Raw genomic sequence first — 72089 nt, 5'->3', positions numbered from 1 at the left:
CTATGGAGACAAGATGGAGGGCAACGTTGCTAATACCATTCTGAAATTGATGCTTGCCAGGATGTTGTGCTAATTCTCCGGCTTTAATACCTTCTAAGTCACAGACCCAGAAAAAGTATGCAGATATGAAAAAGCTATAACATTTGTTTGATGTACAATATGGATGTTTACAGTAATCTGTAGTTTCAATCCCTTTTCTTGATTTCTTAGCAGTAAAATAAAGAATCCGTGTGGGTGTTTCCTGCCTGTTTTCTCTAGTGTTCTTTTGTTACACAGGGCTTTAGATAGTGGGCACTAGTCTACTTTAGGGCAGCGTTTTTTAACCGCTGTTCCGCGGCACACTAGTGTGCCGCGGGATGTTGCCTGGTGTGCAGTCTGGCCTCTCGCTTCTCTCCTCCCTGCGGCCGCCGCTCCTGTCTGATTAGATTCCCCCGTAGTAGCCGCTCTCCTCTGTGGCATCTCCTATTACAGCAGCGCGTGCTCGGCGGCTGCTGTGATGACCAGGAAGTGGTACCGCGGTTGCCATGGTAACGGCGATGCATATTGCCGCTACAGGAAGCCGCTGTACCGCTTCCTGCTCATCACAGCAGCCGCCGAGCACGCGCGGTTGTAATAGGAGATGCCACAGAGGAGAATGGCTACTACGGGGGAATCTAATCGGACAAGCTCATGATAAGGTAACAGGAGCGGTGGCTGCGGAGGGGGGAGGGGCACACCTACCCATACTAAGTAAGCTATATTGGGCACTATACTAGCTATACTGGGCACTATACTGGGGCACTACCTACCTATACTGGGCACTATACTAGCTATACTGGGCACTACCTACCTATACTGGGCACTATGCTAGCTATACTGGGCACTATACTAGCTATACTGGGCACTATGCTAGCTATACTGGGCACTATACTGGGCACTATACTAGCTATCTGGGCACTATACTAGCTATACTGGGCACTACCTACCTATGCTGGGCACTATACTAGTTATACTGGGCACTTTACTGGCTATACTGGGGCACTACCTACCCATACTGGGCACTATACTGGGGCACTACCTATACATACTGGGACTATACTAGCTATACTGGGGCACTATACTAGCTATACTGGGGCACTATACTGGGGTAACTATACTAGCCATACTGGTGCAACTAAACTCCCTATACTGGGGCAACTATGCTAGCTATGCAGCCGCACCCCAGCCCCCCCCCCCCCCATAGCCTGCTGCACACGGCACTGTCCACTACTAGGTTGCGCAAACATCCGCTCCCCCACCCCCCGCCGTTCCCCGGAGAAAAATTTGGTCAGAAAGTGTTCCCCGGGCCGGAAAAGGTTGGGAACCACTGCTTTAGGGAACCCAGCTGGAATTCCCATAGACTAGCACCGCTCACTCACTTTAGAAACAAGCAATGTAATTGATTAAAATTATATCAGCACGTAGCTGACAAATTCACCTAACGAAATCTAAATTGTATTGCATATGTAGAAAAGTTAAAAAGAAGATAGAGCGGGCAGTATAATTACAGGCCAATCGCAACTGGATAAAAAAAGTAGCATACAGCGCAATTGGATCTTTCAATACATGCATCTTCACACTGTTCCAAAAGATATGGAGGTTTGTGGATTAGGTATCACAATTCTGGGTTGCAGCCCAGAAACACAAACATATCAAGCAGAGTAGCTGCTCAAGAGGGATTATAATCTGGTATAAGGAGGAGCTGCACGAGGACAACAAACAATTCAAGAGAGGGAACAGCCACATGTGTCTAAAATTAAGCAGTTCCATCATCTCCTCTCAGACTGATATTTACCTATGGGCAGCATATATTCAGGGGCGCCGCGAGGCATAAAGCGAACCAAGCGGTCGCTTGGGGCCTCACAATCTTAGGGGCCTCGGCGGCTCCGTGACGTCGGCGTGACGTCACTTTTTCCCCGCAGCCCCGCCGGGCTGGCAGAGCAGAGCAGGGCTACAGGAAGATGGCCGCCGCCGAAGCCCTGCTCTGGAGACTATGTCTCCAGTACAGGGCTTCGGGTGGCCATCTTCCCGACCCGTAGCCCTGCATGAATCAGCGCGGGAGATTGGAGGAGGAAGCCAGGAAGGGAGCTCCGTGGGAACTGCGCGCCTGAGAAGCCGGCCGGGAGAGGAGACCAGGGAGAGAAGACTTCTGCCAGTGCCAGCCTGCCAGGTGAGTAAATTCTTTTCTTTTTGCAGCCGCAGCCCTAATTGCGAATTTGCGATTGATTTCTGCTGAACTGTGCCCTAATTGCATTTGATATCTGCTGAAAATGTGGCCCTAATTGCGATTGATTTCTGCTGAACTGTGCCCTAATTGCGTTTGATATCTGCTGAAAATGTGGCCCTAATTGCGATTGATTTCTGCTGAACTGTGCCCTAATTGCGTTTGATATCTGCTGAAAATGTGGCCCTAATTGCGATTGATTTCTGCTGAACTGTGCCCTAAATGCGTTTGATATCTGCTGAAAATGTGGCCCTAATTGCGATTGATTTCTGCTGAACTGTGCCCTAAATGCGTTTGATATCTGCTGAAAATGTGGCCCTAATTGCGATTGATTTCTGCTGAACTGTGCCCTAAATGCGTTTGATATCTGCTGAAAATGTGGCCCTAATTGCGATTGATTTCTGCTGAACTGTGCCCTAAATGCGTTTGATATCTGCTGAAAATGTGGCCCTAATTGCGATTGATTTCTGCTGAACTGTGCCCTAAATGCGTTTGATATCTGCTGAAAATGTGGCCCTAATTGCGATTGATTTCTGCTGAACTGTGCCCTAAATGCGTTTGATATCTGCTGAAAATGTGGCCCTAATTGCGATTGATTTCTGCTGAACTGTGCCCTAAATGCGTTTGATATCTGCTGAAAATGTGGCCCTAATTGCGATTGATTTCTGCTGAACTGTGCCCTAATTGCGTTTGATATCTGCTGAAAATGTGGCCCTAATTGCGATTGATTTCTGCTGAACTGTGCCCTAAATGCGTTTGATATCTGCTGAAAATGTGGCCCTAATTGCGTTTGATTTCTGCTGAACTCTGCCCTAATTGCGTTTGATTTCTGCTGAAAATGTGCCCTAATTGCGTTTGATTTCGGCTGAAAATGTGCCCTAATTGCGTTTGATTTCTGCTGAAAATGTGCCCTAATTGCGTTTGATTTCTGCTGAAATGTGGCCCAAATTGCGTTTTTATTTTCTGGTGTCTGGGGTAACTGTTGCTGCATTTATTATTTAATGGTCATAGTTGGCTATATTTGCTGTGCTACGGTTAAGCTTCGCCCATACAATGTCATGGCCGCGCCAATCTTTCGGCGCGCTACGCGCGCCTCAATCACCCCAACATCCATTTTTTCCCCGCAAACAGCCCCGCCCCAATCCGCCCTCCTGCTCCACCCACATGTCATGGCCACGCCCACTTATGCGGGATAGCCACACCCATTTTTCGCCGCGGCGCGCTTCGCGCGCCGCAGGATAGGGCCTCTTGCTACAGTCCGCTTGGGGCCACAAAAACCTTAGCTGCACCCCTGCATATATTGCATATAATCACCATATTTTAATCTAGACAGCTACCAAATCCTACGAAGGTAGGCTACCCACTTCCAAGTCATGGGAAAAATACTAATCTACGATGACCTATATGCCAGAGCAGGAATGGAAAAAGACTACCTAACCTCAGATGGCATTTTCCATATACTTAGACTTGAGACCCAGTAACCTGAAGCCATACAGAAAGATAGAAACACCTATGACAGCACAGTCAATAAGTATGGGAAACAACTGCTGAACCTTTGCAGAGGTCTGGGACTTCACATCCTTAAAGAGACTCCGTAACAAAAATTGCATCCTGTTTTTTATCATCCTACAAGTTCCAAAAGCTATTCTAATGCGTTCTGGCTTACTGCAGCACGTTCTACTATCACCATCTCTGTAATAAATCTACTTATCTCTCTCTTGTCAGACTTGTCAGGCCTGTGTCTGGAAAGCTGCCAAGTTCTTCAGTGTTGTGGTTCTGTGATGCATCTCCCCCATCCAGGCCCCTCTCTGCACACTGCCTGTGTATTATTTAGATTAGAGCAGCTTCTCTCTTCTCTCTTATCTTTTACAAGCTGGATAAATCCTCCTCTGAGCTGGCTGGGCTTTCACATACAGAGGAATTACATACAGGCAGAGCTGTCTGCACTCTGCAGGAAGAAACAGCCTGACACTTCAGTGGAAGATAGCTGCAGGGGGAAAGAAACACACAAATGATCTCTTGAGATTTAAAAGGAAGGCTGTATACAGCCTGCTTGTGTATGGATGTATTTTCTATGTGTGGACATACTGTACATCAATCTACTTCCTGTTTTGGTGGCCATTTTGTTTGTTTATAAACAAACTTTTTAAAACTGTTTTTAACCACTTTTAATGCGGCGAGGAGCGGCAAAATTGTGACAGAGGGTAATAGGAGATGTCCCCTAATGCACTGGTATGTTTACTTTTGTGCGATTTTAACAATACAGATTCTCTTTAATGGCTGAACCAAGGGAGCCTCTCTAGGCAGGTACACACTAACCTCCTATGTAGGTAGTAGTGTGGTGGACTATGCCATCAGTGACATGCATAGCCGGCCTTTGACCTGAGCAGCTGGATCGGTCACTCAGGGCGCCGGCTTCCAAGGGGGCGCCTATAGCTGGTTGCCTATACTGAGGGCACCTACACCTGATTTCCTATACTGGGGACACCTATAGCTGGCTACCTTTACTGAGGGCACCAACACCTGGCTACCTACAGTATACTGGAGGCACCTACACCTGGCTACCTATACTGGAGGCACCTACACCTGGCTACCTATACTGGAGGCACCTACACCTGGCTACCTATGGGGGCGCTATGGAGACCTTCAACTGACTTCCTATACTGACTGGCTAAAAATTAGTATGCGATCAAGAGTATGGCACTGCAAAACAGGAAAAATGTCCCAGAAACAAAACAACAGTTGGCGGCTGAGCTACACATCAAATGGGGGTGGCAAGGAAGGCAATACATTCTTTGGCAACACCGTTCAAGCTTTACTGGGATATAAACTGGATACAGTCTTAGTTTTTCAGGCATTGACAGCACACTGCTATAATGTATAATTACACTGTTCAGCACTTCAAAGAGGTGACTGTTTCCTTCAGTTTGTATTAGGCTGGCAGACCTTGGTTCGCCGCTTTAATCAGAGGAATACGATCCTTTAGTCCTGTAGTTACTGTCTCTTTATTCTGATAATCAACAATGAACTGTAACGATTGTGGAACTTTCTCCGTGATCAGCGCACAACGCGTGTGCTGACACGGCGGAAATCCTCCACAAGCGTATATTTGCAGGCACCCAGCAAAAGGTGCTACGCACCCGTAGAGGGAAAATTCCTGTCGGCAGATGGCGCTGGGGAGTGCAGAGGAACCAATCCTCTGTACCTCCACAAATGCCAGACAGGAATTGTACGAAGCGCAGAACGTAATCGCAAGAGAGGCGATTGCGAATGATACGAGCAAAGGGACAGGTTGTATGTGTGTGCGCCAACCTAGTCGCCACCCCGCGACAGTGCACACACAACAGCATATATGAAACAGGAACGCGATCGCGAGAGGTGCGATCGCCAGACGTGACACAAGGCAGATCAGAACAGAATACGAGGTTAGCAAAGGCACAGCAAATAATACAATGAGGAGATATGGAAAATAACAAACGCTAGCTAACCGCGGACACCGCACTCATTCGCAACAGTGCACGCAGTTATGCGCAGTCTCCACGTGATAAGCACAATAGAGACAAGCACGCCTAACTAACCATTGACAGACAAACATGAAACAGAGGACGCGAGCGCTTGCTCAACGGTTACCTCACCGAGCCTCCAGCAAGCGCTCGTAGCAGACAAGACAAACACATGAAAACAGGAACAGGCAGGAGATAGGATCCACAGCACTAGCGAAAGTGACTAGCGCGATCCAGGTACATAGTAGCAGAACAGAAGGATCCACAGCACTAGCGGAAAGTAGCTAGCGCGATCCAGGTACAGAGTAGCAGAACAGAAGGATCCACAGCACTAGCGGAAAGTGGCTAGCGCGATCCAAGGAAACAGAACAGAAGGATCCACAGCGCTAGCGCGATCCAATGAGACAGAACAGAAGGATCCACAGCGCTAGCGAAAAGTGGCTAGCGCGATCCAATGAGACAGATCAGAAGAGATAGCAGGTAGCAACCGCTGCACCAGCTATACTCCAAGAACAGAGATCAGAACCATTTCCTGTCGACCACCGTTGGGACAGGACAATGGCAACAGAACAAACAAACAGATAAGCAATCCTAACTGCACTAAGGAAACCTGCCTAGTGCAGTTTTCCAGGAATTACTCTAAGCTGAACTTCAAACAAAGAGCATGGCTGACACTCTCCAGAGTGTTTCACAGGAAGGAATCCATATGAACAGCAAAGCATTGTGGGACACACATAGTACTTATAGTACACGCCTCCAATGAATGTGGCCAGGCAATTTGCATGACAACGTATGCAAATTCCTCAGCAAGCACAAGCTGCAAAACTGACAGAAGCTCTTCTTTCCAGAGTCCTGCAGCATGCAAACCTACACAATGGTCAAAAAGCTGCCTGCCTGCACAGGCAGCTGAGCAAATCATCACATGAACTCTTTCTCTCCTTGTCTTTCTCAATACTGTTCTGTATGCTAACTGTGGCATAATGTAGTCGCAGAACTAATACTCATCTGACCAGTGCAGTTTCTAGGCTAAAATGTACCCAGGGCGAGGGTGTAAAAATTGCGCAAGCCCCCCCCCCCCGAGCAAGGTATGGGTGCCCGCAGTATAGGTTAGCCAGGTCTAGATGCACTTAGTATAGGTCCCCCCAGTATAGGTAGCCAGGCATAGGTGAGCCAGTATAGTTGCCCCCGCTATAGGTTAGCCAGGTAGGTGCCTCCAGTATAGGTAGCCAGTATAGTTGCCCCCAGTATAGGTTAGATAAGCAGGCGCCCCCGGTATAAGTTAGATAGGTAGGTGCCCCAGTACAGGTTAGCTAGGTGGGTGCCTCTAATATAGGGAGCCAGAATAGTTGCTTCCAGCATAGGTTAGATAGGTAGGTGCCCCCAGTATAGGTTATTTAGGCAGGTGCCTGCAATATAGGTAGCCAGTATAGTGGCCAGCTGTATAGGCTAGCTAGGTAGGTGCCCCCAATACAGGTTAGATAAGTGCCCCCAGTATAGGTTAGATTAGGTAGCTGCCCCCCAGTGTAGGTTAGATAGGTAGCTGCCCCCCAGTGTAGGTTAGATTAGGTAGCTGCCCCCCAGTGTAGGTTAGATAGGTAGCTGCCCCCCAGTGTAGGTTAGATAGGTAGCTGCCCCCCAGTGTAGGTTATATTAGGTAGGTGCCCCCCAGTATAGGTTAGATAGGTAGCTGCCCCCCAGCGTAGATTAGATTAGGTAGCTGCCCTCCAGTGTAGGTTAGATTAGGTAGCTGCCCCCCAGTGTAGGTTAGATTAGGTAGGTGCCCCCCAGTGTAGGTTAGATTAGGTAGGTGCCCCCCAGTGTATGTTAGATTAGGTAGGTGACCCCTAGTATAGGTTAGATTAGGTAGGTGCCCCCCAGTATAGGTTAGATTAGGTAGGTGCCCCCCAGTATAGGTTAGATTAGGTAGGTGCCCCCCAGTGTAGGTTAGATAGGTAGCTGCCCCCCAGTGTAAGTTAGATAGGTAGCTGCCCCCCAGTGTAGGTTAGATTGGGTAGCTGCCCCCCAGTGTAGGTTATATTAGGTAGGTGCCCCCCAGTATGGGTTAGATAGGTAGCTGCCCCCCAGCGTAGGTTAGATTAGGTAGCTGCCCCCCAGTGTAGGTTAGATAGGTAGCTGCCCCCCAGTGTAGGTTAGATAGGTAGCTTCCCCCCAGTGTAGGTTAGATTAAGTAGCTGCCCCCCAGTGTAGGTTAGATTAGGTAGGTGCCCCCCAGTGTAGGTTAGATTAGGTAGGTGCCCCCCAGTGTAGGTTAGATTAGGTAGCTGCCCCCCAGTGTAGGTTAGATTAGGTAGCTGCCCCCCAGTGTAGGTTAGATTAGGTAGGTGCCCCCTAGTGTAGGTTAGATTAGGTAGGTGCCCCCCAGTGTATGTTAGGTTAGGTAGGTGCCCCCCAGTATAGGTTAGATTAGGTAGGTGCCCCCCAGTATAGGTTAGATTAGGTAGCTGCCCCCCAGTATAGGTTAGATTAGGTAGGTGCCCCCAGTGTAGGTTAGATTGGGTAGCTGCCCCCCAGTGTATGTTAGATTAGGTAGGTGCCCCCCAGTGTAGGTTAGATAGGTAGCTGCCCCCCAGTCTATGTTAGATTAGGTAGCTGCCCCCCAGTGTATGTTAGAATAGGTAGGTGCCCCCCAGTGTAGGTTAGATTAGGTAGGTGACCCCCAGTATAGGTTAGATTAGGTAGGTGCCCCCCAGTGTAGGTTAGATTAGGTAGGTGCCCCCCAGTGTAGGTTAGATAGGTAGCTGGCCCCCAGTGTATGTTAGATTAGGTAGGTGCCCCCCAGTATAGGTTAGATAGGTAGCTGCCCCCTAGTGTAGGTTAGATTAGGTAGCTGCCCCCCACCGTAGGTTAGATTAGGTAGGTGCCCCCAGGATAGGTTAGATAGCTAGCTGTCCCCTATAATGGAGGGGGGAGCCGGAGCCGCAGGGAGGGCAGCCCGACCTCTCCCTCCCTCCCCTCTCCTGGGCCGCCCTCCGTGCTCCCCCCTCAGATAGCGAGCACCCGGGAAGCGCTGTTTACAACTCACCTGCCTTGCTCCAAGCGCTGCTCTCTCGCCGCTGGTCTGTCTCCTCTCTCTGCATAGATACGGATACACACGCTGCCACGCTGCTTCCTGTTTAGCAGGAAACAGAGTGTGTATCCGCATCTATGCAGAGAGAGGAGACAGACCAGCGGCGAGAGAGTAGCGCTTGGAGCCAGGCAGGTGAGTTGTAAACAGTGCTTCCCGGCTGCTCGCTCTGCATCTGAGGGGGGAGCACGGAGGGTGGCCCGGGAGAGGGAGAGGTCGGGCTGCCCTCCCTGCGGCTCCGGCTCCCCCATCCATTATAGCGCCCCCCCTCCCGACAGCGCCCCGGGCGGCGGCACGCCCCGCACGGCCCTAAAAACGGGCATGCATCTGACATCTCTGTCTTGCTGCTTTAGATATGGACCTGGCTTCTCTGCCCCTTTATGGCTTCCCAGCTGTGGCCTTTGTAATCACCCATCTTCACAGTGTCCTCTCTGCGCCTGGGTTGCTGCCGATCAATACGCTTGATTCCCTCTGCCATCCTGAGGTAATCATTAGCTTTGTGTGCCTTTTCTCCCCTCGCTCTCCGCCACCTAACTGCGCACTTTCTGTGAGGAGAACTGGTTATAACAGTTCTCCTATGCTCCTGTCGCGCGCTGTCCCCCTCGCGCTGCTGCTCTCGCTGTATCTTGCGCTAACTCTAGAAACTTCCCCGCTCTGTGTATCCTGGTTGCTAAGCGACCGGTGAGAGTGCATGCGACTATATGCTCGCATGTATTCCCTTTCTTATGTGTCTTTTTGGCTCCACCTGTCTGTCATACCCAGTACTACAACAAATATGTCAGAAACAATAACATTTTGTCCCCTGAAAGGGCTACACATTTTCTGTTTTTAAGGATTGTAGTCCTCTACAGTCTAACCAAATTAGTACAATTTAGTACCCAATAAAATCATAATACAAATATCTGTCACATACATTTCTTTGGTTAATTTGGGCGGATCTTTGGACTAAATCCAATTCGGATTCAATCTTTGAATCAGTGTCTGGGGACTCCCCCACAGCCATGGTGTCACACTTTATCTCCTTCAGATAAGACTTTTCTAGGCGTTCATTTATAACTCGAAGGTTATCCACCCAACACTGTCCTTTTCTAGAATGCCTGAACAGTTTTGATCCTTCACAGATGGTCAAATCATCCGATGTTCCCTGTTGCATCGCTGCAGTATTTTTTAGACTAGGCCGGGTAGACTCCCTCTCTTCCAAAACCACTGCAGCCCATATGAGCTCCCCAGCAAGCGGCAAGGCTTCGTTTGGACCATGTTTCTTCCTCCTGCACTTGATTCCTTGAGGTTTATGCATTGGGTTCCAGTACTCTTCCCAGTCTTTTTGGCTCTGTGCAAGTAACTCGTCTATAGTTTTCTCCTGATGCTGGGTAACTTGCCTATATAGTGTTTTCCCGTTTTCGTTTCAGTCACTTCAGGATCCATCACCTTTCTGACATCACTGGTTCGAAAAGACTGGACAACAGATGAAACGGGATCGACTCTCAGTCGTACTTCTTCAGACCGTGCAGGTTTTACAGGATACCCTGCCTCTCCTAGTCTCTGGCAACACAGGGATCCTCTAGAATAGTAATCCTCATCTTTCTTATGAGCCACGGCATCCTTGCTGCCTTGCAGTGGGGTACCACCAGGACCAGTTACATTGTGCGCCTAACTGCGCCCTTTCTGTGAGTAGAACTGGTATAACCAGTTCTCCTATGCTCCTGTTGAACGCTGTCCCCCTTGCACTGCTGCTCGCGCTGTATCTCGTGCTGCCTCTAGAAACGTTCCCGCTCTGTGTATCCTGGTTGCTAAGTGACCGGTGAGAGTGCATGCGACTATATGCTTGCATTTACTCCCTTTCTTATGCGCCTGTTTGGCTCCACCTGTCTGCCATACCCAGTACTACAACAAATATGTCAGAAACAGAAACAATAAAATTTTGTCCCCTGAAAGGGCTACACTGGCACTACAACACATCCTATTTAAAAGGGCATGCACCAGTGCAACCTGCTATTCAAACTGTGGCTACAAATAGCGGGTGCTTCACCCTTTTAAACAGGGCACAAGTTAACTCAGCACAGAGTGGGTGCAACTGCAGAATTTAATTTAGTGTGTATGCATTCCTTCTCAGTCACAAAGCCCACCCCATTTATAAAAGGGGATTGGCATTCATCTTCTGTCTCACTTGTGACATGTTAGTGTTACCAGTTGGTTATCACTGTTATGTAAACCTTCAACATAGTATTGAAAATACTACCTTCACTTTATTCCAGTCAGCTGTAGGACCTCGCCAGGTGCTCCACGAGATATTTTACCATCTTTTTATGCTAGACTATGCCTGGGGACTCTTCTTGCTAGGATTAGCAATGGTAACGCTCAACACCTCCTCCCTAGAGAACATTTTATCCAACTCCTTTGATAGTTCACCTGTAATTTTATTTATCTTTTTTAAAATACTCCAAAATATCACACCTCCTGACCTGTATATATCTTTATGGCTTTTTCTTAATTAATCTTATACAACGTCTCATAATATTTTCTAAACACCTCCAGTATCTTATCTTGTTCTTTTCAACATTTTAACAGGTTTTTCTGGCATCTTTTCCCATTTGTCTCCAAATTCACAGAACTTGTAACTTTTTTTTTAAATAATCCATCTAGCACTGCATAAAGTTGTTCATCTAAGCTCGTTTCTCAGTTCCTCTAATTCCTATTGTACCTCTTTGTGTGGGACAGTTTTTCATGTTTTCAAAACTACTACTTTTATCTACTCGTATAATTTCTATGTCTTTGCCTCCTTTACCATATCTCTCTTTTAATAAAGGAACGCGGGGGGATAGGAGGCGCCCTATTGGGTACTATTGGCACAGCACTTCCGTCTAAGACGGGCAATTTAGCAGGTAGACCAATGATCAAATCAATAAGAATACTGGTTGATATTGGTATGTGCTCCTGATACAGAGGATATTAGTATCTGTTCAAGTGATTTTTTAGTAGTAGTTAATTATAGCAATCAATATCAACTGGAACGATCCTACCTTAATGAGCAGTCATTCCATAATGGTTGTAAGAGAAAACAATCTTTATTGGAGCACTTAAAATATGACTACGCGTTTCGTGGTTCAAAACCGCTTCATCAGGTCGTGTATCGTGCCTATAAGCTGAAATCCCCTAGATTCGGGCGCCAGCACAAACGCTCTTTTAATAAAGATACCTTTTTATCACCACTTCTTGTCGCCTACCTTCTGTTGTATTGTTCAAAAACACAAGTCTATCATTTAGCTTTAAATACTACATAACGTTTTTACTCAAACATCTCTTAAAGGGAACCTAAACTGAGAAGGATGTGGACTTTTCCTTTTAAAATAATACCAGTTGCCTGAATCTCCTGCTTATCCTGTGTCTCTAATACTTTTACAGAAAAATTAGGCTAACAGGCTAAGTTCGCCTCAGGATACACCCAAGAGAAGGCAGGTTGAAAAGGAATTCAATGTATTTTAATTAAGAACAACCGCCACTTAAAAAACGTTATTAGTAGAAAAGTATCAACTTCCCCTAAAAAAAAACCCAAACCCAGTAAGAACCTCCGTGGCGTCCCGCGGGTCACAGGTACCTGTCACTAGCAGCACTCATCCATGGCGCCCTATCCGGGCTATCAGCGTGTTACTTGTGGCTCAGGGCAAACAGCGTGTCAAACGTCTGTTGCATCAGGGAATTCCTCCAGCCCAAAGTCCTCAAGGCCTCGCCCACATACGAGTTCCGCCCACTATGACATGGGCTTCATCAGTGCAATTATGAAATGTTTGTTTAGTGGGACAGGGTCCACCTCCTCTTGTACTCAGGAGCCAAACCTCGCTCTGGGGCAGCTCAGAGACACTGCGCCTCAGCCGTCTGGGATTAACTCCTTCCTTACTCGAGATTTTTCATCTTCACTTATGCATAGGAGCAACAGCATTCTTAAACAAATTCCTGCCAAAACTTTTTTTTTTTCTCCGAGTCCATTTTCTTCATGGAGTATGCAGTCTCCAATGTATGACATATTTTACTCTATTAGCTATATGAATGTATAGGCATAGATTTGTTTTCAGACTCAAGATTCAATACACATTATGTCTGATAAAATACTTTCATATAAGATCCATCTCTGTGCATCAGCAATATCTATCATACAAACATCCATTCACTCCCATAAGATCCATTCGTCCATGCCCATTATATTCCAGCCCAAACAATCAGACACAAATGACAGGAATCCATTCCTCAACCACATCAATATTCTTTCAAATGAATCAAATTTAATTCAGTATTCAGCCCATTTGGTACGCTCTTTTAGCATTCTTTTTGTCTTACCTATATATTTAAAGTTACAGGGGCATGTGATCATATATATCACCCCCTCTGTGTTGCAATTTACATAACTTCTGATTTCAAACTCTCTATTACCGTTTGCATTCTCAAATTTTTTTGTCTTATCTACTAGACGACAGTACCTACAGGACCCACATGGATACATACCATTAGGGATAGGTCCCAAGAAACCCCTCCCCTCATTCTTATCCCGACTTTTTGAGTATACTTCAGCTCTTACCAAAGAATCTTTCAGATTCGGGGCTCTTCTGGGTGTCATCAATGGGTATGGACCAACTATTTTTAACAATTCTGGATCCAACCTCAGGATGTGCCAATGCTGATCAAGCACTCTCCTGAGTTGGGGCCAGTGCGATCCATACATAGTGATCAATCTCATTTTCTCATCATCTTTCTTAGGCTTTTCCACCTTTTGAGACACGAATTCCGATCCACATGAGACACCCGCTTCATTGCCCCCTCTAATACACTCTCCGGATCATCCCTTTTTTTAAAACGATCGCACATCTTCGTCGCCTCTACAGCAAAGTCACACTCCTCAAAGCAATTCCTTTTAACCCGTATCATTTGTCCATATGGGATACCCCATTTTTGACACCCAGGATGAAAGATGGTTCCATGCAGGTATGTATTGCCTGCCGTCTCCTTCCTGTACACAGTAGTTTGTAGTCTACCATTACCCTTTTTAATCAGAACATCCAAGAATGCCAAATTGTTCAAACTCAATGGCATAAATCACCCTTAGGTTTTGATTATGGTTTAAACCCTTTAAGAATTCCACTAGGGTCTCTTTGGACCCCCTGCAGACGAGGAAGACGTCGTCTAAGCCAGAGGGCTGCGTGTGCGCCAAAAACCTCCTGGGGTAGACATCAAGTCTCTCCCACAAACCCAGGTGCAAACATGCATAGGATGGAGCACACGCGGCCCCCATCGACGTCCCCCTCGTCTGTTGGTACAAGACCCCATTTGCCAAAAAACAGTTGTTGAAGAGTATCAACTCCAAAAGTTTCACCACCACGTGATTCCTACTCCGCATCCATCCTCTGTATTGCTGTAAGAAATATTTCATAGCCTCCAAACCTATATCATGGGGGATCGAGGTATACAGGGACTCAATGTCAATACCCACTAGCCAGTCTTCTTCCTTGACCTCAAAATCCTGTAATAAGTTTAATAACTCCTGTGTGTCTTTCAAAAAAGAAGGTAATTCCTCTACTAATCCTTTTAAATTCTCATCCACAAATATCCCTATTTTTACCAGGGGCCGTCAATTGCTGCTACTATGAGGCGACCTGGAGGCCTATCCTTGTTCTTATGGATTTCTGGAATTAAATACAGTGCAGGCCTCTTATAATGGTCCAATGTCATGAATTTCAGTTCAGCCGCAAATATAGCACCTTCTTCAAATGCTCTCTCTATCAACCTATCCCTTTCTTTAACTAAATCAGGGAAAGGGTCACATTTAAGTCTCTCATAGGTATCTTGACAGTTCAACTGTCTATTCATTTCCTGAAAATATGCCTCCTTGCTCCATAAAACCACGTTTCCACCTTTATCACTACCCCTAATAATCACATTCTCCGCCTCTTTTAACTCCAGTAATGCCTGTCTCTCCTGGTGGGAAAGGTTATCAAACCTCGGTCCCCACTGAATTTTCTCCATTTATCTCTGTTTTTAACTCCTCCAACTGAATTGTCTCTCCCTCCATGGTCATACGCATAACATTAAGATCATAAGCTATTGCTGCAGCTTTCCACTTTGGAATGAATCTAGGATTCCTTAGGTGTCCAGCCGGGATAAACCTGTCCATCATACCCCAAGGTACCACCCCCTTATCTACATAGGACTGAATTGTTGAAATACTCCATTTTCTACGTAAATGTCTAAGTGTTAGTTTCTTATGAACTCTAAAAAGTTTTTTAAGATCATTATATATGCCTCTCAGTTTAGGTTCCCTTTAATATAACAAAACTAATGGGGCCTATCTCAGCTTGTTTTGTATTTAATGAGTAAATCATGCAAAACAAAAATTATCAGTGAATAAATAAAAAGTAATCTTTCATTGAATTAAGTACTACCCTCTAGGCATTTGAAAAATGAGCATCGCTCCACAAATGCTTAGTTAGGGATCGATGCACTGATTTTTGCAGAATTCCAAATTCCAACTTTCTCATCAGAATTTGGCATCTAAATTCTGAAAGTTGCGCTAAATTAGGTTTGCTTAATGCACAAACTTTTTTTGCATAAATGTTAAAAAACATCATGAATAGGAGAATGCAGAAATTTAAAGTAAAATTAAAGCCTATTGTAAACATATATTTGCAAATTCACGGTACAAGAATACACCTTGAACAGATACTTTAGGTAGTCCCTAATATTAATAATAAATCATAATCCTAAATACTCAGAAGCACATTTATAACATTTCTAATGTAGTCAAAAAGCATATGTTCTGTGAAGATACAAAACATACAAGAAACAATAGGAGAGATAATTATGCCCTTCATCAATATTGACAAAAAGCAGAACAAATGAGGGCTTACAATGCGTATAGTAATATCTCCTAAAAGCATAACTTGTAAAAAGGCACATAAACATTTCCACATGAATAAGTAGCAAAAAAACAGCAATACATCAAGGTAATATCAGTAAATGCAGCCGGACACACGTTTCGCAACCATAAAAAGTCACTTCTTCAGAGGTGTGTAGTAATGGTGCAGATCTCCATGAGTGTATGAACACATACACATAGATCCCTCCGCATGGAGAGTCATGAAAAATGTCCACCTCATTCAAGTAGTTTCAAAAAGACCATTCTCATCAAACATTGCAATCCCGATGTCTGCTCCTCTAAAGGTGCCCATACACTTGTCAATAGCCACCAGATTCAACCATCAGAGGCCTCTCTTATTCAATCTGTTCAAAGTTGGATCTGTTACCTGCAACACACTATGTACAGATTTCCAATATAATTCAGCATGGAGATGTCGCCAACCGCAGGGCCCCTAGGTCTATCTGTGTGGTTCAAACCCCTTTCTCATCTATATGTTCCCTGTCCTTGCCCTATGAGCTCCCCAATGTTCACCTGTTCACTGTTCTACCCTTTAGGCCTCTTTTCCACAAGCAGTTGATAGGCAGTGAAAAGCCTCTAAAATTATCACAACTGCTTACTGCTGCCTGGCAGCTGCTTGCTGCTTTATGCTAACTGCTGCCTAATAACTGCTTGCTGAGCACACAATTTAACTGCCCATAGAAATGAGCCCTTAAAATCCCTCTACTTCCATCTACTGTATAATCATGTACTAGGGGCCTATTCCACAAACAGTTGATAGGCATTGAAAAACCTCTCAAACGCTCACAACTGCTTACAGCTGCCTGGCAACTGCTTGCTGCTGCCTGGTAACTGCTTGATGCTGCCTGGTAATAAAAATAGTCTGAAGTATTCGCCTGTCGAATACTTTGTGGCAAAGAACGTGTATTCATGTTCATGCCCTTGGGCGAATACATAGTGTGTTCAAACTGCCCCCTATACATTATCATTGAGCTAAACTTTGACCCCTTACTTCACAGTCAGCAGACACATGGCAGCCAATCAGCTAGGACACGCTCCCGGACCCCTCCCCTGCCACCTATAAAAATGCCAGTGTGGCAGCCATCTTAGACTCATTCTTTGGCTGCTGTTAGAGAGAGAAGGGAGAGAGCATTGCTGAGATAGGGAAAGCATTAGCTATTCCTCTGTTCTGCCTTTCTAGCTGGTTGTACAGCATCCTGAGCAGGCAAAAAGAGTCCTTCTCAGGACTGGTATTGATATAGGTTCTGTTTGTATAGCGTCCTGGCTCCTGTCCTAAGTCCTGACTGAGCAATAAAGGGCCCTTCTCAGGGATGGTATACACACATAGGTTGTATTTGTACAGACTCCTGACTACTGACTGAGCATCAAAGGGCCTTTCAGTACTCACAGGGATGGGTACTGACAGACACAGGTTGTGTTTGTACAGTGTCCTGACTGAGAACCCAGTGTTCACAGTGTGCAGTGTCTATTGAAGTGCATGTCACAGTCAGACGGGTGCACACTCCTAGTGAATCCGTGTGCAGAATACACCCCAGTGGTCTGTCAGTGTGAAGTGGGCATAACCCTTAGGCCTCTTTTCCACGGACAGTTGATAGACAGTGAAATGCCTCTAAAACTCTCACAACTGCTCACTGCTGCCTGATAACTGCACACTGCTGCCTGGTAACTGCTTGCTGAGCACATAGTTCAACTGTCCGTGGAAAAGATGCCTTACTCTACCTGATGGACATGTACACACTTTTTGGACATTTAAAACCAGCACATTATTCTTCAAATGTAGGAATGTAATGTGATTTCTGCCCCTTAGCGATTAAAACACTACTGTGCGTGAACTACGTCATTTTTGGTGGGACTTTTGCCATGGATCCCCCTCCGGTCTGCTACAGTCCAGGTGTTAGGCCCCTTAAAAACATCTTTTCTATCACTTTTGTGGCCAGAAACAGTCCCTGTAGGTTTTAGAATTTGTCTGCCCACTAAGTCTATGGCAGTTGTTTGTGAATGTTTGTGAAAATTCGCGTTTGAAGTTCGCAAACCGAAAATTTGATGTTCGGCCCATCTCTACCTGGTAACTGCTTGCTGAGCACACACTTCAACTGCCCATGGAAATGAACCCTAATGCTGCTTGGTAAATGCTCACTGAGCATTTAGCCACCTATGCACATGGGCCCTTACTCATCCACTTTGCATTCAGTTGCTCCATTTCCCAGATGCATACAGTTTGCATCAACTTAAAATGATTAGCATCTTATTGAACATTCCTGCTCCTCAACACTCTAAAGGTGGGTACACACATCAGATAAAAGTCTTTGGAAAATGAAAGATCACAGACCAATTTTACCCTCTTCTGTGTAGTATGAGAGCCATACCTACACAGTCTATTCTATTGAGCTGAACTCCACATCAACAACAATAACAACAATAAAAAATAATATTTTTATAGCGCTTTTCTCCCTTGAGACTCAAAGCGCTGTGACCCTGCATTATGCAGTCTCAAAGGCTAGGGAAAAGAGGTGAGTTTTTAGCCTTTTTTTAAAGCTGTCCAGAGAAGGAGCCTCTCGTTCTGATTGTGGAAGTGAGATCCATAGAGTAGGAGCTGCATAAGAAAAGGCCTGAGCACCAAATGTTAAGTGTATCCTGGGAATAACCAGCGGCTGTTTCCGCGTCCGCTCCGGCGGTTTACGCGCAGCATCATGTGTCTGATGTGAGACAGCCTTCCTGTGCACATAGGCTGCGGAATACACACGCGCGCGCGTGCGGCAAGACAGAAGCTTTATGGGAAGCACAGAGGGATCAGCTGACCCCGCTGGTCAGCTGATCCCAGGTTGGATGTGGATTGGCTGAAGGGGACTGGGCGGCGCTGGCCAGCGCTGCACTATAACCACTTGTCCCTCAGTCTCACATCGTCTGCCGTTGCAAATGCTTCATGTGTTAGCACACAGACTAACAGTGTGGTTGAACCAGGAAGGACCTGGGAATCCACACTGAGCTAGATTATCTTCTCATGTTATGTTATTACATGTTATGTTTTAGACCAGTTCCAGGTTGTTGTGACTACGGACCTCACACCCAAGACTAGGATACTGTGTCAGTTATATGTGATGCTCTAGACTAGTTCCGGGGTGTTGTAACTACGGACCACACACCCAAGACTAGCACTGTATACCTATACTTCCTTATCTCACCACTAGGGTGAGAGAGATAGGATCTCGCATTCTGATAGGACATCCGTTCTTATTAGCAGCCGGGCTTCCTGCAACCAGGCCTAGGCCCCTCTCCTAGGGAACCTTTGGCCTAAGGGATTCACCCACAGCCAGGGGTGAATTCCCTTCTCCTTACTAAACCCCAGTTCCACTCAGAACAGGGACAAGGTCCTCCAGCACCCAAGGCTGAGACACCAAAGTGCGCCCCTCCATCCCTGCCACCCCAGCTATCACACACTGATTGCTATTAGACTAAGAGGTGCCACAGGGCCCACAACCTCCCCAACATCTTAATATCTAGTTATCTGGCTTGCAGTCACTGCTATGTATCCCCTTTTCTTATTTCTTTCTGCTTCAAACACAATTAGGAATGACAGCTGAATGAATTGAGCACCCCCTCCTACACTGCGCCCTGAGGCTGGAGCCTCTCCAGCCTATGCCTCGGCCCGACCCTGGTTCCACTGGCGTTCTCTCTCAAAGTGTTATTGTTATACCATTCACTCATTCCTCAGGTGTCCAGAGGTTAGACATACCTGGATTATTAGTGATTCTGCAGATCACTCATAATCTGGTGTATATCTGCATTATTGGTGAGTCTGCAGCCCACCAATAATCAGATTCTCTCTGCGTGTTGACACCAATCATTACAGTATGGGATCAGGATGTGAGCCGTTGGGAGGGACAGCAGTTGAGTGACAAGGCTGTCTCCTGTACAATGCTGCACTAGATTGCAGCGCTGTACAAATGTTTATTGGCTTTTTTTCCCCTTTATTTCAGCCTGCCAGCTCCGATCCCGCGGCCCTGCTTTGTTTACAGCAGGGAATGCGTGCACGAGCGAGCGCTCATTCCCTGCTAATCTCACGAGGAGCAAGTTGATGCCATTTGGTGTTGGGCAGTCCCCAGAGCGCCACTCTCGCAGATTAGCGTTAGGCGGGCGGGAAAGGATTAATAGTTCAATTAATAGTGATACTGAGTGATTAACTACCTCCCGACCGTGTCACGCCGATGAGCGTGGCCGCAGTGGCAGCCCCAGGACCACCTAACACCGATCGGTGTAAAGTCCTGGGGCTCTGTTTTGCAGCAGCGCTGTACTGGGGACAGCCGTGTGACACGGCTGTCCCGCTGGGACACAGGAGAGTGATCGGCTCTCATAGGCTGAAGCCTATGACAGCCGATCGCCAGGATTGGCCGGCTGGGGGGAGGGAGGTGTTTTAGAAAGAAAAAAGTAAAAATAGCTAAATTTATTAATAAAAAAATTATTTAAATATTTTGTAAAAAAAAAAATAAACACTGTGGGGGAGATCAGACCCCACCAACACGAAGATCTGTTGGTGGGGACAAAGGGAAGGGCGGAATCACTTGTGTGCAACTGAGTTGTGCGACCCTGCAGCTATTCCTTAAAGCTGCAGTGGTCAATTAGGTAAAAAATGGCCTGGTCTTTAGGGGGGTTTAACACTGCGGTCCTCAAGTAGTTAAGAGTGATACTGTACAACAGGGGTGCCCATTAGGTAGATCGCGATCTACCTGTCGATCACGAAGGACTTCATGGTAGATCCCAACCCCACTACATTTTCCATTCTGTATATACAAGTGTGCTCCTTAAATTGTACATAGGTAGATCATTTTGACATCCTAATTTTTTAAAGTAGCTCACAAGCCGAAAAAGTGTGGGCACCTCTGCTGTACAATCACATATATATGGCAAGTTGTTTGATTTTGGTTTGGTTTTTATACTATTTTACTTTCTTTTTTTCTTTTTTTCGTAGCTCAGCAAGTTTCATGCCCATGATCATTGTTCCAATGTAAGCGTCAGCTTTGCTTTATTGCAAAGGACTGATGTGTAGACTGATTGGCCCATATGCAATTCACTTTTTCACCTGACTTTTCTCCCAGGAGATATTTTTTCATCTTTGATTTAAAATAACTTTTCAGCACTTTTCAACTAAAAAAAAGTACCAAAAAGTAGGTGAAAGAGTACTATCAAAATTATTTTGAGTATTTTCTTGCTTTCTGGTGGCTTAAAAGGCATTTTATTGACAATTTAAAAATATCACCTAGGAGAAAACTCAGGTGAAAAAGTGAATTGCATATGGCCCATTGAGTGCTATGTTATTTTTATAAAAAGTGGCTGTATTAGTAAAGATGTGATCTTGCAGAACAAGGTACCAGGAGCACCTGCCAAAAATCAAAAATGGTGTGTCAAAGGTCCTCAATCCAGTACCAAGGGGTCGTAATAGTCCAGCAGCAACAAAGGACCGGCACCACATGATGTATTAGGGTACGTACAGACATACGATAACGATCGTTCGTTCTGAACGACGAACGATGTTAAAGGAGGTATCGGCCGATGATCGTTTGAAGAAAGGCTACTTTGAACATCGTTCGTGTACGAACGATCTTGGAACGAGCATTGCGTGCGCAACATGATGTATAAACTGATTTCAAACACAAGTGTCAAAAAGAACTGTTTGAGCATGTGCAAAGCTTTGAGAACGAACGATCAACGACCGATCGTTGTACAGACATTACTTTTTGAACGATGGTCGTTGGAAAAGATCTGGCAGAATGGATCGTTCTTTACCAACGACATATCTCGTTGGTCGGTCGTTTTATTGATCGTTTGTGCACTTTTTACGAACGATCGTCGGGCAATGCCGTCGGTAACGATCGTTTCAAACGACTATAGTCGCATGTCTGTACGCACCCTTAGGCTCCCTGCACACTGCAAATCTGTTTTCTGATTCCGATTCAGATTCCGTTTCCGATTTTCAATTCCAATTTTCCCTGAATACATTCAACAGAAAAATGGATCAGAAAATGCAGCATGCAGTAAAGATTAAAAATCGAAATCAGAATCGGAGGTAAAAAACGATTAAAAAGCGGAATCTGACTCAGAAATCCATGCAGTGTGCAAGAAGCCCTATAGCTCAAAAGTGATTTATTGCAGCATCAAAGTAATCATCAGCAACGACAGCCCGCTGTTTCGGCCAAGCGGCCTTTATCAAGTTGCACAAAAGATCTTTTGTTGTTTGGCCGAAACAGCGGGCTGCAATAAATCACTTTTGAGCTATAATACATCGTGTGGTACCGGTCCTTTGTTGCTGCTAAAGATGTGATCTTGTAACAAGCTGTTTTTCTATCTTGCCACAATAAAAAGATTTAAAAAACAAATAGTTAAATTAATAGATTGATCACATAGAATACTTTAATATAACTAATCCTTATTTTCTATACAGCTGATCATTATAGAATAAGCATAAAATGCGTTTGGGCATCTTTGTATTCCTGAGGGCTCTTTCACCTTAGGGCAGATTTTGTGCGTTAACGCAAACGGCAGCCGTTTGCGTTAACCAAGGTAAGATGAAAGTCCATAGACTTTCATTTTACCTTTCACACCCGACGCTGCGTTTCGATGCGTTGCGGTTCCGACGCACCCGGGTGCAGTTTATCATCCAACGCACCCGCGAGCCGGCGTTTTCCGTCGGGTTTAATTACCAGCTACCGCCGCTGATTGCGGCGCACCGCAGATACCCGACGACACGCCGCAGGCAGACAACGCGTGCAGGAGAAAGGCTCCTGCATGCGTTGTCTAATGTGAAAGAGCCCTAAGTATCCCCACCCAAACACACGCACACACACACACAATCACATACAACCTTTGCTAGTACATCACACAGTACGGTCTACCTGCCCTCTTATTTTCACTGTCTGACATATGCACTTTCTAGTTAGAGGCACTTGTTTGCTAATTAACTTGAAGATGTCTGAACACTATTCAGACTCCGGAGCCGGGTTATATATAAAGGGTGTGAATTTTGGCAGGAAGCCAGTAACTGCAGTGCTACTTTCTGCCACAAGATGAGGCACGTTCACTAGCAATATTATTTGCTGTAGAAAAGCGTGTCCTGACTTTCAGCCTGACTGAGATCCTATCAGAAGGTGCGTTGCATTCTGTCTCTGTTACGGCAGCGCTGATTGAGAGCCCTGGGGGAAGAGGAAGGGCTGCTAGCTGTCACTCGCACCGGGCACTGTGTAATAATTACTATACAGTGAATCGGGAGCTAGAATCTATGGCTGCTGCCCTGTGCTTAGTACAAGGCTCACTGCGATTACAGAACTCACTGCGACTTCCACTTTCTAGAACAGTTGGGTGAGCATTTGCTTCTTCGGTCAAAAACACGAATTTGCATTCTATGATATCATAATGCAAGTAAAGTAGGTGAAAAGTCATGGGGGTTGTTACCATGCATTGTTACCATTAATAGATCGAGCCAGTAATCATTGTGCTGCATTTGTATAGTACAAACATCAGTTAGCCTTACATATATATGAAATGCATCACCTTATTCCCTTGTCACTAATGGGAACAGGAATGTGACCTTTGGTTATAGGCTTACAGTCACTGGCTGCTGTAGGAGATCATACTTGTGCTTAGGAAAACCTCTGTTTTGGATTTCAATATTTTGGTATTTGTGATGAAACAGTTGGAAGGTGTAAGAGCAGTGGTGCTGAAGTATCACTACAGGCTTTGCAAGGACAACTGGAAAAGTTACCAATTAGAAGGTAGCAGGAAAAAAGGATGCTGGCTGAGGGTGGACGAAAAGAGCGCCGCCATAGACTCTCATAATGCAATTATCGTTAATATGGAGAAAATCATTAACATTAGAACATTACAGTTTTTGATGTTATCGTTGTAGAAGCTTGCAACATTATAGTTTTTGTCATATTTTGTTTGTATGCACAGATTTTATGCAGTCAAAGATATTCTATGTGTAAAAGGGTGTTTCTACAGAGGGAGTGGTTAAGGTTAGGCACCACCAGGGGGAGTGGTTAGGGTTAGGCACCACCTGGGTGGCGGTTAGTTTTAGGCAACACCAGGGAGGGGGGAGCGGTTATTAGTTTTAGGCACCACCACCACCCAGGTTCTGTGTGAGAGTAGGGTTGGGTTAAAGAGAACCCAAGGTGGGTTTGTGACATCAATATTAGGACACAGAGGCACATTCTGCATACAATGCCCAGCCTCTTTGTCCTTACAGTGTGCACTCAGTCTCCCCCCGTGCTCTGCTGTCCACCATTTAAAAAAAATCGCCAGGCTAATGACACGCAGATTGTCGCTAGTCGGCTGTTTACCTTTTAACTGCCACTCAGCGCGGCTCCCCCGCTTCCTCTATAACGCGGCTCCCCGCCTGTGTCCCTTCCCTCCCCGCCTCTGTAAGCTTTCTCCAATCGGCTTATAGAGGCAGGGAGGGAAGGGACACAGGCAGGGAGCTGCGCTATACAGGAGGCAGGGGAGCGGCGCTGAGTGGCAGCCACAAGGTAAACAGCCAGCCAGCGACAATCTGCATGTCGCTAGCCTGGCGGTTTTTATAATTGGGGACAGCAGTGCATGGGGGGAGACTGGGGGCACACTGTAAGGACCCAGAGGCTGGGCATTGTGTGCCAATGTGCCTCTCTGTCCTAATATTGATGTCACAAACCCACCCCGGGTTCTCCTTAAAGAGACTCTGAAGCGAGAATAAATCTCGCTTCAGAGCTCATAGTTAGCAGGGGCACGTGTGCTAACGGCTGCAGCCCTGCCTCCATTCGCGTCTGTCAGCCGCGCATCGCCGCCTCTCCCCCGCCCCTCTCAGTGAAGGAAGACTGAGAGGGGCGCGGGAGAGGCGGAGATACGCGCTGACAGACGCGCGTGGGGCAGGGCTGCGGCGGTTAGCCCTGCCCCAACCAGGAAGCGCTCCCCCGCTACACGGAGGGGGATTTGGGGGTCAAGGGACCCCCGTTAAGCCGCGGGATAGCGGCGGTTTAGCAGGGGCACACGTGCCCCTGCTATATATGAGGTCTGAAGCGAGATTTATTCTCGCTTCAGACTCTCTTTAAGCTGTATTGTTGAATTACGTAATGTTTTTTAACGTTAATATCTTTTCATTATTATCTTCCGTCCTCAGTTTTTAAAACTGTATTTATCATTAACCAAGTTTGACAACAATATTTATCGTTATTAAGATTTCATTATCCACCGCCACCATTTCGTTATCCAGCCGGGCCCTTTTTTCCTTGCGCCTTTTTTCATGCACGCAGTTAGAATATTTATTTCCATTCAGGGAGGGATCGCACTTTTATCTGCGGGAATTGCAGACCATTCCCTGCAAAAAAAATTTCTTTTACTTCACAGGTGCCCATTAACCTCCTTAGCGGTATCTCCGACACTGTGTTGGGCATACTGTTCTCTGGCCCCAGGAGTCCCCCATAATAAAATAATTTGCTCACATTGCTGTAAAACCTCTAGCTAGCACTAGGCTAGCTAGTAGAGGTGTTTGGCACCCCCGGATCCCCCCGATCGCCCGCGCAACCTCCCTGCACAGCTCCAGTCTCTCTATGGGGAGGATCGAGTTTGCGCATGACATCATGTGCGCTCCCCCCCATAGTGCGGCTGCGCCGATCGCTGGATCCAGGCTGGGTAATGTATACACGGGGGAGCGGCGGGGATCGGGGGTGTCGGACACCTTTACTAGCTAGCCTAGTGCTAGCTATAGGTTTACAGCCATGTGAGCAAATTATTTCATTATGCGGGCAAAAACTAACAAAACCTCCTGAGCAGCGTAGCGCTCAGGAGGTTAATGGTACGAGTTTTCTATAAGATTTGATCTTTCAATGTGATTTGAATGATCGAAACTAATTGGAAGACAATTATTGATTGTTTCCATTAACGGAATAATTTATGAAGGTTTTACATTCCGATTCCATCATAAAATCCAACTTTACTATCAATATTTTTTCATTTTCCAATCAACCAAAGAATCATTTCACATAGATTTGCACCACACACAGCACAGTGTTCCGTACAATTCGATCATAAAAATTGCATCCAAAGATTGAATGAAGGAAAAATTGTACCATTAATGGGCACCTTATCTAAATCAGTTGCTGTCAGTTATAACTGAACGAACTCATGTGAAGGTAATGCATGTTTCCCTGTGGCTCAGTTCACATTATCTACATTTCAAAAGAAAGTTTTTTTCACAATGCACTGTTAGGCACGGAACCCACTAGAAAGCGCTATAGTATTCGCTAGCGATTGGTGATAGCGTTTTGCAAGCGATTTTGGGAGTTATTTCCCTGCTTCTATACAATTTATGAGAATGAAACACTTCAAAAATACTGCATGTTCTGCGATTGTGATTTGCTTAACCGCAATCGTTGTAGTGGAATCTGTCCCATCCATTGGCAGAGCATTTAGGGAAATTGCTAGCAATTTAAGGCGCTCCATAAATGCTCTAAAAAATGCTCTAGTGGTTTCCGAGCCTGATGGAACAACTAATCAGTTAAAACTTCTGTTTTCCTGCATACAGTGTGAAAGAGTCCTAATGCTTCCGTTCATTTACATGGAACTTCTCACGGTAGCAGGAAATGTGGGCGCCTGCGGCTAATGGACGATTTGGGGCCCCCCATAGGCACTAATGCAAATATCATTAACCTCCCTGGCGGTAAGCCCGACCTACATTCGGGCTAGCCGCCGGAGAGGATCGCATGGCCCCCGGAGGTTTTTTTTAAATAAAATTTGTTTTATATGCTTAAGCTAGCACTTTGCTAGCTAAGCATACCCCCCAAGTCCCTCCACTCTCCCCCGATCGCCACCGTTATACGTACCGCCCAGGGATCCCGCGATGGCGCAGCCTCCCAATCAGCTCCAGGCTTCGCTGTGGGGAGGATCGGGACTGCGCATGACGTCATGTCCAATTGTCGCCACAGCGACGACTGAAGCTACATGGTGAAGCTGCGGCTCTCGCGGGATTGCGGACGGGTAAATATTGCCGGCGGCGATCGGGGGGATCACAGTGGCGCCGGGGGACTTGGGGGGCCACAGTTAGCTAGCAAAGCGCTAGCTTAAGCAATTTATCCAACTTTTATTTGAAAAAATCCTCCCGCGGACGCAGCATCGGAAACTGCGTAGCGCCAGGGAGGTTAATACGGTGTCCAAAGCAGAAATTTGGGCACCCGATAAATATTGTTTTCAACATTAGAGCATTTACATTTTTTTAAATGTTATCGTTTTGAAATTTACAACGTTATAGTTTTTGTAATATTATTTTGTTTGTATGTACAAATTTTACATTGTATGGGTATTTCTGCAGCGGGGTATGTTTAGCGTTAGGCGTCAGGTTGTGAATGTGCAGGGAGGGGTGGGGGTGCTGTGGTTAGTGTTAGGCACCACAGTGGGGAAGGGGGTTTGTCTTAGGGTTAGGCACCAGTGGTCTGAAACTCAGAATTTCTTCTTTGCTCTAAAAGATTCCTTAGGCCCCGTTCACATCTGAGCGGTTTGCCAGCGATTTCGGCAAAACGCTCAACCGCTAGTGCCATAATACCCTATGGGCCCGTTCTCACTTGGGCGATTTACGTTAATCGCCGTCGATTAATGCAAATTGCCAAATGCAAATTTGTATCCTGCACCATTTTCAGGTGATTTCCCGGTGATTGCGTTTAGTGCTATAGAAGCGCTAAATGCGATTGCGAAAAAATCACCAGGTGTGAATGGCGATTTTTTTTTTCTCATTAATCGCTGAAAATCGCCAGAGCAAAACGCAAGCAAAAGCGCACAGTATGACCTGAGGAAGTGGGATTACTACTCAACCAAATGCATTGTTGAAAGAGCAGAGTAACCTTTGACTTTTTCGGGGCCTTGTTGGGAGGTATGTGACCCTTACTATTGCTTTTTGAACTGCTTTTGGATTTATATTCTTTGGACACTTCTGCATTTCAGTCTAGATCCGCTGAAAGTCATGATTTGCTCTCTTGACATGTTGTCTGTGCAGTGTTCAGCTGGGTACTTTCTAAGACCTTCTGTATCTGGTATCATGTGAGGGATATATTAGACCTTACAAGTGGCAATGATTCCATGTTTAAAATGCACTGAGGGCCCGTTTCCACTAGAGCGAATCTGCATGCGTTTTCTGCATGCAGATTCGCATAACCAACACGAGTGGATGGGTCTGTTTCCACTTGTCAGGAATTCTGTGCGGTTTGCTGTGCAGAAAAAATCTGCACGGCAGACCCGTCAGAATTCGCATGCTGCACACCCGCACGCGAATCGCCGGTAATGTAATAGGAAAACCGCAAGCGTTTTTGTCTTGCGGTTTTCCATGCATTTTCACATGCGTTGTCGCTTAAAAACCCATGTCAATGCTTACCGGCATTGACATGGTTAAAACCGCATAGAGCAAACCGCGAGCGAAATCGCGTGAAAAAACGCATGGAAACGCGAACGAATCCGCACCCGCATGCGGATTTGTTGACGCGTTTTCCGCAACGGAATCGCAACGCACAAGTGGAAACGGGCCCTGACTGATATTGTTGCCAGGTTTTCTCTTTTAACGTGAACCTGAAGTGAAAATTAACATGAAATAATTGCATGTACAGTATAGTACCAATGCAGTGTTCTCCCCAGGCTCTTTTAGCCGGGTGCTCCACCCCACTAATTTTGATGGGCACCCGGCTGTCATTAGCTCACCTCCTCCTATACTATAAGCAGGGTTGCACACAGAAGCACAGGCCCTGCATTTTCTCATATTGCACCACCCGGCTACTTTTTCATGCCACCCGGCTACTATTTTATGCCATTTTGTTCTGGGGAGAACACTGCAATGGCTAAATAAACATTTGTGACATAGACATTTTTTATTTTAAGAATGACGGTTTCATCTATACTAGGATTGCATCAGATTGTCAAAGCTGCTGTTTAGAATCCACACTCTGCTTTGTTTAGCACCTAGGTTCTCAACATGCGGTACGCGTACCCCAGGGGTTACTTCTGATGGGTCCAGGGGGTACTCGGGCTTGATATACTTAACCAAGAATAACAAATTTAGAAATTTAGAAAATTTATAATTCTTATTTAAACAGCATCAAATTAGTATTTTAGCAAATTAAAAGCAATAATAAATGCTTGCACATTGTTTAGAACCAATTATCATGTACTACGATTAAATATATATTTGTCAAGGGGTACTTGTGATCATGTTTACTATGATAGGGGTACTCGATGAGTACAGGGTTTTAAAAGGGGTACACACTTATAAAATGTTGAGAAACACTGGTTTAGCAGAAAAAGATATAGAACTAATGACCTTCTGAACTTTCTTACACTAAAACCTGCCTTCTCCCTGACAGATAACAGCCTTTTGGATTCTATTTATTTTTCAGGAAACTACTGAATTGACAAGTTGTTTGCCAAGCTGTTTTGCATTGATATTAAACACAAGTATTGTTTTTTTGTTTGTTTGTTACTTTTGCTGTACTGGGAAACAGAATGGGATTTCTGATAATTTCTTAGGCTAGTACTATATGTACATATGTTTATCTTGTCATGTCACATGGCACTTCAGGTATGCTTTTAAAATGTTCACAGATGGCTACAAGTCATATGACAATCTATCCAGTACATTGTTTGTGTTTATGTTACATGCATGATCAATAGCTTTGCTATTTAATGCTATGATTAACTTTGTGATCTTACTGATTTGATCCCTGTAGAACCAGAACCAGTAAGTGGAGACATTTTGCAGTTGGTGGTGTTCACACTACAGCACGACACATGCATGCAAGTCAACAAGACTTTGAGAAAGCACAGAATGACTTGAAAACATTGAAAAAGGATCCTGGCAACGAGGTGAAACTGCGGTTGTATGCTTTGTTTAAGCAGGTGAGGAAATGCTTTATGTATATGTCTTGAAAAAATACCTGTACACTTCAAAGTGTTTGGAAGCACAAAGTTGGGCATATATAATTATCTATTTAACGACAGGATATGAATAAACTTCATAAAGTCTAACATTCATTCCACCATGGAAGGAAAAGGTGAATAATCAGCAAAAATGTAATACTACAACAGCATAGCTTTTTTTTTTTTTACTTTGCTTTGCCTGCCTGGGTCTTTGTTGGTTAGCTGTTCTTTACTTTTTACCACAGTTAAATCTGTTAGGTTAAGCAAGTGAAGTACAGATATAAACAGTGGTCTCCACAGAATTTTATTTTCAGTCAGGTGGCATGGAAAAATAGCCGGGTAGGGCTGCACGCAGTCTAGTGGACACCTTCCCCTATACAGCATTCCCTGGCAGTCTAGTGGACACCTTGCCTGTATTCCCCCTGTTCTGAGCTTCCCTGGTCCTGTGTTCCCACTGTTCTGAGCTCCACTGTTTTTGTGCTCCCCTGGTCCAGTTTCCCCCCTGTTCCTGTGGTCCCCTGGTCCGAAGCTTCCCTGTTCCTGTCTTCCCGTCCTCAGTTCTCCTGTTCCTGTGTTATCCCTGGTCATGTGCTCCCCTGATCCTCTGGTTCCGAGCTCCCTCTGTCCCAGGTTTCTCCCGACGTGTCTTCCCCAGGGTTCTGAGTCCCCCTATTCTGACCCCCCCCCCCCCGACCTTTGTTCTACCAGTCTGGAGTCTCCCTGTCGTGTGTTCCCCGGGTCCTGAGACCCCAGTCCTAAGCCCCCCTTGTTCTGTAATCCCCTGGCTCTGAGACCCGATGTCCTGTGTTCCCCCTGGTCCTGAGACCCCTTGTATTGTGTTCCACCGGCCCTGAGCCCCCCCCCCCCCCCCCCCGTTCTCTAATGCCCCAGGCCAGAGCCTCCCTGCCCCCCCTCCCAGTTTTTGTACATCCCCAGCCCCAGTATAAATTACAGGATATGGGAGTAGCCGGAAACAGAGCCTTTCTCACCACCTCTGGGCACTGCTGATATGTCAGTCTGTCCACTTCCCGCTCACTCTAGTGCCCAGCATCTCACTTTCTCAAGTTGTGTGATTATACACCACACACAGGAGGAGATGCCGAGCACTAGAGTGAGCGGGGAGCAGCGTGGATAGATAGACATCGCTGGTGCACATAGGAGGTGAGAGAAGTACTGTTTCCTGCTGCACCATGTTCTGCAGTATATTCTGGGGGCGGAGAAGCACAGCACAGGGCCGGCTCCACCACCACGCTCTGCTGTCGCTCACTTTACATCACAACAGCCAGGGGCTCACCTAAATTAGCTGGGTGCAGTGGCTAGTAGATATTACTTTTTGTTGATAATAAGCATGATAATTGTATTTCCTTTGTCTCATCTTCTCTTCTCCATATCATGAATCCTGTATCATTATCATCAGAGAGATCACAGCTAGTATTTCAGTAAGAAGCCCTGCTGTACATATGCTGTTTGCTGCTTATGATTACTAACCACGTTGCCTGGTTCAAGGTTCAGAAATCTTATCATAGTGCAGCTCTTGACTACTATTGCCAATGTATAGAGCAACCTTTAAACTTTCAGTAAAAAACAACTTTCCCTCAACAGGTCTTTGTTCACAATGGAAGCAAGAATTTTTAAATCAGCATGATACCATCTGTTACCTAAGTTAGAGATAAATAAAAAGTAAGCTTACGGCTAATAAGCATTCATCGGGCTTGGCTTATTATTGGCTGAAAGCTTACTTTTTATTTATCTATAAGTTCAGTTTCAGACTGGGAGGAGGAAATCCACCTGCTGACCAAGCAGCAGTAACCCTGTGTTATCACTCCCAATAGAAACCTGCAGCAAGTCTTCACTGTGAGCAGCAACACCTGATTGCTGCTGCTTGGCCAGCAAGTGGATTTCCTCAGCTTTTCCAGCTCCTAGTCCAACACTGCATAAGTTAGGCAATAAATGGTATCATCCCGATTCAAAACTTCTTACTTTTACTGATAGCTAACACTGTACAACACTCTACTGCTTTCACAGTGGAAAAAATAGCTGCATATATTCAGCTTGCTTTTGAGTGCATTTAACTTTCACCACCCATTGAACTAAAATACACATCACATTGTTTTCTTCAAAAACGTATTAGAGAAAACAAAGCAGCATGGTTATTTTCACTTTTTACTTTTCACTGCTTATAAGGGAAGATGGCTCTTTTTATGTCACCAGGATAGCATTGTAAGCTGATTGTTTGTTTTAATTCTGCTGTGCAATGGGCTGCCAAATTCCAGCAAAATAATATTATACAAGACTTCTCTATTAATGCCTATAATTCATTAACCCCTCTTGCTTTTTGGTGATCCTTAAACATTAAGTGGTATGTAAAATAATGAGATAAATATATATTTGTACATTCCCAACCCTGCTTAGAACTGTTCCGTGTTTCTTTTTTCTTACTGTAAAAGGTCAGAACTGTTAATCACATTTTCTCTGCAGTCGGACTGTAGCATAATTCACAATGATGAGTAATTAGGGGTTGTAAACTCCTGTGTGGCTGAGAAAAATACATACAATAAATGCAGGGGACAGACAACAAGGTGAATAGTTTAAGATTTGTCTGTCTAGTTGTTTGTCTAGTACATGAGACTGTCAAATGTCTTAACACAGATTTTATCCTTTCCCCACAAAACAAGGCTGAGGGATCCTAGGAAAGTCCAATCTCCAAAGAATTTGGACTATACATACAATTGTTTATCTCATCAGTTTATTTTCCCTGTAGGCTTTCTTTTTTTCATGGGATTTTATTTTGTTTTGTTTAAAATGACAAAGCTCAGTGAACATGTTAAACATCATAGTGGAGAAAATCACAAGTAAAAAAAAAAGGACAACATTAAACAGATAATAAAAAGGAACCTGGAGAAACATATAAACATATACATAAACTTGGATCAAAGTTGCGAATTGAAGCACAAATTATGCTCCAGAGGTCTACAGCCAACTATCTGGAGCAATTATGAAAGTGATTGGGGGTACCAGTCAAAATAGGGTTAACTGGTATAACTTCAAACTGAGGTAGTCTGTCAGCCAGGGTGGACAGAATGCTGAACATCTATGCTGCGTCTATTGGTGAAGGGGTGGAAAGTTGGTAAAGAGGAGAGAGAAAAGAGAGAGGGAGAGAGTAGGAGGGTAGAGAGTAGAAGGCAGAAGGTAGAAAGGGGGTCCATCTCACAGCCTTGTTAAGGAATTGTCCATTGAGGGATGTGCTAGTCTTAGCCAGGGATAACAGATTTTTTTTAAAATTTCTTATGGGTGTCTTTAAGAATACTAGTCAATTTCTCATTAACCATGAAGGATTTGTGATTTGTCTTCCCCAAAATTGACAGTGGGCTTTTTCCAATTTCTTGTGATAGTCATAGTTGCCGCAGAGAAGATCATGAAAGCTAGTTTATTTTGTGATGTCGCTAGAGACTCAATTTTTTTAAGTACTGTAGGCTTTCTTTAAAGCACACCTGAAATGGATGTAAACCTGGGACTTCTTCCAGCCCCCTGTAGTCAGTCAGGTTCCTTGGCGGCATCGGGTCCTCTAAGTTTTCCCGCTGTCAGCTCCAAAATTCCTGCCACTTGAAAGTTAACTGTGCATGTATCCCTGGCATCAGAAGAGCAGTTGTTGGAACGTGCACGGACGGGACTGTGCATGCGCAGTGATTCTCCAGACCGCAGACACATTTACAGAAGAGTTTTCTGGTAAAACAATGGAGAAGTGTGTCTAAGACTAAGAACCCCATTAGAAAGTGTTTACTCTTTTTCCCTTAGCATAAACTGTGTAAACCCCCACAGATAGAAACTGTATTGAGTGACTCATCCACACACTAGATTGTCAGAGGCTCATTGCCATTTATAACTGCTGACATAATATGTTAGTTATATTATGTATGTAGCTAGTCAATATTAATCTGTCACAAGCTCTGCTAACCCCATAAATATGTACGGCAATCAGAATTATGGGTGCTATGTCATTACAAATTAGCCCAGTCAGAGAACATTCGTATGCAGAACTTCACAGTCTTATTATTTAGATTAATTACAGCTGACTGAGCTGATTTAGCAGGATGTTTCTTTGCAGCTGTTAAAAATCCCATCAGTAGAGAGAGAGAGAGAGGAAAAAAAAATCTTAGCTTTTTACATTTAGTTTTCATATTTAGTTCTATTGTGTTTGTAATTGTATAATGGCTGCTTGTTTTATGCAGATTGATTTTTCTTAGTAACAAATATCAAAGAAAACTGTGCAATTAATTTCATAAATTATGCATTTTCAGAGGGTGAATAAAGACGTTAAAAGTAAATACAAATTATGGATGCCCTTTGGTTATTTACAACAAAAAATGTAAGCTGAAGGTTCTCCATGGGGGGGCAGCTTCTGTACTGCTAAGAAGGTCTTGTCCTGTGAGTTTAATATTTTACGGAAAATCCACACTAGTCTACAAAGGCACCTTTATTAATGCATCAAAATACAAAAACAAAAATGGCAACACTGTGGTGGGAGTTTTTTTTTGCCATGGATTAGTAAAGGGGCGCTTTTTTAGGCACGTGTTGATTTTCATGTTTCTTCCTCTGGTGTGTACAGGTTGCCCTCCCTGCTGTTCAGCACTGTCTATTATCAAGGAGGAATGTTTTCTCATTTTAATATTTTGCATTGTGAATGGTTTCATACAAGCATAGAAGAAGGCACGAGGCACTGTATCCTTAAAACCGCACCTTGAGGCCCCTTTCACACTTATCTAGGATTCCTGTGTTGGGTTCCTCTCTGTTTCCGCAAGGTGCCGCAAAGGCAATGCAAGGCTCTGGAGCCTTGCACATTATTGCGGTTGTTGCAGTGCACCGAGATTGTCTGGTCAGCTGCTCGCCTGATGCAGAGACAACAGCATGTTACTACCAGACTGCCACGGCGGCGGAAATAGTTTAAATCAATGGGTGACGCATACCTTTTTTAAAAAGGTTGGCGATGGCGTTTTGGTGCACATGCGTGGAATGACAGGAATATGACAGGATCCCCGGGAATCCCCACTGACCTACTTCCTGTCCAGCAGGGAGTACTAACCAAATGATGAGCTGTAGATCTCCCTGCCTATCTGCCTGCATTGCCACCTCTCACTGGGAAAGCGCAATAGCATGCCAGCCTCCTGCTGAACTGAGTCAGTCAGATGCTAGGGTGATCATAAATGAAAAGACCAAGCAGGAAGTGAGGGGAAGAAAAACAGTCACATGAAACTGACGTTGCATGAACATGACATTGAATCACTTAAAAATAAACTGAAAGCAAATATCAAATAAAGAGAGAGGCCTAGTGCACACCAGACCGGTTCGGTTGCGTTTTTCGGAACGCTTGGGTAATGTATTACCATGGGCTGGTGCACACCAGAGCGGGTCGGTTTAAGCTGAAACGCAAACTCCCGGGCTGCAGCATTTTTTGGATTGCGGAGGCGTTTCTGCTTCCAATGTTAAGTATAGGAAAAACGCTTGATAAAACGCCGGATCAGAGCGGTTTTGCAGGCGTTTTTGTTACAGTAGCTGTTCAGTAACAGCTTTACTGTAACAATATCTGTAATCTGCTACCCAAAAACGCTACCAAAAACGCTTCACTTTAAGTAAAAAATGCTACATAAAACCGCAAAACGCTAGCAAAATGCTTCATAATAAGAAAAAAAGCTTCAAAAACCGCTAGCGTTTTGCGGATCTGCTAGCGGTTTTTGGTGTGCACCAGACCAGAAAGTACCAAACCAAGGATTAACTACACATCTGTCAATATTGACTATGAGATTAACCAGAGTATTAGTGTTTGCTAAGAAAACAGTGTTTTAATTGCAGGGGACCGCAAACATTGGTTTCATAAATTAATTTTGCTTCATGTTATAGTAACATTTGCTCTCGGTTCCTCCCTCTGTGTGGTATTGGAATGGATTTTTACCCCATAAAGTGGAGGCAGTTGCATCTGTGCAATACATTTGCCAGCACACACACCCATCTCTAGGGATTTCACATATTCTTTGAACCTGGTGCATACAGCTCTAGTAGGTGCACACGATCTCACACACAACAAACTTACCGTAGTTTTTGTATGGTTAGTTTTCATGCTTTTGTCAGCTCTGAATTGAATACAATGTCTGCAATTTCCACATGTAAAGTTTCCTACCAGAATGTGTCATTGCAAACAATTGTGCTCCTGTGAGGCTCTCAGTTCACTAGCAGGGATCAGGCCCGCTATCATCCAGGACCTACTAAAATCAAAGTTTGATTTTGTAAGATCGGTCAAACCTGCCATTTCTCGGGATTCAGGAGAGGTTTACAAATCTCAAAGTACAACATTGCTAGATGGCATAGAGGAGCAATTAGTACAGCATATACTGGTAGTAATGCAGGTCAGTTCATTCTAGATACAGTTAAAGCTCATTCTACAAGATCCCTCTCCACTTAATGGACAGAAAAATCCTGGGCATCCTTAGAACAAATTGGTAAAGCATCAACTTGGACAAGTCTATCAGTGGCTGGATAGTGTAACGGTTAAGGGCTCAGCCTCTGACACAGGAGACCTGGGTTCGAACCTCGGCACTGCCTGTTCAGTAAGCCAGCACCTATTCAGTAGGAGACATTTGGCAAGTCTCTCTAACACTGCTACTGCCTATAGAGCGCGTCCTAGTGGCTCTGGCGCTTTGAGTCCGCCAGGAGAAAAGCGCGATATAAATGTTCTGTGTTTGTTTGTTTGTTCATAAAGCACCACAGAGCTGATCAGCTTTCAAGTTGTCAGGCCGGAATATCCACTCACGAATCAGCTCCAATGCCCCAATCTACCTCCACGCGCTTCACCCTATGTAGCGCGTCCCCGCTTGAGCGAGAGGTGAGAAGACACCTACCCGACTTCGGTTACACCTAGGCCTTCAGTGTGCAAGGTATTGGAGCTGAATGCAAGGTGAGCAAATAAACTTCCAGGCCTAAACAAGAACATAGAGTAGCAAAGTCCAGCAACAGTCCAGGGTTATACACGGGTAAACAGAGATCTCGCAGTACAGGAGGGGTAGGCAGAACTGAGGTCGAAGAACGTATCCAAGGTAAAACCAAGCAGCAAACAGTTGTAATGTTAATCCAGGCAATAGGTCGGTTCGGGCAGCAGACAAGGGAGATCCAGTAAACAAGCAGAGGTCGAAATCCAGATAATCCAATAACAAGAGCAGGTATACAGCGCAACCAGCATGCTAGAGCTATCACGGGCAACATGCAACTGTCACAGCATGGTTTAAATACTGACAGCATCCAATCAGTAGCCTGTCACATGCACACAACAGCCAATCACACGCAGGCATTAATCCTGTTTAAGTGTCAGGTAACAGAGAGATCAGCTGACACAGGTGGCATTACATGTCAGCTGACTAACCAGTACTAACCAGCAAAACATCCTGACTGTGTGTCAGCTATAGCATACAGGTTAAAAGCATTGCCTCCGACTTGAGAGACCAGGGTTCAATCGCAGCCAGGGTCAGCATCCATTATATTTATATTTATTACATAAGCCCCTGCCTAAGTGTCAGCTGACTATCCTGTCAGCTGACACTACCTCTGTCGCCGCCTCAGACCATACTGGGGCCGAGAGGAGCGAGACATCCACCCACCAGTATGCGCAGAACAATTCCTTATACAAGTCAAGTTTTATCTTTTGCGAGCAAAGTGTTGCAGAACATCATCCTTTCTTAAGGTAATTGTTAAACACCTCAGTGGTCTCTCTAGTGTCTAGCTGTCCTGGAGGACAAGGGGTTAAACTCTTGTTACAACTTCCGGCTACCTTAGTTCCCTCCCTGTTTCTTTCTTATTTCCCTATTGGGGGAATTATGTTTTGTGTTTTTTTTCCCCTTCCCTTTACATTTCCTGCCTGGTATTACTCTAACAAAACTGAGGAAGGTGGATTAAGAGGAGGGTAACATAGGGACCAAAATTGATTGGTCCATTAGGGGCAGAACTGGATAGCTCTCTAGAATCCAGCCATCCTGGTGGACTCGTTGAAATACTGCCACCGGTAAGTTCTAACAAGGATTTTGTCCACAAATGTCATTTGTGTAAAAATCACAACTCTATGGGCAAATAAAAGAGTATGGACACAAGTTTTGTTGTGTGTTATGCTAGACTTGTATACTTTGCCAACCTGTCAAAGCAGCACATCCTTGGCAATGTTATACTCCTCTACTCACCAACGGAAGAAGTTGGCATGAGTGGCTGTTTTTCACAGAGGTTTCCCAACTAGTTTGAAAACCTCCATGTGTAATGACAACTGTATCTTATTGTTAGAGGGGTTCATTGTATAAGAAGATTGCATGTGACCTAAAGTGATGCTCAGAATATTGTATAATATTGTAAAATACTTATAAGTATTTTTTTTGTGTGTAGGCTACGCAAGGAACATGTAGTACTCCAAAGCCAGGCATGTTGGACTTTGTAAATAAGGCAAAGTGGGAAGCATGGAATTCACTAGGAGATTTATCTCAAGTAAGTATTCAACAGGACCAGGCACAAAGGTGTTTGCAATAATCTGAAAGTCATGCAGTATAATTATGCAGCTTTATTTCTTAATTCCACAATGTTTTTATTTAACGCTAACACTGAGGGAACAAAAATAATGAAGGCGTAGTTATACCGAATTCTCAAGAATGTCTAACAACAGTATAGATGTGAACAAAATGTGTTTTGAATACAATGTATCACATTGTTATAAGGTGTCAGAGCGGGTGGGACTGGTTTTGACAAGGTGATGGCCCCCTTATCCTGGGGTCAAGTGCTATAGAAAGAGTGATTTTACTATTTAAGTTTTTTTATGACTCGTTAAAAGTCAAACTAGTATGTCTAAATTGTTGTTATAAAAGCATTTGTTCTATACTGGGCCGATAAAATAAGTTCTTTAATTATTTGTAGATGATCTGCGGTTACTTGGTTAATAGTGGAGACTGGACAACACTTTCAACTAGGGCTGCATGATTTTAGGGAAAAATTGAAATTGCGATTTTTCACTCAGAAATTGTGATTTTGATTTTTTTTCACAATTTTTTTTTTCAAAGCAAGCTTTAGCACTAAATTGCACATATATGCAGGTGGGGCCTTCTGTGAGGACGCTGGGCTGGTGGCAGTTAACAATGTGCGGCGTATTGCGGAGTGCTTGAGCCGGGCAGCGGTTTCGGTTTTAAACCGCAAAACCGTGCAGCTCTGACACATGCTCTGACACACGCTCTGACAGACAAACGCTCTGACAGACACACGCACAGACGCACACAGACACACGCACAGACACATGCACATACACACGCACAGACACACGCACAGACGCACACACAGACGCACAGGCACACACACAGACGCACGCACAGGCACACACACACACACGCACAGGCACACACACAGGCACACACACTGGCACACACACAGGCAAACACTGTACACTCATCTCCCCACCCCCACCTCCGTGCAATCACACAGCTGGAAAAAAAAGTTACTTCACGGGGCAGCCTTTGAAGTTTCCTGGAGGAAGGAGGGGGGAGAGCATCCCACACTCTCTCGGCTGGAGCTGCCTGTTCTCTCCATAGAGCTGTTCCCTGTCATCCTTTTCAGGGAGGGAGAAAGCAGCGGATGCAGCAGAAACAGCTCTGCTTGAGCGGCCACACTCTCCTGAGTCTCCCGGCATAAGTTGTGCACAGCGCCCCGCCCCCGTCGCAGAGGCTGTGAGGTCAGCAGATACGCTGTCTCTGGGAGATGCAGTGCAGACAGAGTGGGGCGGCATAGAAGCCAGGGATTAGCGTCGGCCGGCGGGAGGTAGCTGAGCAGCTAGTAGCACAAAAAACCGAAGCTACTGACGATCTCAAGATCGTCTGCATGTGAATCACGGTTTCGGTTTTAAACCGCAAAATCGTGCAGCCTTACTTTCAACCAGTTTTTTCAATCAAGTCATGTTTCCACCAGTGGAGCATGGTAACTGTATCTTTATTGCAGCCCCAGCGTGTGTTAAGGATTGATGAATTTATTCTATGTAGAAAGGTTGGGATTTTCTCTTTTAACTAAAAACATTTTTTTTTTTTATTGAAAATGTTTCATTTCACAAAGAAGCTATAGATCAAACAGTACAAAGGGTGCAATAAATCTTATGAAAATGAAAAACTGTTATCCATACCCTAGTGGTTGTATCAATTGTATCTATTTGTTTGTAAAAGAAAAGGAAAAAAATCCATCAGCTTCTGGAGATTTCTCACTGTATATATCTGGGTCTGGGAGGCTAGGAGAATATAGCTTGTTTGTGGTACTAGCACCAGAAGAGAGATAGATTGAAGTAAATCCTGCAGGGGCTTATCACCATGTGCCTACATTGCCTATTACATTGTATTACAATGCCATACGGAGTTAGACACCCAGGAAATGTTTCCAGAAAAAAATGCAGTTTTAAGGTAAGTTTCTGGAAGTAGCGAGAAAGGGAAAGAAATGAGAGTAGTGAGGAAGGGATAGGCAAATGTCCAGAGGAGAATTGTGAACCTAATAGGGAAAACATTGGAGGTGTAGGGAGTGCTGGGCTGCCCCTTTATCTGCCCATGTGCAGTTGATTTGCTCAATGGCATAACTAAGTAACTACTAGAGTCATATAGTGTGAAAAGGAGAAACCTTATTGCCACCAAAGCAGTTATCATATAGAGGGGCTGTTTATCATGTATTGACCTGTTTTTCTAGAAAAAACATAAATATCTCAGTCTGGTCTTAAATTGGTCAACAGTTAAGGAAACCTTCTTACAAAGGCTGGGGTTTTAAAATGTCTAACACCTTACAGACAGTATTTGAGCTTTTAGCCATTGTAGAGCATTTATGTGCTAAGGGCTGGTTCAGACGGACGTTTGGAGGCGTCGCTTTCGATGGCGTTGCGTTCGTGATGCGTTCAGGCTTTCAGCAGCGTTCGCATTGCGTTCGGATGCGGTCGCGTTTTTTCTTCCCCTAGGGGGACATTACCCGTCGCGGTTAACCGCCCCTGGAAGCAACATGTAGCTTCCAGGGGCTCCTTGAACGCCAGTGAAAATCGGGACCCGAACGCCGCGTTTGTGCAAACGCGCGTAAAAGCTTGGTACAAACGCTCCCATTCACTTGAATGGGAGCGTTTAACGCCAAGCCCCGAACGCTGGCAGTAAACGCTCTGCAAACGTCCGTCTGAACCAGCCCTTAGTTGTAAAACTCTGAGCAATTCTTCAGAGGCAAAGTCCCTACTCAACTTTCACAACCGGTCTTCCTTGCTTAGTATCACAGTGCTCTGCCCCCTAAAGGACCAGAACACTTTTTCATTTTCACCCTGTAATCACTGTGATCACATGGTCAGGAGCAAATAAAATTGCCCCTGATTGGTTAATACTACTTACTTAGCTGTCTATTGACAGCTGAGTTAGCGCAGCGAGTGCTCAATGTCACGGCAAGTGCGTTTTAAGCCAGGGTATTTTAATGTATGCAGTATCAGAATTAAGCATTCATAAACATCCATCCGTAGATTTAACTGCGTGAGGTCCCGAAGTGGCTTATGTGGGGGTTTCATCATCTAATACGATAGTAGAATTTTGTATAATCCCAAAATTGTATGAGCATATTTATTTTCTTTTTGTTGGGGCATGTCTCTATATGTCTCCCTCTTTTTCCCAGCAATGAGTAATACTTTTGAGTCTATAGAAATATATTTTAATTAAGATGGAATAGAGATCAGACACATTTTAGTGAAAGTTTTCCTATCTCTAGTTATTATCTCCCTCTTATTGATTTTTAATATTACATCTTTATTTGTAAAGATAATTGTGTATCCAGTTGCCCAGTATTCTCGGGTTTCCTCTCCCTCTTAGAGTGTCTATTCTTTGAATGGTGTGAACGCCATACAGGCTAACATCTCATGCCTTATCTTAGTTTTGAGATCAGTTTTTCTCTGTAGGTTATTGCAGCACAGGGAGTGTCAAAAAGCTCATAAGCCTTGCTTCACACTATGCCAGAGCTACAAGATACCTGTATAGATAGTATGGATATGCTGTGGACATTGGCAATCTGTTCCAGTATCCACTGCCAGATGTGTTCCATTCTACCTACTGCAACACATCTGCTTTCCAAAAGGGTTTGTGCATTGTGGAACCGCAATGAACAAACCCAAACACAGTGGAGATGGACATATATGAACAGGTCCATGCTATCCTGTAGGTCCGTTTTTTCCCATATATTCCACTTTGCATGTCTGTTGGGCAGCTTCTGCCCAACCTGGGAAGCCTCCTTGGTAGTGAACCTAATGTAAACTGACCCTAATCTTCACAGCAACTTTGATATTTTTACACCATTATGCAAGTGTGAATTATCAGTTGGTAGAGGTGATTAGAGCATTGACAAAAGTCTCCCTTAGGGCCCTTTTCAACAACCAGCGTTTTGCAATCTGATGCCAATCGCTTGTGGATCACAAACGCTAAGAACAGTGAAACTAATGGAAACTGCGTCGATATTAGTGTGATCCATCTGCGTCACGATTTTTTCCAGTTTTCCGTGTGATTGAGCTCTTACACTTTGTATAGAAGTGCAATAAAATTGCATAGCAATCACACCGCTATGCAATTTTTCCCACAATTCGTCAAATAAAAATATTGTCCTGCTCTTTTTCTTCCCCGGTGCAAATTACAAACGCACTGTATTCCCGCCTTACACCTGGCGGATCCCAGGGAAATCACAGTAGTAGAAATTGGCAAGAAACACAATCACGTTGCAGCGCGATCATGTTTCAGCCCAATGTAGTACAAAATTTTAGAAAAAGAACTGGCAAGTCTTTTTTTTTTTTTTTTTTACCGTAATATTGATCATTAATGCCATTATTTTTTTTAAAATGTTGTTTTTATTGAAGTTTTCCAATATTTTATCCACAGAAAATTTAAAGGACACCTGTAAGGTCTTAAAAAGAAAACAAAACAAAAAAAAGTTTAACTTACCTGGGACTTCTACCAGCATCCTGCAGCCGTCCTGTATAAATAAATGCCATATTTTAATAGCTTTTCATTACATTCAATGTTTATGTAAAAAAGTGCATTATACAATAAGGCCTGGTGCACACCAAAACCCGCTAGCAGATCCGCAAAATGCTAGCAGATTTTGAAACGCTTTTTCTTATTTTTCTGTAGCGTTTCAGCTAGCGTTTTGCGGTTTTGTCTCCCGGTTTTGGTGTAGTAGATTTCATATATTGTTACAGTAAAGCTGTTACTGAACAGCTTTTGTAACAAAAACGCTGGCAAAACCGCTCTGAACAGGCGTTTTTCAGAGCGGTTTGCGTTTTTCCTATACTTAACATTGAGGCAGAAACGCATCCACAATCTAAATAATGCCTCCCCCCGGGAGTATGCGTTTCTGCAAAACGCCTCCCGCTCTGGTGTGAACCACCCCATTGAGATACATTGACCAAGCGTATCCGCAGCCGCAAGCGGCTGCAGAAACGCTGAAAAAGCCACTCGGTGTGCACCAGCCCTAAAAGACAAGCTGCAGTCTCTCCACCCAACTGGTTTTGCAATTGGCTTCATCAGGGTTTCCTGTATGACAACTCACCCCTTATATTTTACTAATGCGCTATGACATATGAAACCACAAACTCAGGCACGGTACTTGGCCATTTTGAAAGCATGCATTGAAAGTTAAGCAGATTAAAACAGTACTAACAACATATTAGTAATTGCTAAGTCATCCACGATGATCATTCTTAATATTTCAAGGAAAATGAAGACGCCCTACAGTTTCTTGAGGCACTGTTTAATTAACTAAGCCTGAATATTGATTATGGGAATTATGCCATTGGTAAGAAAATTAAATGTATAAGCCTAATTGTAGTTAAGGTAAGATTAACTCTATGAATTAATGCTGTAATGCCTAAACTGTGTTATTATCCTAAAATTATTTATGAGATGGAACATTTTCTATTATGCTTCATTGCGTTTGGCAAGAGTCGAAACGTTTTAGCTAATGGACTGGACTCTAAAATTTTGTTCTGTAGACAGAATTTCATCAAATGTCTCTTTGGAAATATGATTGTGTAATATATTAATTTTTCTATTTTTTTACTTTTAGACCTTAATAGAGGTTCTTTTAAATAGCAGGTAAATTATATATGCAATAGCGCTAGAAATTTAAAGCAAATTTACAGGCTCATCTTTGATATTGCAGGCAATATGTTTAACCACTTTACCCCCACGCGTACGTATTTCTCCGCCCCTTTTTCCATCCTTTAAAAACCAGGGACGGAGAAACACGTACTTTCCACGTTCCCGACGCTGCCCGCGCTCCCGCTCGTAAACACGCCGCCCGCCGCTAGTAAAACCGCCGCCGCCCGCTCGCCCAGAGATCAATGAACGGGAAAATCCATTCCCGTTCGTTGATCTAAGCCCCGCAATGATCAGCTGCTCTCCTATGGGCAGCGCGATCATTGTGAGAAAAAACTCACGTGTCCAGCCTCCTTATTCTTCCTCCAAGCTTCCGGAAGGAAGATTGGAGGTCGCATTAAAACAAAAAGTTACTGTGGCCATCTTGTGGCCAAATAGTAAACTACACCCTACACATTTTTCACATACAAATAAATGACTTTTACACATAAAATTAACTCATTACCTCCCACATTCCCCATTTTTTTTTTTTGTAATTAAAAAAAAATTAAAAAATTTACAATTAAAAAAAATACATAAATAGTTACCTTAGGGACTGAACTTTTTAAATATTTATGTCAAGAGGGTATAACACTGTTACTTTATAAACTATGGGCTTGTAATTAGGGATGGACGCAAAACTGAAAAAAATGCACCTTTATTTCCAAATAAAATATTGGCGCCAAACATTGTGATAGGGACATAATTTAAATGGTTTTATAACCAGGACAAAAGGGCAAATACGTTTCATGGGTTTTAATTACAGTAGCATGCATTATTTAAAAACTATAATGGCCGAAAACTGAAAAATAATTATTTTTTTCCCCACATTTTTCCTATTTTCCCATTAAAACACATTTAGAAAAAAATAATTCTTGGCATAATGTCCCACCTAAAGAAAGCCTAATTGGTGGCGAAAAAAACAAGATATAGTTCATTTCATTGCGATAAGTAATAATAAAGTTATAGACGAATGAATGGAAGGAGCGCTGAAAGGTGAAAATTGCTCTGGTGCTCAGGGGGTAAAACCCCTCAGTGGTGAAGTGGTTAAAGGGGAACTTCAGCCTAAAAAAACACTGTCATTAAGTTACATTAGTTATGTTAATTAAAATAGATAGGTAATATAATCTCTTACCCACACTGTTTTAAAAGAACAGGCAAATGTTTGTGATTTCATGGGGGCAGCCATCTTTTTTCATGGGGGCAGCTATCTTTTTGGTTGAAAGGAGTTGACAGTAAGCATGAGACACAGTTCCAGCTGTCCTGTGTCCTGATCACCCCTCCCAGCTGCATGCGCTAGGCTTCAAATCTCAAATTAAAAATAAAAAAAAAAATTGCACCAAAACAGCAGAAGGAGAACAACATCAGAAATCCCATCATGCTTTGCACAGCAACAGGGGAAAAATGCCCGGGCAGTTTTCTTCTGTGCAGCTAAAAAGGCTTGGGTAAGAAAAACAAAGTTCTGAAGCTGTGAAACTGTTAAAGAAGCACCAAGCCTTTTCAGTGCAGCTGAGTAGATTTTTAGTCTGGAGGTCCACTTTAATTGGATGGCCAAATATTAGAGGTGGTCAATGAGATGCACATTCTGACTTGCATTCAAATTGTATGCAAGTTGTATGCATTTTAACCTTTTTTTTCTTTTATTTGTATAATTCCAGGACAAAGCTAGACAGTCTTACGTAGAACTGGTTTCAAGTCTGGTCTCCTCCGAATCCCCTAGCAAAGAATCAACCTCATCCACTGGTGACCAGAAGTATGAGACACTGCAGGTGTTTTCTGAACATAATATAACCAAAATAGTACTGAATAGACCAGATAAGAAAAATGCCATCACCTTACAGGTAATTCCTACAAGAAGATGGATGTATTATTGCAAGTCATGGGTTTTCAGAATTTGATTCAGCATGTATTCTGCATTTTAAACACAAGAATGGCCAGCGTTCGGGATTGGGTAATCGGCGCTCATTTAAACTAATTCTAGAGTTTAATACATAATATTTGAATGCTTGACTTATAGGCTTTAGAATATTGTTGTGTATCAGATTTAATGTTCCTGACTGACATTTATTGCAGATAAAAGACCGGTACAGGAGATGCTTACCACAATTGTGTTTAATTTGGCTATGCATGGCCTAATCTGCCTTAGGGCCTGTACACACTGGTGCGCTTGCGCTGCGTTTTTAAAATCGCAAGCCTTCATGAGAATAGAAAAAGCGCGTCGCACCAGTGTGTACAGGTCTTCACGATTTTCGTGATTTTTCAAAAGACCTTGCGATTAAAAAACGCATGTGATTTGAAAAGCGCAGCGCAAGCGCAGCAGTGTGTACAGGCCTGAAACAAACATTTTATGTGCGGTTCAACAGCTCCTACTGGTGTGATCATCTGTGTCCGTGCTCGGATCCAGTGCATGTTTGTTTCTCATTGAGACACTGGCTTCAATTCACTAAGGGCAGTTTGGTAAAAAAAAAAAAAAAAAAAAACACCTAGGTTGGTAAAATACCGCATACGGTATACTTGTTTTTTTTTTTTCCTCAAATTCACAAACATTTCTACACATGAGGCAGTAGTTCAGTAATATACCAAAAATTGTTGCTAAAATCCAGGAAGCCCTGCTCGGCCGTGTAGAAGTCTCACCAGTGGAGTTGGTTCTGCACCACGTTGTGCAGACTGGTTTGCATGAGCCGTTCCCTTGTCGTGTGACTGCTTACTAGAGAGTAAAGTGCTTCCTGCATCACATTAGATGTCCATGCATGCCACTAGAGGGCTCTCTTCTGTATATCCTTATATACTGTAGATCTGCACATCTACAGGAATACAGAAAAGCCTCTTTTAATGTCAACCCATTCTGCTCTGTGGTTCTCATGCACCCATCAGTGCATCAGATCAAATGGGGTCAGCACTAGTAGGCGAGGCTTTTTCTATTGGCTTTCTACTTTAATTGGTCAATGTTACCACATGCTGGTGTTAAGTGTTTTCCCGAAGACTCTAATCTTTGTGAATTGGCATTTATTGAGGTATTTACCGCACAAGCTGGTAATTAGTTGGTCATTTTACATTTCATTGCGGTAACCACCTTAGTGAATTGGTATTTAGCAAGATGTTCGGTAAAGTCAGCTGTTTTCTGCATTACCAGAGCCTTTGGCTAAATCCCACCTTTTACAGACAGTATTGTGCATCCCATTCTAGAGAAGTCCTAAATAATTGTAAAAAATATGAAAGCCCAATGTTGTGCATGAAAAAAGAAACTCTAGTTCTTCAAGCTGATTTTTTCCCTTTTCATCCACAGATGTACAAGGAAATCGGTTTAGCCTTAGATGATGCTGCCAAAGATGACTCTGTTATTGCAGTATTGACTGGTACCTTATTTATTAAGCTTTAAAATAATCTGTGGCTGTTTCTGCTGACTAGATTGTAATTTCTGATGAGGGTTTTCTACACCAGTTATTTAGCTTGTGCTTGTTGTTTGAAAAATTAAAGAGGCATTGTAGTGAAGTATAGTAGAATGTAGTAAATTATAGACAGGTGGCATCTGCAGAAGATATTCTGCTTGCCTTGCAGTTGAAAACAGCTTTTATTTCCCACAATGCAACGAGGTTCACAGACAGCAAACTGTCAGGACCATGGTCTTGACATCACACTGTGTGAGGAGTTTAGTGACACATATCAGCCACACAGACACCTTCCCTCTACCCCCCAATGCTCTATTTTAGAAAAGGAAAATATTTTTTTGTGGGAAAGGGGATATCGGCTACTGATTAGGGTGAAGTTCAATCCTGGGTTAAAGTTCCTATATGTATTATTTGTTTTTTTATTAATATATTATTATTATGTACCTATTAAGAGGCAGAAAGGCAGCTTAAACTCCCCACCCAGGCGAGGATGTAAGAGCCAGCAAGTGTGAGGTTCTGCCCCTTGACAAATGGACCCACATGGCTTTTAACATTGAGTATCATACAAAGGTGAGAGTGGCACTCTACCTATAAAAACTTATTTTCTATAAAGTACCTTTGTCCCAAAATTAGGGATTTTTGTTGTTGTTTTTTTCATCAGCTCTGGTGCCAAAGAAATGGGGGAGAGGGTGGGGACAGTGAATGGATAAAAGAGATAATTTCTGGCTCCTTACCCATTTATCGCAAAGGGTTAAAAGAAAATGAGCATACAAAATATTTAGACATGCTAGTTTTTACATTATTTTTTTAAAATGTCACAAAATGACAATCTCTGCCGCAACTGACTGAGAGCGCTAACTCTCCCTACCATCCTCCCCACACAGTCATTCCCCTTGCAGGGGAAAGGTGCCCATTAATGGTACGATTCCACGGCCATTCTATCATTTCCGATAGCCCGGGTAATTGATTGGAAACGATCAGTCATGCCCATTAACTGCTGAATTCCCGCTAGCCAATTCAATCAGATTAATAGAATCCATCCATTTTTCAGATCAACCCAATCGATATGATCGAATTGGTTAGTGGGAATTCAGCCTTTGGCCGGTAATGGGCACAACTAGTAGATTACCGCAGCAATCAGAAACGATTGATCAGCAGCAGGATTGTACCGCTAATGGGCACCTTACCCCCATTGTTAAAAGCCATGTGTGTTCTTATTAGATTTATGCGTGCTGGCTCTTCCCTCCAGTAACATTGAAGGAAACGTTAATAAATCTCCAGAGGGCGTGGCTACAATGGTGTTTTGATATTTTCCTAATTTTTTGTAATTTATTACACATTGCGCATACACGGGGTTTTAAAAAATGGTTTGTTGGACACTGGACTGCCTTGCTGCAACATTTTTTATTTTTTTTTAATAAATGGTGAGGCCTGACTAGCATTAAATAGATAGTTGTTAATGCATGTGCACTCTCCTGATACAGAGTCCATGGTTGTTTGCACGTTGTGGCTGCTTTCCAACCAGTGATTACAGATGCAGGGGCATACTGAAAGGGACCCTGAGCAGACATATAAGCATACTCAAGTCGTTTTAACCTCCCTGGCAGTAACCCTGAGCTATGCTCAGGCTAGCTACTGGGAGCTTGGTGCAGAGCAATAGAGCGCAGTGGGCGTTTTTACTCACCTCCCGGGGGATCCAGATGCAAGCAGCCTCTCCACAGAGGCTCTGAATCACTCTGGTGAGATCGCCATCAATGATCTCACTACAGAGTTACAGCGTCACCCGGAGGACAGAGAGAAAATTTCAGGGCTGGAGCCCAGGGAGGTGAGTGAGTGCTGGGGCTGCTGCAGTCATTCTGGCGGCATGATTTTTTCCTGGTTTTAGGGTCTGAAACGTTCGGAAAAGACCCTAAAGTCTGGAAATAATCATACCGCCAAGGGAGGGGGGGTTAATAAAGAGGATACACTCACCGGCCCCTTATCTAAGCGCTCCTGCTCCCTGGCTGGCCGCTATAAATTACATTGTAATCGTCGACTCTGACAAGTCCCGCTTGACCTGAAACATGAAGACTGCGGGTCCTCTCTGCGCATGCGCAGGCTTACAGGATTCTTCCCCCTCCATTTGCCGCGAGTCATATTTCCATTTACGTGCGGAGGGGAGGACGAAGCTTGTAAGCCTGCGCATGCGCAGTCTTCCTGTTCTGGGTCACAGTGTGACTTTGTCAGAGTCACAGATTACAATGTAATTTTATAGCGGGCAGCCCAGGAGCAGGAGCACTTAGATAAGGGGCCGGTGAGTGTACCCTCTTTACCAAATAGATGTGTGTATGCTTATATGCATACCGAAGGCTTTTGCTCGGGGTCCCTTTAACCAAAGGATCATTTTTTGCAAGCTTTTAGCAAGTGCAATCCATCTAAATGTTATTAGCAGTTGTATAAAAACATTGCAATAATATAAAATCTACTGGTATCACAACATTTTCAGACTGCCATAGGCATTAAGGGGTTAAATATTTGTGTGGGTTTTCTTTGTTTTATTTTTTACAGGAAATGGGGATTATTATTGCAGTGGAAATGACTTGAATAATTTCACAAACATTCCACCAGAAGGCAAAGAAAAGATGGCAAGGGATTCTTCAGTGATTTTACAGTATGTATCAATCTCCCAATTTCAAATATCTTTTTTTATAAATGTATCCCATTTGCTCTGCTTATGTCTGAAATAATGTTAATAATGTATGGAGATGCATAAACCCTGAAAGCAGGTCCTATACTTTCCTTTCTTATGTTGTGTTTGGACTATGTTTATGTCATGCCACATCCTTTCATTTCTGACTTACATTACCTTCCCAGACTAATTGTAGCTCAACCAATAACTGGACTGAAGCATCAGCGGTTTAACCACTTAACGACCGCCCCCAGCCGATGGGCGGCGGCAAAGACCGGTCCCAAACGACCGCAATACGCCCATCGGCGGGGGCGGCTGCGGGAGTGGCTATGCGGCGATCGCGTCATTCGTGACGCGATCAGCCGCCGGGGACTGGCTCCGCCCCCCGTTCGCCGTAACCCGCCGGCCGTTCGGAAGCGCCGGCGGGTTACTGGCATCCGGATCGCCGCTGCAACAGTGTATAATAGGCTTTGTAATGTATACAAAGCCTATTATACTGGCTGCCTCCTGCCCTGGTGGTCCCAGTGTCCGAGGGACCACCAGGGCAGGCTGCAGCCACCCTAGTCTGCACCCAAGCACACTGATTTCCCCCCCCCTGCCCCCTGATCGCCCACAGCACCCCTCAGACCCCCCCCTGCCCACCCCCCAGACCACTGTTTGCACCCAGTCACCCCCCTAATCACCCATCAATCACTCCCTGTCACTATCTGTCAACGCTATTTTTTTTTTAAGTCCCTAATCTGCCCCCTACTCCCTCCTGATCACCCCCCCACCCCTCAGATTCTCCCCAGACCCCCCCCCCAGACCCCCCCCCCCCCCCCCCCGTGTACTGTATGCATCTATCCCCCCTGATCACCTGTCAATCACCTGTCAATCACCTGTCAATCACCTGTCAATCACCCGTCAATCACCCCCTGTCACTGCCACCCATCAATCAGCCCCTGATCTGCCCCTTGCGGGCAATCTGATCACCCCCCCACACCAATAGATCGCCCGCAGATCCGACATCAGATCACCTCCCAAATCCATTGTTTACATCTATTCTCTCCTCTAAACACCCACTAATTACCCATCAATCACCCCCTATCACCACCTGTCACTGTTACCCATCAGATTAGACCCTAATCTGCCCCTTGCGGGCACCCAATCACCTGCCCACACGCTCAGATTGCCCTCAGACCCCCCCCCCTTATCAATTCGCCCGTGCAATATTTACATCTGTTCTCCCCTGTAATAACCCACTGATTACCTGTCAATCACCCATCAATCACCCCCTGTCACTGCCACCCATCAATCACCCCCTGTCACTGCCACCCATCAATCAGCCCCTAACCTGCCCCTTGCGGGCAATCTGATCACCCACCCACACCAATAGATCGCCCGCAGATCCGACATCAGATCACCTCCCAAATCCATTGTTTACATCTATTCTCTCCTCTAAACACCCACTAATTACCCATCAATCACCCCCTATCACCACCTGTCACTGTTACCCATCAGATTAGACCCTAATCTGCCCCTTGCGGGCACCCAATCACCCGCCCACACCTCAGAACGCCCTCAGACCCCAGCCCTGATCACCTCGCCAGTGCATTGCTTGCATCTATTTCCCCCCTCTAATCACACCTTGAGACACCCATCAATCACCTCCTGTCACCCCCTAGCACACCTACCCATCAGATCAGGCCCTAATTTGCCCCGTGTGGGCTCCTGATCACTCGGCCAAACCCTCAGATCCCCCTCAGACCCCCTTCCGATCACCTCCCCAGTGCATTGATTGCATCTATTTTCCCCTCTAACCGCCCCCTGAGACACCCATCAATCACCTCCTGTCACCCCCCTAGCACTCCTATCCATCAGATCAGGCCCAATACATCCTGTCATCTAAGAGGCCACCCTGCTTATGACCGATTCCACAAAATTTGCCCCCTCATAGACCACCTGTCATCAAAATTTGCAGATGCTTATACCCCTGAACAGTCATTTTGAGAAATTTGGTTTCCAGACTACTCACAGTTTTGGGCCCGTAAAATGCCAGGGCAGTATAGGAACCCCACAAGTGACCCCATTTTAGAAAGAAGACACCCCAAGGTATTCTGTTAGGTGTATGATGAGTTCATAGAATATTTTATTTTTTGTCAAAAGTTAGCGGAAATTGGATTGTTATTGTTTTTTTCACAAAGTGTCATTTTTCACTAACTTGTGAGAAAAAATAAAATCTTCTATGAACTCACCATACCCCTAACGGAATACCTTGGGGTGTCTTCTTTCTAAAATGGGGTCACTTGTGGGGTTCCTATACTGCCCTGGCATTTTAGGGGCCCTAAACCGTGAGGAGTAGTCTAGAAAACAAATGCCTCAAAATGACCTGTGAATAGGACGTTGGGCCCCTTAGCGCACCTAGGCTGCAAAAAAGTGTCACACATGTGGTATCGCCATACTCAGGAGAAGTAGTATAATGTGTTTTGTGGTGTATTTTTACACATACCCATGCTGGGTGGGAGAAATCTCTCTGTAAATGGACAATTGTGTGTAAAACAAATAAAAAAATGTGTCATTTACAGAGATATTTCTCCCACCCAGCATGGTTATATGTAAAAATACACCACAAAACACATTATACTACTTCTTCTGAGTACGGCGATACCACATGTGTGACACTTTTTTGCAGCCTAACTGTGCTAAGGGGCCCAAAGTCCAATGAGTACCTTTAGGATTTCACAGGTCATTTTGAGACATTTGGGTTCAAGACTACTCCTCACGGTTTAGGGCCCCTAAAATGCCAGGGCAGTATAGGAACCCCACAAGTGACCCCATTTTAGAAAGAAGACACCCCAAGGTATTCTTTTAGGTGTATGATGAGTTCATAGAAGATTTTATTTTTTGTCACAAGTTAGCGGAAATTGATATGTATTGTTTTTTTTTTCACAAAGTGTCATTTTCCGCTAACTTGTGACAAAAAAAAAATCTTCTATGAACTCACCATACTCCTAACAGAATACCTTGGGGTGTCTTCTTTCTAAAATGGGGTCACTTGTGGGGTTCCTATACTGCCCTGGCATTTTAGGGGCCCTAAACCGTGAGGAGTAGTCTAGAATCCAAATGCCTCAAAATGACCTGTGAATAGGACGTTAGGCCCCTTAGCGCACCTAGGTTGCAAAAAAGTGTCACACATGTGGTATCGCCGTACTCAGAAGAAGTAGTATAATGTGTTTTGGGGTGTATTTTTATACATACCCATGCTGGGTGGGAGAAATCTCTCTGTAAATGGACAATTGTGTGTAAAAAAAATCAAATAATTGTCATTTACAGAGATATTTCTCCCACCCAGCATGGGTATGTGTAAAAATACACCCCAAAACACATTATACTACTTCTCCTGAGTACGGCGGTACCACATGTGTGGCACTTTTTTGCACCCTAAGTGCGCTAAGGGGCCCAAAGTCCAATGAGTACCTTTAGGATTTCACAGGTCATTTTGCCACATTTGGTTTCAAGACTACTCCTCACGGTTTAGGGCCCCTAAAATGCCAGGGCAGTATAGGAACCCCACAAATGACTCCATTTTAGAAAGAAGACACCCCAAGGTATTCCGTTAGGAGAATGGCGAGTTCATAGAAGATTTTATTTTTTGTCACAAGTTAGCGGAAAATGACACTTTGTGAAAAAAAACAATTAAAATCAATTTCCGCTAACTTGTGACAAAAAAAAAAAATCTTCTATGAACTCACCATACATCTAACGGAATACCTTGGGGTGTCTTCTTTCTAAAATGGGGTAATTTGTGGGGTTCCTATACTGTCCTGGCATTTTAGGGGCCCTAAACCGTGAGGAGTAGTCTTGAAACGAAATTTCTCAAAATGACCTGTGAAATCCTAAAGGTACTCATTGGACTTTGGGCCCCTTAGCGCAGTTAGGGTGCAAAAAAGTGCCACACATGTGGTATCGCCGTACTCAGGAGAAGTAGTATAATGTGTTTTGGGGTGTATTTTTCCACATACCCATGCTGAGTGGGAGAAATATCTCTATAAATAGACAATTGTGTGTAAAAAAAATAAAAAAATTGTCATTTACGGAGATATTTCTCCCACCCAGCATGTGTATGTGTAAAAATACACCCCAAAACACATTATACTACTTTTCCTGAGTACGGCAATACCACATGTGTGGCACTTTTTTGCGGCCTAACTGCGCTAAGGGGCCCAAAGTCCAATGAGCATCTTTAGGCTTTACAGGGGTGCTTACAATTAGGCACCCCCCAAATGCCAGGACAGTAAACACACCCCACAAATGACCCCATTCTGGAAAGTAGACACTTCAAGGTATTCAGAGAGGAGCATAGTGAGTCCGTGGCAGATTTCATTTTTTTTTGTCGCAAGTTAGAAGAAATGGAAACTTTTTTTTTTTTTTTTTTTTTGTCACAAACTGTCATTTTCCGCTAACTTGTGACAAAAAATAAAATCTTCTATGAACTCACCATGCCTCTCACTGAATACTTTGGGATGTCTTCTTTCCAAAATGGGGTCATTTGGGGGGTATTTGTACTATCCTGGAATTTTAGCCCCTCATGAAACATGACAGGTGCGCAGAAAAGTCAGAGATGCTTGAAAATGGGAAAATTCACTTTTGGCACCATAGTTTGTAAACGCTATAACTTTTACCCAATCCAATAAATATACACTGAATGTTTTTTTTTTTATCAAAGACATGTAGCAGAATAACTTTCGTGCTCAAATGTATAGGAAATTTTACTTTATTTGAAAAATGTCAGCACAGAAAGTTAAAAAAGTCATTTTTTTGACAAAATTCATGTCTTTTTTGATGAATATAATAAAAAGTAAAACTCGCAGCAGCAATCAAATAGCATCAAAAGAAAGCTGTATTAGTGACAAGAAAAGGAGGTAAAATTCATTTAGGTGGTAGGTTGTATGACCGAGCAATAAACCGTGAAAGCTGCAGTGGTCTGAATGGAGAAAAAGGCTCTGGTCCTTAAGGGGCGAAAAGACTGTGGTCCCGAAGTGGTTAATGTTCCTTCTAGTTACACCTATTCTCAAGCATCTCAGTTTTTTTTTCTATAAACATGCAGATTATCTATACCAGGGGTGCCCATTAGGTAGGTTGTGATCTACAAGTAGATTGCAATGGACTTTGAGTAGATCCCACACTGCCTGCCTGAGTGATGTACGCTTTGCGCATGGACAAATCTATGAAGCCTACTGAATCACACAACACGATGCAGGGGTCAGCAGGCAGCACCAGGGCCTGATTTACCATAGGGCATTGTAGGCATGTGCCTACAGGCACCTGATAATGGAAAGGCGGCTCACTCCCCTGCCCTAGTGCCTCCCCCCTTCCTCAATGCTCTCGGCATTCTACTGACAAGATTTCCCTTCAGTCGGGGGCTACTTAATACTGACGGTACCTCTGGCTACCTAATGCTAAGGACACTTGTAGCTATAAAGGGCAAGGGAAGTAAGGGAGAAGTGACAGCTGGGCCAGCCAGCACACCTGTGGTGCCGTTTGAAGGGTGTTTTGTAGGTTCCTGGAGGGCAAAGTCTAGGGTGCCAGCACATCTGTGCCTATAGGCTCCTGTGATGTAAATCCAGGCCGATCTTTTTCTCTCTGCCTCGCTGTATGTTGCTTCTGCTTGATTCTCAAAGAGCTCTGAGTGTGTGCTGCTCTGTCTCCTCTCCATGTTCTTCTGCTCTGATTCATCTGCTGTGGTGGTAAGCAGTCCATTAGTGCTGTGCATATATGCAAGCATTCTGTCCTGTGTGTATGTGTGCCTTTGTATGCACTATCTGTGTCTGCTGTGCCGTTGTGTGCAGTGTCAGTGTGTGCCTGTGTGTGCAGTGTCAGTGTGTGCCTGTGTGTGCAGTGTCAGTGTGTGCCTGTGCGTGCAGTGTCAGTGTGTGCCTGTGCGTGCAGTGTCAGTGTGTGCCTGTGCGTGCAGTGTCAGTGTGTGCCTGTGCGTGCAGTGTCAGTGTGTGCCTGTGCGTGCACTGTCAGTGTGTGCCTGTGCGTGCAGTGTCAGTGTGTGCCTGTGCGTGCAGTGTCAGTGTGTGCCTGTGCGTGCAGTGTCAGTGTGTGCCTGTGCGTGCAGTGTCAGTGTGTGCCTGTGCGTGCAGTGTCAGTGTGTGCCTGTGCGTGCAGTGTCAGTGTGTGCCTGTGCGTGCAGTGTCAGTGTGTGCCTGTGCGTGCAGTGTCAGTGCGTGCCTGTGCGTGCAGTGTCAGTGTGTGCCTGTGCGTGCAGTGTGAGTATGATATTGTAAGCATGATAATTTGACCTATTTGGTCAAGCACTGTTGTATTTGGCTTACTGAGGAGGACTCTATGATATGCATCCAATTGACCAGCAGCTTTGATGGACTGCCGCTATGAATGTGCTGTAGATGTGGCTTGCATCTGTAGGCAGATTCTAAAAGTGTTTGCACCTCTGATCTATACCAATGCATGGTCTGGAAAGTTCCAATCCTTATGCTGGGAATACACGGTTCGTTTTTAAGCTGATAAGATGGTTTGATGGATAATTTCCGACATGTCTGATCTCGCTTTCGATTCTTTGGAGCTTGTTTTCTGATAGAAGTGAATGGAAAACGATGAGAAAAACAAGAGGAAGATAAGAATCGAGAGCTGAATCGAGCAGCAGAAACACACGTCAGAAACGAACTGTGTATTCCCAGCATGATCTACAGAGCCTGCTTTTCAGCACTTCCTACCACATTAAAAAACACACACCAGTGCCTTGGCAAAACACGAACGATGACACTTATTCAACTTACTTTTTCTCCTAAGTTTTCTCAGAGGAATATTGTTTTCATCTTCTGTTTACAGTAACTTTTCAGCACTCTGCAATTTAACCCTTTAGTAGCCATTTTAGTTAGAGGCTTGCAAGTGCTACAGGCCAGTTTATTTTAGCACTTGTTTTATTTCTTATTTGTTAAATTTCCTTACTACTAATTAGTACTGCTGTAATGTGTATTTATGGCCACTTGTCACTAGGGGGTAGTGTGATACAATAACAGAGGTTTTTTCAGTTTCTTTATCCTCTGCTATTATCATGCAGCTTCTTCTATTAATGTCTCGCCCCTGTTATGATCATAGAGCTGCTTGTATGAAATATCACCCTCTATTGTCATAGATCGCCTTCTGTTATTATATACCCTCCTGTAATCATACCGCTGCTTCTATAAATATATCACCCTGTTATTATCATACAGTTGCTTCTCTTAGTATGTCACCTCCAGTTAATATCATACAGCGGCTCCTATTAGTATATCACTCCTTGGTATTATCCTACAGCTTCTCCTATTAGTTTATCACCCCCTGGTATTAATATCATACAGCTGCTTCTATTAGTACATTACCCCCTGTTATTATCAAACATCTGCTTCTATTAGTAAATCACTTCTGGTATCATCATTGTACAGCTTCTTCTATTATTATATTGCCCTGTGATTATCATACATCTGCTTTTGTTAGAAAATCGTAGACCTATAAAATAAAGGAGCTGTTCTCTTTCTGACCCGTACAGTATGTCTAATGAATTGTATTGCAAAAAGAAACCATCTTGATTGTTAGTATACCACGAGTAAATAAAAAGACTTTGGGGGAACAAATAACGTTTTTCCTGTTTCTTTCAGAGAATTTGTCAGTAAATTCATCGATTTTCCAAAGCCTTTGATTGCAGTTGTAAATGGTCCTGCAGTTGGCATCTCAGTGACTGTATTAGGCTTGTTTGATCTTGTCTATGCCACTGACAGGGTAAGTTTTATATTCAAAAAGACATTTCATATTGAGCTATTCTAGCATAGATTTAGCTATTTTAGGTTGTATTTATCTCTAGAGTTGTAGCTACTGCTAGTTTGACTTTTCATGTAAACTATGAATACCATTCTTAGATTTCTGTTGTTTTGCAGGCTACCTTCCATACTCCTTTCAGCCAACTAGGACAAAGTCCGGAGGGTTGCTCCTCATACACATTCCCTCGTATTATGGGTCTAAGCAAGGTAACTCCTGGTGTGATATAATCCGGTTCAAATCTGTTATATACTGTGCATTACACTGTTACATTTTTCAGCAAACTTAAAATATAGACAGCTGGAGGATTATTGGCACTGCAGCTGCAGGCAAGGTTATATGGTAGCAGGAGCCACTAGCCACTGTGCCGGATGGCGTCCCTAGCGTGCTTTGACCCCTTAATGTATGAATCCGAAATGGAAGGCGAAAGAAAGGTCGGCACTGCTGTGTGGACTCTTTTTACTATGGCATTATGTGGCATCACAAACCTGTCATGTGTATAAATAAGTGTGGAACATTGCAAAAAAAGGCCACTGAAAGCCTTATGACCGTTTCGCGCAATCTGCGCTTCTACGGAGGCTGGATTGGTTTGTGCACCCCTTTTTTGCAGTGTTCCACACTTTTTTTATACACATAACATTTTTGTAATGCCGCATAATGCCATATAAAAGAGTCCATGCAGCAGTGCCAACCTTTCTTTCACCTCCCATTTCAAACATAAAGTGTAGTTGAAGCAAATTTCGGGTACACAAAATCAGATACTTACCTTAAGATAGCGAAGCTTCAGGATCCTAATGAGGCTTCCCTCGCTACTCCGTAGTCCCCTGTCGCTGAGTGCAGACCTCCTTCAAATCGTGGCCGTGCTGTACCTCTTCCTGGTGTAAGTGCACGCTATGGTCAACTGCAGGCTCTGTGCTACTGCGCATGTGTGGGTGGGCTTGCGCGGCCATTGCGCGCACTTAAACCAGGAAGAGGATTTGCGTGGCCCCGATGTGAAGTGAGCCGCGGTCAGCAAAAGAGGGGGGGGGGGGGGGCTTGGAACAACTGAGGGAAGCCTCATTAAGAGCCTGAGGCTTTCCTCTCTAGCAGTTATTGTTGGACTTTGAACCCAAGCTTTGGCTCGGGTTCACTTTAAAGTGGAATCCTACTCGCCATGAAAGCTGCCATTACTGCCTAGATCTAAAAAATATGGTGTTGCTGCTAGCCAAGAATTCATAGTTTTGACTAGTGCCGACTTCACCCACATGCTTGCTGTGCAGGTACATGGCTGAAACTGCAGAGGCCAGGAGATTATGATATCCAGGCAACCACAGTATTATTTAGAAATAGTTCAGCAATGGAACATTTTGTAATTTCTCAATAAAAAAATCCCTTTTAACATAGCCTCCTACTGCTTAACGTTACACTTGCAGTTTCTCCACAGTTGCTATAGACATAGATTCAGCGGTGTCAATCACTGTGCTCCTGAGTTTCACTGGCCTTTCTCCTTCTTTCAATACTGTCACCTGTCCTGATGCAATGTTATGCAAGTTACATAACTGCCATCACACAATTTTCCAGTGGAGGGACAGTGAAGATCGAAGGGGGCTGGCAGACCTCAACTGCATTGTGCTTGGCAGTGCTAGATCCTGTAAAAGTGACTATGGGACCGCACCATACTGTGGGCTCCTGTGGATACGTGAGTCACTATATCATAAAGCGATCACATTGGGATCAATATGGGGGACACTATGATTCTGTCACAGGGACACTAGTAGTGTCACTGTAATAAAAGACACTACTATTTTAAATGCGTGATTTGCTTTTGTCTCCACCAAGGTGATGTCCTTTTCTTTCAATACAGCTTTGGATTGTTCCCAGTCCACCTCATTCAGCATGAATTGCCTAATACAGGAAGGTATTAGATACTTAGACCAGCCTTTCTCAACCTTTTTAGCCTGGAGGAACCCTGCAAATATTTTTTGGATCTCAAGGAATCCCTGCATTTATTTTGCAGGAGGCATGGACTTTATGGCTACTCTCACAGTGGGACGATAAAGTTCCACGTTACAGCAGCCTGTAACGCAGCCCAACTGACAGCAATGATAAATGAATGGGCTGTTCAGTACCCACGTTGCGTAGGCGTATAACGCAGCACGGTAAATGAAAGTGCAGCGTGCTGTGCGTTATACTCATGTGGCTGCGTTCGGATGTTTGCACATGCTCAGTACTGTTTGTTTGTTTTTAAATTTGACGCATGCGCCATTTTCGTTTGATAGTATGCGTCAAAAAGTATGCATCACGTATGCATCAAGAGACGCATAAAGCGGCTCTATATAACGTCCAACTTCAAAGCTAACATGCGTTGCGTTAGGGGCACGTTATGCGACCTTAACGTCGCATCTAACGCAACGTCTTGGTGTGAAAGAGCCCCAAAAGTAGCTGTTTAATTCACTACTCCCTATTGCAGTGCCCCTTATACTGTCTCCTTATTCTAGCACTTTTTATTAATGTTATTCTTTTGACTCCTGATGTAGTGCTTCTTTACAGTATCCCCTATTATAGTGTGCTCTACCATACATCCCCCACGATGGGGGAAAATGGTAAAGGATCCCTGCAGAGTAGTCATGGAACCCGAGGATTCCAGGGAACCCTGATTGACAAAGCCTGGCATAGATAAAATCGAGATAAAGCACCTGCCCAAATAGCATCCACCCCTGAGTATTAAAGGAGTTGAGTTCAGTTATCGATAGGCCACGCTTTTTTCCCTAACATGGGAATCGCAGTGCTTCTTTTCCATCGGTGCGCTTCGACTCCTGGCCAATTGCAAATACATGCTGCATTTTTTGTACGTTTTGTTATTGGCCTGCATCAGTTTTTCAACACCTAGTGAAAATTGTTTAAAAAAAAAACACGCTTGTTTCAAATGGAGGCAATTGCAATTGCAGAACATTTGCAGAGCTAATCGCAATTTTCCATGGAAACTGAGCAGTATGTAAGTATAGCGATTGTGAAAAAATAAGTGGATGAGTATGCATATGTACTATTTTGAAGGATGCAGGATTGTCATAGAACACCCCTAGACAGGTGTCTGTTTTTTTTAGTTAACACATTGGATTAAAGCTGTTAGAAGGAAATTAAGCACTGAAAGAAAATCACGAGCCCGGGCCTGATAGTAAGCCCTTTTCCAAGGTTTCCATTCATTTTATAAAGTCTTATGCCCTTTCTTTTCCTGTTCTGAAGCTCCTTTTCAGAATAGCTATGGCAACACCAAGTGCACATGGGCACCCAATTTTTGCCTGCAAACCATCTTTCCTGTTGTGTGATCATCCCATCCTGAACAATACCCCCAACTTGAACATTTCAGAAAAGTTACATGACTTTGAGCATGTAAACTGGATCCTAAATTACATCACACAAATTTTATCACAGGGATAGGGCTTTCTAACAGTTTCTCAGCAGACCTCATCTGATATGCTGCAGTTCACATTTTTACAGCTTATGCTTTTATTTGTAATAGGCTTCCGAAGTGCTCCTTTTCAACAAAATGCTGACTGCAAATGAAGCCTGTAAGCTTGGGCTCGTCACTGAAGTTTTTCCAGACAGCACTTTCCACAAGGAGGTCTGGGAAAGGCTGAAGGATTTTGGCAGTCTGCCGAAAAATGTAAGTATAGCCAGTGATGCTACTTTAAGCTGTACCCTTGTATTATTCTACATAAATGAGCAGAGACTGCAAACTTTCCTCTCTTCTATGTGACAGTAATAACTTTCCACTCAAGCTGAAAATGAATTGTGATCTGCAAGGCATGCCTGTAATTGTTCAGAAGAATAAACACTTATGTGTAGGTAAATAATTGTGCAGTATCTGATAGCAGATAATCAGATTATGTTTTACTCTAGTCATTAATGATGAAATAAGGTTGTGATTTATCCATCAAATATAAGAAATGCTGTATATTCTGGCGTATAAGACTACTTTTTAACCCTTGAAAATCTTCTGAAAAGTCAGGGGTCGTCTTATACACCGGGTGTTATTGATGCTGAGTAATACACCCTATCCTGTTACCGACTCAGATCTCGCTGCTGAGGACTCTAGTTAAGCGGTCTGGAGGCTGTGGTAGGTAAAATAAATGAATAAAAAACAGAGACACCGGGAGCCCCTATGGTGTGTTATCTCTGGATAGGTGGTCTAAGGATAAGAGTAATAATACTCACAAGTATGGGTTGCTAAAAAGGCAACCACTCAAGTAGGCATGTGGGGAAAGCCCGTCCCCACTCTGTCTTTTTCGCTGGTGGTCACAGCTCCTTCAGAAAAAAAGTTTTCACTACGAATTCGTAGTGAAAAAACAAACCCACTACGTGGGATATTGTGTTATGGATACCAGGAGAGTAGGAGACACCCTTGTATGTTCAAATTGCTCTGTACGTTTAACTACATATAAAGTAAATCGCCTACCTTATGAAAGGAGACTTCACTCGGTAAGGGAGTCAAGTAGATTTATTGGTAAAAGCACTTCAGACAACGCGTTTCGCGGCACAAACCGCTTCCTCAGGTCAAAATAAGGTGCTTATGTGCAAGTACGGATAGCCTGGGCGCCCAGGCTATCCGTACTTGCACATAAGCACCTATATAATCAAATATAAGGTAATAATTGCAGCACGGGGATAAATACAGCTGTGATGCTATGATCTGCTGGGATTGTTTATCACTTTGCATCAAGACCTTGTTTCCCCCTCATGGACCAGAGCAGTTTTGACATTTTAGCTATGTCCCTATTAAATCAGCAATAACTTTATCCCTACTTATGACACCTACCGTATTTTCCGCCATATAAGACGCACTTTTTCTCCCTATAAAATGGGGAGAAAAAGTCCCTGTGTATAGCGGCAGGCTTTGCCTCCCCCATGTCACCGCATGCTGTCCCGCTGCCCGCGTATAGCTGCAGGCTTTACCTCCCCCATGCCGCCGCATGCTGTCCCCATGTCCCGCTGTCCCCATATAGCGGCAGGCTTTGCCTCCCCATGTCGCCGCATGCTGTCCCCGCTGCCCGCGTATAGCTGCAGGCTTTGCCTCCCCATGTCGCCGCATGCTGTCCCGATATCCCCGCTGCCCGCGTATAGCTGCAGGCTTTGCCTCCCCATGTCGCCGCATGCTGTCCCGATGTCCCCGCTGCCCATATAAATGTATAGAGGCAGTCTCTTACCTTTCCAGCAGCGCCCGCGGGGACAGCCGACCTCTTCACCACCGCACTTCTCGCTCTAGTGACCGCAGCTTGTACTGACGCGTCATCAGTACAAGCGACATGGGGAGGCAAAGCCTGCCGCTATATGGGGACAGCGGGACATGGGGACAGCATGCGGTGACTAGGGGAGGCAAAGCCTGCAGCTATAGGCGGGCAGCGGCGACATGGGGAGGCAAAGTCTGCCGCTATATGGGGACAGCGGGACATGGGGACAGCATGCGGCGACATGGGGAGGCAAAGCCTGCCACTATACACGGGCAGCGGGGACATGGGGACAGGAAGCAGTGACATGGGGGAGGCAAAGCCTGCCTATATACACTTAAACTGGCAGCAGGGACACGGGGACAGGAAGCGGGGACATGGGGGAGGCAAAGCCTGCCGCTATTCACTATTGAAAAAGAGAGCAGGGACACACGCTAACTGGCTAACTGTAGCAGGGACACAGGAGAGAGAAATGGCAACACAGGGGAGGTAGAAAGAGACACCTGGGAACCGAGTGGTGACACCTGGGGGAACAGAAGGACACCTGGGAACCGAGTGGAGACTCCTGGGGGAACAGAAGGACACCTGGGAACAGAGTGGGGACTCCTGGGGGGAACAGAAGGACACCTGGGAACAGGAGGACACCTGGGGGAACAGAACGGGACACCTGGGAAAAAAGTGGGCACTCCTGGGAGGACAGAAGGGGACACCTGGGGGGAACGGAATGACATATGAGGGGACAGAAGGACACATGGGGGGACAGAAGGACACCTTTTGGGGGAGAACAAAGTACAGGACGCTCCTGGACATGGACGCACCAGGTTTAGTAAATATATATTTTTTTCCCTGGTTTTTGCCCTCTAAACCTGGGTGCGTCTTATATTCCGGAGCGTCTTATACGGCGAAAAATACGGTAAATGAAATATATAAAAAAAAAATCCAAGACAAACTAGGCTTTCATTGTATGGCATTTTTTTCCCTCGAACAATTATGTTTTATATGCATTTTAATAGGAAAAAGAGGGAAAAAACACATTATTTCTCAGTTCTACCAATTCCAGTTTACAAATAAAAAGCACTACTGTAGGTAAAAAAAAACCCCACAAATTTTGTTTGGCTCTTTCTACCGTTAATCACAAAACTTAGATTATGTTCCTGTCACAAAATGAATGCATTTTTAATGGTAAAAATCAATCTTATTGGCTCAAGGAACATTTATTCCCTTTCACCAATTCGTGTTGCAGCAGAGAGTGTCAGAGGTTTGCACAGGAGCAAGCCCAATTGTGCACAGCTGTGCTTTAGCTACAAGACTTATATCTACATCCTTGTGACTTATGCTACATACACACTTGAGATAAAAGTCTTTGGAAAAGGCAAGATCACAGACCAATTTTACCCCATTCCATGTAGTATGAGAGCCATACCTACACAGGTTATTCTATGGAGCTGAGCTCCCCATCAGATAAAATATTTGCAAGATGCTGCACACAAAGATGCCCGTACACATTCAAAAGATCATTATCTGCAAAAGATCATTATCTGCAAAAGATCTCTTCCTGCAAAAGATCCATTCCTGCAAAATGCATTCATAGTCTATGAGATCTGCAGATCCTCATACACATCCAATCCAATCCATCCTGGTGGATCTGATCTGCAGATGATTGCCTGTTAAACAAGGTGTGTATTGTTATAGGGACATAATTTAAACGGTTTTATAACCGGGACAAAAGGGCAAATTTCATGTGTTTTAATTACAGTAGCATGCATTATTTAAAAACTATAAAGGCCGAAAACTGAAAAAAAATGTCCCCACATTTACCTAAAGGTAGCCATACACTGGTCGATTTGCCATCAGATTCGACCAACAGATAGATCCCTCTCTGATCGAATCTGATCAGAGAGGGATCGTATGGCGGCCTTTACTGCAAACAGATTGTGAATCGATTTTAGCCTGAAACCGTTCACAATCTGTGGTGGTGGTGCTGCTGCCGCTCCCCCCCCCCCGCATACATTACCTGCTCCGGCCGGCGCGACTCCCCCTGGTCTCCGCTGTCTTCTTCTCCACTCTGGTCTCCGGGTCCAGCAGGCTTCACTTATTGTCTGGGGGAAGCTTAAACAGTAGCGCGCCCTCTACTGTTTAAACTTCCTGCTGGAACAAGAAGAAGTGAAGCCTGCCGGACCCGGAGACCAGAGCAGAGAAGAAGACAGCGGAGACCTTCGGGACGAAATAGATTGAAATTTAACGTTAACGATTTGACAGCAGATTCGATCCCAGTGATCGAATCTGCTGTCGATCGGCGGGGAATCGGCCTAGTGTATGGCCAGTTTTAGTCCCTATCTTGTTCAGGCTCATGTGGAAGTTATTATTTTGCCGAGTTTGTTCATTTTTGTATATTAATTTGGGGGATTAATCCCTAAACTATACCTTTTGGTATCATATATGGAAAAATAAAAGATGAGACATTCAAACTATGATGCAAACCATGACCTATATAAGAGTCTGACAATGAAGTCAATCGTGCGACACTGAGGTCACTTGATAGCTGAATTTGAAAAAAAAAACACTTTTAAATTTGTTTCAATAAAGAGCTTTTTATTACTAATGGTGATGCTGAACCAAACCTCTTTAGCTGTTGTCAGTCTCAGGTGTAGAGACTGCGGGTTTTAGCACACCTTCTTCAGTTCTGCATTACTCCCTTTCTTTTTGTTGGTCTATGAATGGAAGAATGGACCAGGGAAACGGCACACTCTGGAAAGCATACAATGAGACCCCAAACTGGAAAACTAAGGTAAGTATGAGGGGGTTTAAAGCTCAACAATTTGTTAGGTGAGAGATTGGGAGGGATTATATCAAAAATATACTAGAGAGGGGCTTTAATTATTTTTCTATAAATAAGAGATCACAGAACACTTCTTTGGACAGTACTGCTTCTGCTCCTTTTTATTAGTACACTTTGTGTATACCCTAACGAAATGCCTTGTTTTCTTAACAGTCCTTGGCCTTCTCCAAGCAGTTAATACGTGCAACTGAAAAGGAAAAGCTACATGCTGTGAATATTCAAGAGTGTGAACGCCTGATAGAGCGCTGGCTCTCCGATGAGTGCATGAACGCAATTGTCAGTTTCTTTCAGAAGAAAGGAAAATTGTGATTCTCTTTCATTCTCTGTAAATCTTCAAATACTTTAGATATTGCAATTAACTATTAAAACATTAACTTTGTTAACCATTGTGTGTTCATTTATAATAAATACTGTTTTGTAATGAACGGTGGAGTACAGAGAGGATCTGATTACCGGTGATCTGCAGTATCACTGGGAATACAGATATATACCAGATTATAAGTGATCTGCAGTATCACCGATAATCTGATATACCCGCTAACCTCTGTACACCCGAGTAGAGTGTAGTGTTTGGAGTAACAGTAACACTTAGAGGACTAGGCCTCAGAGCAGTAAGGAGTACTGCACGGATTCCTTCTGAAGACCTGAACTCTCCAAAACGGGAGGAGTCAGGCTGAGAGTAGGAAGGATAATCTGAGAGTGACACTCTGGAGGAAGTGTCACTAATAGGACGGGGAACCGCCTCTAATAGTAAGGTCGGTTCTCGAGGTCGGACAAGCCAGGTCGTAAACACACAGACAGATAAAGTACAGATTCAGAAGACAGAGGCGGAGTCTAAGGTACAGGCAGGGTTCGGCAACAGGGTATCAGATTTATCGAGGTACAAAGTCAGGAGGCAGAAGCAGAGTCTAAGAACGAGCCGGGGTTCGGCAACAGAGTATCAGAATGGCAAGGTACAAGATCAGAGTTCAGGAGGATAGTCAGGCAGGCAAAGGGTCATAACAGATAATCACACTCAAACTAGTACTTTAAGCTATCAACAGAATCTAGCTAAGTGTAGGCTTACAGCTCCAGCTGGTCCCGGCACACTTAAGGATCTGACTAAGGGTCTGAGTGCTCCCACGTTGTGTTCGCAACGCCAGACAACCAGCAACTGAACAGCTGGCAGTATATATACACCGGCATCTCTCCAGCACCTCCCTAAGTGCTGGACCAATCAGGAGTGGAGCCAGGGTCAGCTGAGCAACCTGGTCAGCTGACTCATCTCTGGCTGTCATAAATTCCCTGCCTCAGTGCGCGCGCGCGTTACTCTAAACCTCGAGGGACTATGAGTCCCAGCTCCACCATCCCTGTCTCTGCCAGCTGCGGGAGCCGCCGCACTGCATGCGGCGGCTTCTCCGCAGTTCACGCGGCATGCGACGGCTTCTTCATGCTGCGCCGCCATGCCGGACGCTGAGGCAGCCGCTCTGCTCTGAGTGCAAGCGGCTGCCTTTCCGTGTTTTCTCACATGTTTCTAGAGATCTTTGTAATGACTCATCTTAACCTCTTCCCGACAGCCATAGTTGAAATCTACGCCTTGTTTGTGTCTGCTTATCCTTGCCAGGGTGTAGAGTTCACCTTCCGCCTCGCATGCTCCAACCAAGTTTTCCCAGACCATCCCTCAGCCATGTGGGCAGCCCCCAGCTCTGCTGCAGTGGTCTTCCCCATGCCTGTGGCTACTGCCTAATCGTTTAAGATTTCTCCTCTTACCAATGAAAAATCTTGTGCTATTAATCTGTGGATGCAGAGCTGGGAGCTGACCATGGCAACAAAGTTGGGGGCTGGCTACAGAGGTGGCGACTGGCCTATCAAGGCTTTGGGGGAAAAAACGCCACAGCTGTTAGTTTACATACTGATCCTTGTGACTGGCTGATGGGCACAGGTTTTCCCCAGAGCACCTCGCAAGGGATGATGGTCTTTGCTGCCTAGTGCACACCAGGTCACACCTAGGATAACTCCGACTAGTAGTTAGAAGAATAGATAAACCCCAGTAAGGAGACTCTAAGATCCAGGAAGTAGACTTGAATAAGAGATAGGAGCGGTAAGTACCTAATGAGGCAAGGCAGGCAACTAATAGGCATATCCTGTATCCAGGCAAAGGTTCAGGCCAGGCGGCTACCAGATACCAAGATATGAAAGTCTATGAATACTTTCATACTGCTACGTTAGGGCGAGATGCGACAGGAGTGACATTTTTGCCGCTGGGCCTTGGGCTGTAAAAAGTACAAATCCGGTCCTGGATGCAGTTGAGGAAGAGTGGGAATGTTGACTCCAGTGCCCATATACACTTTTCTCCTAAGTGATATTTTGACAACTTGTAAATAGAATGCTTTTTAGCTACTTAAGCCTTTTGGACGTAGCTACTACGTCCAAAAGGCTGCCCCTGCTGCCGCTCGCCACCACGGCTGATCACGCGCGCTCCCCTTGCCACCATTAGCCCAAAGATCAATGAATGGAAACAGAGTTCCCATTCATTGATCGAAGTACCCATTAGAACAATTGCTGGCTTCTATGACAAGGTACACATCCCCTTCTCACTTACTGTAAGCAGACATGGTACGCTTACAGTACGCCTAAAAAAAATGACCAAATAGTAAAATTACACATTCCCTCCTATAGCGTATTCTGTCCGTTGCAGTGGAGCTGCAACGGACAGTTCTGGCGTATCTGCTTGCATTCGGTTGTGCATTCACAATAAGTCTCATTGTCATTTGCAATCGCTCTGCAGTTCTGGGCAGCTCAGGATGCTGTCATCATTCCACAAATTGCTTGTTGCAGCTGAGCTGCGGCCAGATAGCCCTGGATTTCCTGCATGCATGTCGTTACATAGTACTGCATGTATTTCTTATGGAAGTCCTTTGCATTCACAGCCAGCTAGCAAATGGTAATCAAGCCAGCTCAGGATTGAATGATTACCATTCAGCTGTGTGGGAATTTGCATACCTGCATCCATTGGCTGATGCCAGCATAAAAGTCTGCCTCCCATTTCATACCCCGCCCGACATAGCGTTCAGCTCTCTGAGTTGTCGTTGGGTCTATGCTGTGAAAGTTATTGTAAATGTGTAATGCCTTAATGTCATGTCTACTGGACGTTTGCTGACCTGCGGGGGTCAGTGAAGTCCTTCTGATCCTGATAGGTAGATTCTGCCAGCACCACGTTGGTGACTGGTAGTATTCCTTCTAGTCTTGTTTTTGAGGACGAACTATAGCAGCGGTTGCCATTAGTTCGCTCCTACCTGTTAGTCTTGTCTATCTCAGTGTGAGTGTTGCCGTCGCTGAAACAGCAACTAGATTGGCTGAGCATTCCGTCTGTCTGTCTGTTGTCTGTCTTGTTAACTGTCATTACTTGTGCTTTAGCTAGTGAGAGTTACATTTCATATATTGCGCATCAGCACTATACATATGTACTCTAGTCAGTCAGTATTGTATTATTGTAATATTGTATTTTGTACCGACCTTTGCCCGCTTCTCTACTAAGAATCTGCCTAATCCTTCCAATACGACTGACATCTGAATTAACGTGTATGACCCAAGCCTGTTACCGACTACGTCTGTTGTGTATTGTATCACATAGCATCTAGCCTGATAGGCGGCCCAGAGCTGCAGTTGCTCTGGGCAATCTTGCTCCCTTATTCATTATTCCTGTGTCCATCTGTGGAGCCTCTTCCATTATCCAGCTACTTGGCCTTGTTGCGCTGGGTGGTCAGAAAGTATGACCACCCAGCATTACAACTTGCATATATAATTAACTACTTACTTCCCACACTCCTAAAAATAACCCAATACAACTTCTAATAAAAAAAATTACAATAAAAAAAAAACATAAATTGTTATCTTAGGGTCTGAACTTTTTTAATATGCATGTCGAGGGTATATTACTATTATTTTTTAAATGGGCAGCACGGTGGCATAGTGGTTAGCGCTCTTGCCTTGAAACGCTGGGTCCCCGGTTCGAATCCCAGCCAGGTCAACATCTGCAAGGAGTTTGTATGTTCTCCCCGTGTCTGTGTGGGTTTTCTCCGGGCACTCCGGTTTCCTCCCATATCCCAAAAACATACAGATAAGTTAATTAGCTTCCCCTAAATTGGCCCTAGACTATGATACATACACTACATGATATAGAGATATGACTATCTTAGGGACCAGGGCTGGCGCTACCATAGAGGCACTACCATCGACTAAGAATTTGCCAGAGTCTTCAGCTGAGCCAGATGGTGTCAGCCCCTGCCTCAGGGTCCTTGGGTAGAAATGTGGCTGCAACAAAGGGTACCTACTGCTGATTTTTGATTGGGTGGTGACTATTGGGGGGCCCCGGGGTTAATCAAGCCTGGGGTCCCCATTGTTATTAGAACCGGCCCTGGTAGGGACTAGATTGTGAGCCCCTCTGATGGACAGTTAGTGACAAGACAATAAACTCTGTACAGTGCTGCGTAATATGTCAGCGCTATATAAATACTTGAATAAATAAATAAATTATGAGCCTGTAAATAGAAAAGGATGCAAAACTGAAAAAATACACCTTTATTTCCAAATAAAATATTGGCGCCATACATTGTGATGGGGAAATCATTTAAATGGTGTAATAACCGGGACAAATGGGCAAATAAAATATGTGTGTTTTAATTATGGTAGCATGTATTATTTTGAAACTATAATGTCCAAAAACTGAGAAATAATGATTTTTTCCCTTAATATGCCCGTTAAAATGCATTTTGAATAAAATAATTCTTAGCAAAACGTACCAATCAAAGAAAGTCTAATTGGTGGCGTAAAAAAACTAGATATAGATAATTTTGTTGGGATAAGTAGTGATAAAGTTATTGGCAATTGAGTGGGAGGTGAAAGTTGCTTGGATGCATAAGGTGAAAAAACACTGAAGGCGGAAGTGGTTAAACCACCAGCAAGAAAGAAAATACTCAAAATAATTTTGATAGTAGTTTTTAAACTACTTTTTGGTACTTTTTCAATTGCAGAGTGCTGAAAAGTTATTTTGAAGAGCAGATGAAAAATGATCTCCTAGTAGAAAACGTAGGAGTAAAAAATGTATTGCATATTGGTCCAGGATTTTTATTTGCAGCTTTTTTTACCCAGTTGTATCGTTTTGGCTGTGTGTCCCTGTAAATTTTATGATGGAAAAATAATCCACAATAAGTTTACTTTCATTTATTTATTTATTGTATTTATAAAGCGCCAACATATTACGCAGCGCTGGACATTAGTTTAGGTTACAGACAATATTTAGGGGTAACATACAGCAATATGACAAATTACAGGAATACAAGAAAAAGCAGATCACGCAGCACAATATGAGCACAAGGTAATGCTTAGTCAGTCACTGGATGGAGCATGGAGATTAGGCAAGTCTAGTTCACTCAAATGCATAGCATGGGTGCACAGTAATGGGGTGCATGATCAGGTAGGAGACATAAGGAGAAGGATCCTGCCGAAGGCTTAAAATCTAGAGGGAGAGGTATGGACACGAAAGGTAGGGGACCAGAGTTCAGCTGTTGATTTAGAGCACTTGTGAGGGGTGGTAGGCCAGAGTGAAAAGGTGAGTTTTGAGGGCCTTCTTGAAGATGTTAAAGGAGGGGGCTGCCCTAATGGGTGGAGGTAAGGAGTTCCATAGTGTTGGAGTAGCTCTTGAGAAGTCCTGGAGGCGTGCATGGGACTGGGTGAAGCAGGGGGGGCGGTCAGACGAAATTCATTGGAGGAGCGGAGTGAGCGGCTAGGTGTGTACCTCTGAGTAAGATCAGAAATGTAGGTTGGACAGGTTTTGTGGACAGATTTGTAGGTCAGACACCTACGTATCTTGAATCTGATTCTGGACTGGATAGGAAGCCAGTGGAGGGATTCACGGAGGGAAGCCGCCGTAGTGGAGCAATGGGAGGAGTGGATAATTCTGGCTGCCGCATTCATGAATGATGGACTGCAGTGGGGCTATTCGGGTCATAGGGAGACCAGACAGAAGGGCATTGCAGTAGTCAAGGCGGGAAATTATAAGGGCATGGATGAGGAGTTTGGTGGTGGCAGAGGTCAGGAAAGGGCGAATCTTACAGATGTTACGAAGGTGGAAGTTGCAGGACTTTGTGAGGTTTTGGATGTGGGGAATGAAGGAGCGTGCGGAGTCCAGGGTGACACCCAGACAGTGGGCTTGAGAGGTAGGGCGAATGGTAGTATGGTTAAAGGGGCACTATGGCGAAGAATTATGTTTTGTAGCCACTGTACTATGCCTAGCTGTTTGTAGAGCATAGTAGCTTACATGTAGTGAGGCACAGGGGCTTTTTTTTTTAAACACTGACATCAC

At 44.3% G+C, this 72089-nt stretch overlaps 1 protein-coding gene across 1 annotated transcript; it reads left to right on the top strand.

The window, feature by feature from the left end:
- The first annotated feature begins 22933 nt into the window (after positions 1 to 22933).
- Positions 22934 to 66129, top strand: LOC137518678 (enoyl-CoA delta isomerase 2-like). Its single transcript, XM_068236835.1, has 10 exons — positions 22934 to 23102; positions 29477 to 29645; positions 38079 to 38177; positions 45505 to 45687; positions 47133 to 47202; positions 49783 to 49885; positions 57547 to 57667; positions 57823 to 57912; positions 61203 to 61346; positions 65900 to 66129. Exons 1-10 carry the CDS (start codon positions 23023 to 23025, stop codon positions 66053 to 66055), a joined length of 1215 nt encoding a protein of 404 aa, XP_068092936.1. The 5' UTR covers positions 22934 to 23022; the 3' UTR covers positions 66056 to 66129.
- Positions 66130 to 72089: the final 5960 nt, after the last annotated feature.

This window comes from Hyperolius riggenbachi, chromosome 5 (genome assembly GCF_040937935.1).
Source record: "Hyperolius riggenbachi isolate aHypRig1 chromosome 5, aHypRig1.pri, whole genome shotgun sequence".
Lineage (NCBI taxonomy): Eukaryota > Metazoa > Chordata > Amphibia > Anura > Hyperoliidae > Hyperolius > Hyperolius riggenbachi.
The sequence above is the reverse complement of the archived record's forward strand: the minus strand, read 5'-3'. Positions and strand labels throughout refer to the sequence as shown.

What these genes read in the sequence shown, in the direction of transcription:
- LOC137518678 (XM_068236835.1), top strand. Translation starts at nt 23,023, where the DNA reads ATGGCTGCTGCCCTGTGCTTAGTACAAGGCTCACTGCGATTACAGAAC. An exon ending in AAAATGCCATCACCTTACAG is followed by an intron (nt 45,688 to 47,132) that starts GTAATTCCTACA and finishes TTTCATCCACAG; the next exon opens with ATGTACAAGGAAATCGGTTT. An exon ending in TGTTATTGCAGTATTGACTG is followed by an intron (nt 47,203 to 49,782) that starts GTACCTTATTTA and finishes TATTTTTTACAG; the next exon opens with GAAATGGGGATTATTATTGC.